At 41.4% G+C, this 72,089-nt stretch overlaps 2 protein-coding genes across 2 annotated transcripts in view; one reads left to right on the forward strand and one right to left on the reverse strand.

The window, feature by feature from the left end:
* The first annotated feature begins 19,068 nt into the window (after window positions 1-19,068).
* On the forward strand, window positions 19,069-60,513 carry ARL8A (ADP ribosylation factor like GTPase 8A). Its single transcript, XM_063297353.1, has 7 exons — window positions 19,069-19,489; window positions 39,717-39,797; window positions 40,525-40,598; window positions 47,108-47,201; window positions 48,900-48,967; window positions 55,409-55,479; window positions 55,909-60,513. Exons 1-7 carry the CDS (start codon window positions 19,367-19,369, stop codon window positions 55,956-55,958), a joined length of 561 nt encoding a protein of 186 aa, XP_063153423.1. The 5' UTR covers window positions 19,069-19,366; the 3' UTR covers window positions 55,959-60,513.
* A 6,884-nt stretch (window positions 60,514-67,397) lies between these two features.
* GPR37L1 (G protein-coupled receptor 37 like 1) overlaps window positions 67,398-72,089 on the reverse strand; it is a 14,005-nt gene continuing 9,313 nt past the window's right edge. Inside the window, exon 2 of the mRNA XM_063297354.1 lies at window positions 67,398-68,690. Within this exon, the coding sequence (XP_063153424.1) occupies window positions 67,881-68,690 (810 nt within the window). The 3' untranslated portion in view covers window positions 67,398-67,880. The remainder of the gene's footprint in view (window positions 68,691-72,089) is intronic.

Consider the following 72,089-nt stretch of genomic DNA (forward strand, 5'->3'; position numbering starts at 1 on the left):
ATCAAAGTCCTTTTAAAGAATTTTAACTTTCAGCTCCACAACTTATTGTGGATACAAGCCAGTGTGCTCCTCTCTTTGGTTTCGGAGAGCAGATAAATATTCTTGGTTTTGGATGCTGAGATAACTGATAGAAGGCTAAGAAGAGAAATTCAGAAATGGAGGGAAGTTTGGCATTTTAAAAGGAGAGCAGTGCAATTCTTTCGGACCCTACAGATCAGTGGATTTTCCAGATCAACTAGCCTGGAGCCCCTTAGAAGTATTTGAAAGAATAATGGGCAAGGTGTCCTGGAACCCAATCACATGCAGGGTTGCTTGTGTGTATGTGTACAAGGGTATATAAAAATCTGGATGGGATCAAGGTGTTTCGAATACAATATGTAGGAATGTAGCAACTTTCTTGAGCCTGGCCTTAAGTTAAATATTTCTAGCTCTAGATTTTAAAATGACAGGCTACAAGAATGACATGGAAAAAGATGTTACAATGGACATACAGAAGAGACCGGCTGATGTCTTAATAATTAAAAGATATATACAAATAACAAACCAAGAGAGTGACCTGGATAATTTTCCTACATTGGATTCATGAAAGAGGCTTGTTAAAGCTTTGAAGAATTTTGTGAGAAGAAAATGAAAAGAAATCAAGCTCTAGGACATTATTTGAACAGACTAAAGATCAAGATTGTTAGACGTAAAAGGAAGGAATATCAAGTTGGTTTATATGATCAAGTTTAAAATAGATACGTTATCTCTGATAACCCAGAGACGCTGCCAGGTTTCAAGGCTTTAAGGATTTGTTTATAGATAAGGGTTTATAGATAAGAGATGGGATGTGGGAAGAAGAGATCATTTGTTGTATTCTAAGAGAAGGTGATAAGTTACTAAAATTGTTTATACTTGTTGTGATGAAGGGGGAAAATTGTTTATACTTGTGATGAAGGGGGATGTAATTTCTTTATACATTTCTTTTTCTTTACTATATGATTCTTTCTTTTCTATTTTTTTTATTTCCAGCACCTTCTATTTTTTTCTGTTCTGCACCTATTTTTTCTTTTTTTTCTTTTCTTTTTTTAGTTTATATTAACTTTTATTGTTGTAATTGTAATTTTTAATAAAATTACTCTAAAAATAAATCTCAGGACCACAACCGCATTTACAATTTTACTTCAGCTTTCCTTTGCTTTATGGTGTCAGAGGGATACAGCACCAAACAGCTGAGTAAGCCCAAATGGCACGGAAGGTTTCCAGAAGCCGGGTAAAAGGGCAAATCTTATAGCCCTTTTCCCCACTCCCCGGCCCTTTGGAATGCTCACTTGGTGCTGGGATAACTAGCAAGAAGAGAATTGGTGTTTGCATTGACATTCCTTGGAGAGGAAGGGATTACAAGAGAGTACGCAGGCACACAATGGGGAATACACACCGAAAGGAATGTGCTAATGCTGGCTGTTTGTGTAATGCACTTACAGCTGCAAGCTGCCAGCTACTTAGGAGGCAAACAAAAGCCTTTAGTGTGAAACTGATTAGGGTCTTGTCAATTTCAGGCACAAGCTGGCAGTTGGCTCCGCATTCTAATCAACTAATTAAGATCACAGAGCTGAGCTTTTTAACTTGAGATTAGCACAGTTTAGGGACAGACTATACTGCAGAGAAATAGCTCAGGAAGAGATTGCTTGTTTAGGCAAACTCTCTGTTCTGTGGGGTGGGGGTGGACAGAGCAAGCACTGGACAACGCATACTGACCGTATTGGCAAACACATGACTGAGAGAGAGACACTGCAAAGTTCATAAATGTGGACACTGGTCACAAAGTTACTTTTTCATCACTGTTGTAACTGAACAGTCGCTCTCTGAGGCAGCTGCTAAACGACGACTACCTGCACTTCTTTCTTTTGGGCAAGAAAAGGATTAGGGGCTTTGTTTTGTGAAGGGAGTAGTTTCCTTAGATATGACAGGATAACGCAAAACCTGGACCTGGTTTCTGTCCTATCCACATGATGTTGACTAGAAACTCAGGGACCCTGAGTTTGGCGTGGAGCTGATAAAAACTTGGTCCCTGAATTTGGGAGAGAGACTAACTTTGCAAAGTGGCTTTTTGCCTACCTGAAAACACGAATCACACAGCAATTCAGGCAAAAGCAAAAGCCTTTAGTGGGGGGGGGGGCAAGTCTTTTTATAGGGTACAGAGACAAATGATACATACATTTGGTATATGTGATACGTCATAAAGCAAGTAATCAAACAATAAAATACATTGATTGCATGTGAGAATTGAATAGAAAACATTGAATCTAGATAATACTCCACAAGTGGCAAATTTATGGGTTATGTCACTCCCTTTCCCAGCCGGGTTTGTATCATCTTACAACTTGCAAATGTATTCAAGGACTTTCAGAATATGCTCTCTGTTGTTTAGTTGCTGAAAGGGCTAATTTTTGCACGTAAAAGAAAGAAAGGGTTTTGGGTAAAAGGAAAACATGGTTTCTTGAACTTGAAAAGAAGGCATGGATGCCATGCTTAAATACTAATATCACCTTTATTAAAAAGCTACTAAGGAAGCTAAAAATTCCAGGTAACAATGAGATGTCCTAAAAATAAAGTCCTTTTTATTTCAGCCATTACACTCCACCATTTGGAGGTAACATAACTTGGGGGTACATATACTTCATATATCAAAAAACAAGTTTACTCTTCAGTAGCTTTACTGAAAAGGTTACTTTGGCCTATAATATAACCAGCATTGTTACTGCATAAGCATTTGTGGATGGATAATAATCCCTTATTCTTAAGATTTTAAATGTCACAGAGAACTGAAAAGGACTTTTATTCATAGCTGTATGGATAGTGTCATTATAAAATAAAATCACTAGAGGGCATTGCTCTTACATCTGGATAGAGTCTTTTGACCTTTAAAGCCCTATATGGAATGGGACCAGGTTATCTGATGGACTGCCTCTCCCTGGTTACATGTACCTGTCCCATCAGGTCTGGCAGGAGGGGTAAGTTATGGATCCTGTCTGCTAATGAGTCCCATCTGACAGGACTCAGGAGATGAGCCTTTTCTGCCATGGCAGCCGCCCTCTGAACATAATTCCCCCTGAGGTGAGATTAGCTCCAACTGTAGTAGCCTTCTGGAAATCTCTTAAAACACAGTTTTTCCAGCAGCCATGGAGATCCCATGGAATCTGGGAGCCTGCAAGATGGCTATATTGTATACAAGTAGTCCTCACTTACTGATCACTCATTCAGCAACCATTCAAAGTTACAATGGTATTGAAAAAGGAGATTTACAACTGGTCCTCGAAGTTGTGGCCATTGCAGTGCCCCATGGTCATGTGATTGCAGTTTGGGAGCTTGACAACAGGTATGCGTTTCCAATGGTCACAGCATCCTGCAGTCACGTGATTGCCATTTGCAACCTTCACAGCTGGCTTCTGACGCACAAAGTCAATGGGGAAGCTGGCAGGAAGTCACAAGTTGTGGTTATGTGACGTCGCACTTAGCTACTGCAGGTGATTTGCTTAACAAACACAGCCGGAACTGATGTGACATTTCACTTTACAACTTAGCGACAGAGTTGATAGTCCCAATTGAGGTCAGTAAGTAAGGACTACCTGTATAAGATGCTGGTCCATTCTCCCATGGGCTCATTTATATTTAATTGTTTTTAAAGGTTGTTTATACTTGTTTTTAACTGTTTGCTTTATTGTACACTGCCCAGAGTCACATTTGTGAGATGGGCAGCTATCTACATTTGATAGATAGATAGATAAATAGATAGATAGATAGATAGATAGATAGATAGATAGATAGATAGATAGATAGATAAAGTCAAGATGTTGCCGTTATAATTAAAGAGAGACAATGTTGTTTTCATATAACTTCCTAAGCTAAGGGTGGGTTGAAAGTAAATTAGGGTCTTCCGGGCTTCCAGTGAAGAAGGTATGGTGGCAGGCGGAGCTCTTCTGTAGCTCCGGGGGTGAAGATTTACCATGCGGCATTGTTGGTGGTCTTGCGGAGCCCTGAGTGACTGGCTGGCCACGGTGGCAACGCTGGGAAAGAGAGGTTGCTGGCGAAATGTTCTACCTGCTTCTGGACATCTGGGAAACTTAAATCAACTCTTTGGTGCTGTAAAGCTGCAGGGAACCAGCTGGGAAGTGAGGAGTACTAAAGCTGTAGAATCTGCATTTGTAGCCCTAACATAAAGGTGTATCTGCTGCCCTCTTCACTTTGTTTTAAATATCTCATTAACTCTTAAAAGAAAGGAACAAGAGGCTATTTGAATGGTGAAAAAGAAACTGTACTTCTCGGTGAGACAATTACTATTTCAAGATACTTCTGAGAATGGGACTTATTTAATTATTTTGATTGGCCATATTTGTATGACTTTTCATTTATATTCGCTTTGCCTTGTGCCTACCAAATTGTGATGTACTCTAAAACTATTTAACTAATTACTTAAGTTACACCAAAAAATGAATACACAGAGACAGATTAGGAGGGGATCAGAGATGGGGGAAGGAGAATGGCTAAAAGCCATGTTTGAAGATTTTACAACGACAACAACTCAAAATATCATCCAAAATGTAACACATTTTTTGGAAGAAAAACTAGATGGTTTTGAGAAGAGACTAGACCATAAATTAGAAAAGATGGATAAAAGAATAAAAGCAGAAATACAAAGTGTCAGTGACAGAGTTGATAAAGTAGAAACTGAAAAAGACAGCGAATTAGACAGATTAGCTTTATTGGAGCTGAAAGAGAAAGAATACTGTCTTAGACTCAGAGGCATATTAGAAAAGAAAGAAGCTGAAATTAAAGAAATAATACTGTAGTTCAAATGCTAGCAAGCTTGATTGGTTGGGAAGAAGAGAAAATGGAAGAAGATATAGAAAAAATATTTCGAGTTAATTCCAAGTACGCTAGCATTCATCAGAAGCCTAGAGATATAATAATTGAATTTTCAAGAAAAAAGATGAGAAATCTGATATTGCAGACATACTTTGATAAAAAAATCAACATCGAGGGGGAGGATATTATAGTATTAAAAGAAATTCCACTAAGAATTCTAAAAAAAAAGGAAAGATTATGCCTTCCTCACAGATGTATTAAAAAGGAATAAAATTCCCTTTAGATGGGAGAGGTTAGAGGGAGTTAGTCTTACCTTTCAACGAGATAGATACAAACTTAACTCAATTCAAAAAGCCAAGGAATTCTTAAAGAAACATAAAAAAGATATAGAACAAGTTAAAGATAGGAGAGAAAAAAAAGAGGAGGAAGTAGCAACAAACTAAAGAATCTGAGGATCTCCTTACAAATGAATGAATTAAAGTGTATATCCTGGAACATTAATGGTGCCAATGCTCCAGCAAAAAGGAAAAAATCTTCCATTATTTGAACAAATTAAAACAAGATGTAATCTGTATCCAAGAAACACATATTAGGAAAAAAGATGTTAAATATTTGTTAAATAAAAATCTAGGAAATGAATATATAGCTGCAAATGAAAAAAAAAATAAACGGAATTGTGCTATATGTGAAGCTGTATCTAAAACCCAAGTTACTAATTACTGATGCAAATGGTAGATACATTGCAACTGAAATAGAGTCACAAGAATCCAAAATGATAATAGTGGGACTATACGCTCCTAATGACAATCGAAACAAATTCTATAAGGAAAGATAAAAAAAAATTAAAAAAGAAAGTAAATTAGGGTCTTCCAATAGATCTCTGAAGGATTTGAAAGGGCTCAGACAAGGCACTGATCTCAATTATTTTTCAGTGGGAACAAAATGGCTGTTTGCTTTTCCTGTAATTAAGGCATAACATTCCTCATTTGCATTAACTCAGATACAGATTTGTATTTTTATATGCAGATCATTCAGGATTTAGTTTATGGAGTACAGAAGCCAACTAGCTTTATCTATTAAGCCACTACTTTTTACTTTATCTGGTTGATGGACCTTGGTTTCTTAAAAACAAAAAAAAGGAGTTCTCATAAAACTGAATTCTGCCCATGGGTGCTCTAAGATTTCCATGGCAATAGCTCAAAAGATAAATTGTACAATGTATTTTTCCATGGTCTGGAATTCAACAGAAGTGTCTTTTGATCCTGATTGGCAAGGCTAAAGAAAACAAGAGTTATAGCTGGAAGCAGAAATTAAAGGCTTTTTGAAAAAACATAGTTTGAAGGAAGAGATGCAATTACACTTCTGGATTGGAGAGTGAAACCTGATTAAAGCAATCTTTCAGATAGCAAATGAACCACAGAATTTAAACTGATTGAGCCCACTTCATTTAGTAGCTTCTGCTATTTGTCCTTCTTCCTTGCCATTTCTCTGAGACAACAAGCTGGAATCATCAAGCAAACTGTCACACCTGCACAAACAAGGTCACACATATTTTTCAAAAACTGCTTCTGAGGTTCATGAGTTAACGCTAGCTGCGTATGAATTTTAGACCACTTGTTCAGATAATGTATTAATGTCATATCTAAATCCTGCTTTCTCCCAGTAAAACCAGGCTGTTATAGTTAACCATGTAAGACAACAACAACATCAGCAATAAAATCTGACAATTACAAAATACAGTTCTCCATAAAATGTAAAATCTATAAGCAGCAACGATAATAATACAATATCAAGAAACTACAAACAGACAAAACCCAAGCACCAATCATAAAACCAGAATCCTAACAGAAGATAGCTGAGGTATATATAAAAAAAGCACTTGGTCTCTTCTTGAAGCAGAGGTGAGAAGTGATCTACATTTCAAGGGAGAGGGAATTCCACCAAAAAGTACCCCTACCCTTGTATATTCCAACAGACCCTCCTTTGGGGTCAGACCACATAATAATTCCTTTGAGGAAGACTGGAACTCCTGATTTGTAACATGGAGAAAGCTTCAAATAGACAAGACTCAAGCCATTTACGGATTTGTATGTTTAAAAAAGTACCTTGAATTGAATCTGGAAATCCACAGGCAATTAGTTTTCCCAGAACAACAGTATCATGTGCTTCCACTTGGGAATCCAGCATAAACATGGCTGCCACTGTAATTTCCCTGTTACCTTCAAGGACAACCTTACATACAGCACATTATAAAACTATAATTTGAGGTAACCATTATGATAGTAGTCAGATTTTTCCAGGAAGGAATGTTGATTGTAAATCAATCATAGTAGGTAAAGGTTTAGCTCCTCACTAAAGTACTGACTTGAGTACTCAAGGACAGCAAAAAAATCAAAGAACACCCAAAACCCATGAATCTGCTCTTCAAAGAAAAAAGCACTCCATCAAGTGCAAGTAAAGGCCCAACTATTTAAAACAGAGAATAAAGATAAAACATGGTACACAGTTTAGATAAGATTAATATCCCAGATTTAAAGTCTTTATTTTATTGATGTGACAACTTAAACACTTGTCCAGTTATGGCTTGATCTAAGCTTTGTCATATCTCCAGGAAAGGGACATTCTTCAGTATTGTCTTTCAGTTTAGAGTAAACCAATTCACCTGCCTGCAGCCTGTTACTGTCATGTCCCCCATTGCGATGTATACATACATCACAATGGGGAACATGCCTTTCCGGTGAAGGGGAGGAGGGAGGAAAGAATCAGTGCTAATCCCATAAGCACTGAAAGACAATACAGTTAAAGGACAAAGGAGCCATACCTTTGCCCTGACCCGGGAAGCCATCATCCTATCTCCCTGACATCTCTGCATTACCACGGGGGACACACCTGCTCCGGACACAGGAAGAGGACAGAGGTAATCAGCGCTAATCCCCCTGATCGCTCGAGACTCCGGAATCGCCCCCTGATCGCCCATCGAGACTCCGGGTTCACCATCGGTCAGGACTTTGGGACAATGGGGGGTGGGGAAGGATCAGGTCCGCACCGTGGGTATTTACCGGCTACCTCGCACGCCATTCCCGTCTTTCTCCATGTCTGCATTCTATTCTTAATAAACCAGATATCCTTAGCCCTGGTTGGTGAGTCTGTGTTTTTTCTGAATAAGGCAACCATCACATAAAGACGGGAATCAAAAAAATTTTTTCCACTAGCACCATTCCAGATTTCGTCTGTGAGGGATCAAAGCTGGCGATGGAAAGACTCAACCCACAAAGAGGTGGCTACCAGAGAACCAGCGACGGGGCACCCGACTCCACAGCACGGGCGATCGGTGAGAACACTATTCCCAGACGGTACGAAATCCAGGAGGGTTCGAGATCAAGCTCGGAGGAGGAGGAGGCTGGAAGGAGCAGGACACCTGAAGCCACCAGAGAGTCACAGGGTGAGTGGGTCACCCTGGACGAGACGCCGGGATCCCTGCCAGGGACGCTTGGGGCGTCTAGGAAGCCACGGGACCTGCTGTCCTCAACGATCGCAGGAGCTGAGGGAAGGCGCCAGATCGGACGAACCGAGGAAGGCTCCCAGACAGCTGAGAGGCTGAGGATAATGGAGGCGAGGCTGGAGTCAATTGAACAGCTGTTCCTGAGATGGTTGGTGGCGTGGGAATCCCGAGGAAGGGGTGAGGTGGAACCAGGTACCAGAAGTTCATCACCCCCCCTCCCACCCCTGAGATGCGACAGCCGGGGAGAGGAAGGAGATGGCAGGAGGCTAAGGCAGCGCCGGGCAGAGTTCACCTCGCGGAATCTGCCAGGAGGTCATCTTCCCCCCCTCCCACCCTGGAGACGCGACCGCTGGGAAGAGGCTGGAGCCAGCACGAAACTGAGGCAACGCCGCCTGGAGTCCGGCTTGGGGAATCCCCACACCGAGACCGGAGAACCCCAGCAGCCCGAGGTACGTCCAGACGACCAGATGTGGTTTGGAGCCTATCAGGAGCGGGGGTGAAAGACTTCGGGGTCAAATTCGACGGGGACCCAGCAACATCATCCTTCTTCCTAACAAATGCCAAGAACTACATGGAAGAATTTGGGCCATATTTCCGCTCAGAAAAGGGCAAAATTAATGCCATTGCTAACAAACTTAAAGGAAGGGCGGCTGACTGGTATGTGCAGCTATGCCAGGCAGAAGCCCCAGAGCTTGATGAATTCGACGAGTTCCTCTGGGCACTAAATCTGCACTTCAGAGACCCCTTAGAAAAGGAGAGAGCGAAGAGATCCCTAAGGGGAATCAGCCAAGGGCAACGATCTGTAGCAGATTATGCCATGGAGTTTAAAGCACTGGCTGGAAAGGTGGTGGACTGGTCACAGTCTACCCTAATTGAACGTTTCAAAGAGGCCCTGAACTTGGACGTTCTGAGGTGGGCATTATGCAGAGACGACCCAAGCACTCTACATGAGTGGATACTGCTGGCCGGTAAGGCGGAAAATGCCCAGGAAACCTTCCTACAAGCCAAGAGGGCGGCGCAACAAGCGGTGACAGTAAAGGGACCCCAAACCACTGCAGGACCGGTGAGGCCAACATCCCAACCCTGGAGAGAGGAGAGGGAGCGACGGTTCACCAAGGGGCAGTGCCTTCGATGCGGGAAAGAGGACCACAAAGTGGCGGCATGCCCGAAAACAAAGGTAGTTGACAGGCCAGGAAAAACGCCGGGCAAACCACCCGTAGGGCCCAAAAAGATGCCAGCGGCCAGGGGAGAGATCGGAGCAAAAGAACTACCTTACTCCAGTGAAGAGGAGGAGAATGACCAGGAAGAACCGGCGGGAAACGCCAGCCACCTGCTCTGAGAAGCGCCAGAGGGCAGGTGGAGGAGGAGAATGGGCGCAGCAACATCTGGGTGAGTGCCAACTGTCCCACCCTGTACGTAAAAGTTAAGTTAGGTTCCACTGAGAAGTCGGTTGAAGTCTGGGCCCTAATAGACTCGGGCTGTTCTAGGTGCCTAATGCACCTGGACATGGTTGCCGATTTAAATCTCCCCTGCTTTCCACTTCAGCACCACATAGTGTTCACGCAATTGGACGGTTCGGCAGCGGGAGGGGGCCCGGTCACCCAATTCACCGGAGAAGTGGCGCTGCAGTTAGGCAGCCACTGGGAGAGACTGAAATTTGCCATGGCACCGGTGGGCCACCCTTTAATCATCTTAGGCATTCCGTGGCTGGTACGAAGGAACCCATACATAAATTGGGAAACCAGGACGATCACGTTTGCAGACGGCTTCTACCAAGCACCTACAGGGGACCGAATTCCCCGTGCTGCGGTGGGAAGGGCGGCGTCTACAACCACACATCTGGCTGCAGCGGCCCTGGAAGGCTTGCCGGACAAGTACACAAGTGCAGATGTGTTCGGGGAGAACGAAGCAGACAAACTCCCACCCCACAGAAAGACTGAATGTGCGATAGAACTGGTCCCCAACACACCCTTGCCAAAGCCAAAAATTTACGCAATGACCCAGAAAGAACTGGCAGCATTGCGGGAGTTTGTGGACAAGAACTTAGCACGAGGCTTCATCAAGCCCGCAAACTCGCCAGTTGGAGCCCCAGTGTTGTTCAGAGAAAAAAAGGATGGGACATTAAGACTCTGTACGGACTACCGCGGATTGAATTCGGTTTCCATATCAAACAAATATCCCTTGCCCCTAATCAAAGACATATTAGCACATCTGGCAAAGGGGAAAATATTCTCTAAACTGGACTTGCGAGAAGCCTATTTCCGCATACGCATACAGGAGGGGGATGAGTGGAAGATGGCTTTCAATTGCCCACTGAGATCATTCCAATATAAAGTATTACCGTTTGGTTTGGCAGGGGCACCAGGGGTATTTATGCAATTGATCAACGAGGTCTTGCACGGACACTTGTTCAAGGGGGTCCTTGTGTATTTAGACGATGTATTGATATATTCTGAGGCTGAAGAGGAGCACGAACGCTTGGTTAAGCAGGTGCTCAGGAAACTCCGCAAAGCCGAGCTATTTGCCAAGCTTTCTAAGTGCGAGTTTCATAAATCTCAGCCAGATTATCTGGGTTACAGAATCTCTGAGAGGGGCATCGAAATGGACCCTGGGAAAGTCCAGGCCATCCTGGCATGGGAGCGCCCGCGCACTAGGAGGCAACTACAAAGTTTTCTGGGATTTTCTAATTTTTACAGGGGGTTCATCAAGGGACTAGCAGAAATTGTTTTGCCCCTAACTAATTTACTTCGCACCAAGGGTTTGGGAGACACGCGCAAGGGATGAAACCCGGGAGCGCTACTTAACTGGACACCTGAATGCCAAAGGGCTTCTGATCATCTCAAAAGCCTGTTCACAGCCGAACCGGTTCTACAACACCCCGACCCCACCAAGCCCTTTGTAGTCCAAGTAGATGCCTCCGATTTCTCAATTGGGGCACTCTTGCTTCAGTGGGATCCAAATGATCAGCTGAAGCCCTGCGCGTACCTCTCCCGCAAGTTCTCCAAAACAGAACGGAGATGGCATGTATGGGAGAAAGAGGCTTTTGCCGTCAAAGCTGCCTTAGAGGCATGGCGACACCTCCTGGAAGGGGCCACTTGCCCCTTTGAGGTCTGGACGGACCACAAAAACCTGGAAGCGCTCAGTACCCCGAAACGCCTCAGCCCCAAGCAGGTTCACTGGGCTCAATTTTTCAGCCGCTTTAATTTTCAGCTGAAGTTCACACCAGGAAGAAAGAACTTCTTAGCTGATGCTCTCTCTAGGCGGCCCCAGGATGCCAGTCAGGCATCAGACATTATAGGTACTGTGTGGACCGACACACAGCTGGGTTGCCAAGCTGTCACACGCAGCCAAACTGGAACGCAGCGTACTCCGGCACAACCGCCCACAAGGGGAGGGAGACGCATGTCAATTTCATCACAATTGCAACAGCAGTTCGTACAAGCCTTAAAAACAGATACATGGTTGCAAACCAATAAAAACAATATTTCTTTTGAAAATGATTTGGCCTGGAAACAAAATAGCCTGTACGTGCCGGAGCAATTGCGAGCAGAGGTTCTGAGACGTTCTCACGATGACAAAACAGCAGGGCACTTTGGCTTTGTAAAAACGTTACATCTGGTAAGGCGACAATTCTGGTGGCCTACACTTAGGAGGGATGTAAAAGATTATGTCGCTGCTTGCCCTACATGTGCTATGGCCAAGCGAAAAGTGGGTAAGCCCCAGGGACTATTGCAGCCGGTGGCAAGCCCCTCCCGCCCTTGGGAGGAAATCTTGATGGATTTCATCGTAGACTTGCCACCCAGCCAGCAGAAAACAGTCATCTGGGTGGTTAAGGACTACTTTTCGAAACAGGCCCATTTTATTCCATGCGCCTCCATTCCCTCCGCTCAACAGCTGGCACGCCTCTTTTTAAATCACATTTACAAGTTACATGGTACCCCCTCCCGCTTGGTCACAGATAGGGGTACACAATTTACTTCACAATTCTGGAAAGCATTTTTGAAGTTGATTGGCACCAAGCAGGCATTGTCCACTGCTTGGCACCCCCACACAGACAGCTCTACGGAAATCCTTAACTCCACCCTGGAGCAATTTTTGCGCTCCTTCATAAGCTACCAGCAAGATAATTGGGTAGACTTACTCCTCTTTGCTGGGGTGGCATACAACAATGCAGTGCACCAGAGCACGGGCCACACCCCCTTCCGGGTAGTCTATGGACGAGACTTCGTCCCGATCCTGGAGTTGCCACAGCCAGCTACCCCGCCTTGTTCCCCAGATGACTGGGCTGCTCAGCTAGCCAACGTTTGGCCAATCATTCAGCTGGCTCTCTCCGAAGCCCAAGCAACCTACAAGCATTATGCGGACAACCACAGGGCTGCGCAGCCAGACTTCAAAGTGGGAGATAAGGTCTACCTCTCCACTAAATTCATTAAGTCTCCGCAGCCCTCAAAGAAGTTAGCCCCCAAGTTCATTGGCCCTTTTCCAATAGTGGAAATAATCAACCCGGTAACTTTTAAGTTAGAATTGCCACACAACTTGAAACGCATACACCCGGTGTTCCATTGTGCCTTACTGAAACCGGCTACCTCCTCAAAGTGGCATAACGAAACCCTCCCGCCTCCTCCCATCATGATCGATGGGCAGCAGCACTTTGAAATAAAGGAGGTCCTAGATTCCCGAAGGCTACAGGGCACCCTTCAGTACCTGATCCGCTGGAGACATTTCCCCCACCCTGAGTGGGTGCATGCCCGGGATGTCTCAGCGCAACGGCTAGTCACATGCTTCCATGCAGCGTATCCTTCCAAACCGACGCCTTGAAGTTTTTTTGGGAGGCAGTATGTCATGTCCCCCGTTGCGATGTATACATACATCACAATGGGGAACATGCCTTTCCGGTGAAGGGGAGGGGGGAGAAAAGAATCAGTGCTAATCCCATAAGCACTGAAAGACAATACAGATAAAGAACAAAGGAGCCATACCTTTGCCCTGACCCGGGAAGCCATCATCCTATCTCCCTGACATCTCTGCATTACCACAGGGGACACACCTGCTCCGGACACAGGAAGAGGACAGAGGTAATCAGCGCTAATCCCCCTGATCGCCCATCGAGACTCCGGAATCGCCCCCTGATCGCCCATCGAGACTCCGGGTTCACCATCGGTCAGGACTTTGGGACAATGGGGGGTGGGGAAGGATCAGGTCCGCACCGCGGGTATTTACCGGCTACCTCGCACGCCATGTGCTCATTCCCGTCTTTCTCCGTGTCTGCATTCTATTCTTAATAAACCAGATATCCTTAGCCCTGGCTGGTGAGTCTGTGTTTTTTCTGAATAAGGCAACCATCACAGTTACGGTGTGTAACAACCAGAGAAGCCAAAAGGATCCATGGATCGCTGCACACAAGATTTTCATTATTTCACACTTAGGCAGAATGGAAATGTATACTTCACAGTTCACAAACAAAATCTCTCCCTAATCTAATCTTCTTTTCTCTTTTATTTCTTACTCATTTACTTATCACTTTACTTTTATTTTTTCTTTAAATTTGTAGTTTTTGCTCTGTGTGTTTGTGTGTGTGTGTGTATACACACACACACACACACACACACGTATATATGAATGAAAGAGTAAAGATCAATGGGAGGGACCATTCAATTAGCACCTATGTGGCTTTCTTATGACATAGATTAGCTCTTCTTTTACCCAGTCTCTGCCTTCCCATTTACCACCATTGTCCACCACTTTTGATTTACTAGTTTATTTTGCCCTTCTGGTTATTAGCTGATCAGATTGCCTATGCATCTGATGAAGTGGATTGTGATCCATGAAGACTTACGTGATAATAAATTTCCAAGTCTTTAAGGTACAAGGACTCTGCTGTTTATGCACATTGACATTAATCATTACATCAATAATAACCAAAAGCTCATAAGCAATTACTCTTGCTCTAACTATAGTTGCCGGCATATGGAAAAACTGCAGATTCTGAACACCCATTTAGAATGCTACTCTGACGTCTCGTGTGATAAAAGCCGGGGGAGGGGGGGAGTGGTAAAGGAGAAGATCCCTAAGGTGGTAACCTAGAACTCATACGTGGTTTCCAAACTCCTTTTTTGCAGATGCTGGAGCTCCTATAAAAATATGTTGAAGATTTTCATTACATTTACAGATCAGAGTAACTTGGATTGCCTAGTTTAGGCTAGCTTTCAAGTCTGTTGTGCTTAGCTGAAACCTCATTTCAGCCAGCCTTTAAGGGTATGTGTTCACTCAGTACTCCTCACCAAGTCTGGTATGGATCAATGTAAGATGATCAAGGGAACCAAGGGCTGCCTCAATTATACAGAGAGCAGCTATCTTTCAATCAGGGGGCTCAAACACCTTCCTTAAGGAAGAAAACAAACAAACAAACAAACAAAAGAGGGCTAGAACTTCTAGGACTCTAGCATACAAAAAAAGGTGATGAAAGAAGACATTAAGTTGTATAAAATCATGCACAGTATGGAGAAAGTAGACTTGGATAAATATTGTCCCTCTCTCAAAACATTAGGAATAGGGATCATCCAATGAATCGGTGAAATTAATTACCAAAAGAAAACAAGGTGATGGCCATAATGTCACATGGTTTTAAAAAAGGATAAATTAATGGAGGAATGGTACATCAAAGACTATTGATCATAAAGTTACTTCTGGATCAGAGGGAGTATGCCTCCAAAACCAGCTGCTGGGGAACAATGGCAGAAGGGGGATAAACCTTCATCTCCTGTTTGTGAGGATTCCGGAGCAATTAATTGCTGATGGTGAAAATCAAATTCTGGGTTAAGATGGATCTTGGCCTGATTCAGCAAGGCTATTCCTTTTTCATCTCTGACAGTATCCCAACCATCTTCACAGTTGCTGTTACCCCCTGCTTTTGGGTTTTTGGTTTCAAAAATCCAACTGGGATTAAACCCCAGAGGGAAGCCTCAGCCTCACCAAATTGCTGTCTTTCTTAAACCTCTTCTCTGTATATACCAGATATAGAATGACTTGAGCAGCCCCATTTTTGTGACTGCTCTGGTCTCCATTTTCTGGGCCAAAGGTGGAAGATACTTCTGATCTTAACCTGAACCTTTTCTCCAGGTCTGGATAATATAAGGGGGAAAGGACATAGAAAATAATCAAACAACTAACTTTGGAAGCTAAGTGTAGTCAAGATACTCTACCTTAATCATATTGTGTTACAAGATTCTAGGTCAGGGTTTCTCAACCAGGATTCCGTGGAACCCTAGGGTTCTGCAAGAGGTCACTAGGGGTTCTCTGGGAGATCACAATTTATTTAAAAATTTATTTCAAATTTAGGCAACTTCACATTAAAGAGGTAAGTTTCATTCTTTATTTTCAGTTTAAGAACACTGTTAATGCATATATATATATATATATATATATATATATATATATATATAGGCCTACACATGAAATGAATATAATAATTTTGTAACTTATGGCCTATATTTGAGCCTGAATGTACAGGGGTTCTCCAAGGCCTGAAAAATATTTCAAGGGTTCCTCCAGGATCAGAAGTGTTGGAAGTGTTAGCAAATCAGCATGCCTCAATTAGCATGTAAATTGAGTTTGTTCCCAAGATGCAACTCTCCATGCTTGTTAGAGGAAGCTGTTTGTTGCCACTCACACTTCCTTCTTCCACCTACTGAGGAAGCAGCAAGCATGCTGCTCTCCTCTGTCTCCTTCTTGGTCTAAAGCCACGTGCCTAGCCCTTTCTTCCATGCAGCTCTTAGCAGCTATAGGGCTAAGACATCACTAAGTATAGTTAAAGAACAGAAGGAACAAGGAACGTCATTTTTCCACCAGAGATGGATGTAACAGAACCAAGAATAAAAGTCAGTAAGACTCCTTTTACTTTACTTTTAAACCTGCTATGTCTAAGTGTGTAATTCTTTATGCTTGGGAGGGCTGAGTGTGTAAGATCAATAACCTGTGTTTCTCTGACATGCTCATTAAAGCTATCTAAGATAATATTCTTTTTCTGTGCACAGCTTCTCTGTGTTAAAACTCTGCTCCATTCTGTGGTCCAGGCTACTAAATGGCTTCAAAAAGGTTGAAAAAGGCTGTTCTAGGTGCTCTCCCAGACAAAGGTATTGTTCCATAAAGGGAACCAGGTGACCCACCCTGTTGAATCCCAAGAAGTCATCACCAGGCGTATGTGGTTGTGGCATAATGCCAAAGTAATAGTAACCAGCTTTGGAGGAAACCTTCTGTTTATAGCAGCAAATACCACTGTAGCATTGGAAGCATTGTACTATCTTGCATGCATGGAGAAGTTTTGGAGGGAACGTTTAGTTGTCCTCCAAATTTCTGCAACCTAAATCTGGTAGCATTAGTCATATGATCAATCTTCAACGTCTAGTCTCTTCCAAGAGATTAATATTGGTAAGCAGGAAAAAAAAGCCCCTGAAATTTGGGAACTGACACAACAGAGGCCTCACCTGTACCACACCTGTTGCTGTAATTGATGGGAAGTGTTGACTGTATGTGGCAATTGGGGTGGTGGGTTTGAATTACCCAGTGAGATTTCCAGTCTTGCTCAGATAATTGAAAAATGGAGAGAGAACATTACCATGTACCAAAGAATGGAAGGGACTGAGAGGGCAGTGTTTTTGTTCCTGTTACATTTTGTCCTCTTTCAGGGTTACCAGACCTAGGCTGCAAAACCTAAAGAATATCTCTTTGCTTCTATCTAATGGTCATCTGGATTTTATCACTTGGTTCCCTCAGTCATGCACCAAAGGAAGGAGGAGAAGATAGGAAGCACTGTGTCATGTTCCCGTTCCGATGTTTATGGTTCCTCGTAACGTTTCACATGTCATAGCTGCAGTTGCGTGCCTGCCGGGCCACGCTGGTAAATTTCCTTTGTGCTGACTTGTGATCTTCTGGAATGTATGTTTGGGTTATCTCTGCTGTTTCAAGGTTACTTTCTCAGGCCGATTCTAACGGTTGCTAGCATCTGGGGTGGGTGGTTGCTATGCTAGCCTGAGGGGAGGGTTCGCAACGGGGGCAAGGCTTTTTAAGTTTGTATTTGGCGCGCTTTTGCTCATTCTCAGCTTTCTTCGTACTTTGCATACTATTCATTCAATAAATTAGTTTTCTCTAGTAATCACTGATGAGACTCATTTTATTGGAATAGGCAATCATTACACACTGCATAAATCCAACCAGTTTTCTTCTCTATAAGAAACTTCTACCTGCTCTTTTAGCAGAATCTGTGAGTCCAGGAAGACTCAAAAAATTCTTTATTTTTATACTTGATTTATATTCTGGCTTTCATTCAGGAGCTCAAAGTGGCATAATAGCACACCCTCCTCCTATTTCCCCCCCCCCACAACAATAGTTTTAGGTACTGTAGGCTGGGCTAAGACAGAGACTTAGCTCCAAGTGGGTTTTCCATGGCTGAAGATGCAGTAGAATCTGGGTCTCCCTACTTCTAGCCCAATACCTTAACCATACACTGCACTGGAGTCTGCTCTTTAAGGGGTAGTGCCACACACTTCTGAACTGAATAGCTACTGTGTCTTGCTTGGGCTGAGCCTAAACTTGCTTCTCCCCATCCAGTCTGACAGCCACTGGATTAGGACCTCCACTGCATCACCCCCAAGGGGCTCAGGGTAGATATATAACTGGATATCCCTCTGGACACTGATAATATCTCACCCTGACAAGATTACCTCACACAGTAACTTCATGAAGATGTTAAATAAAATGATGAGCAAGAGGACCAAGCCTGGGAACACCCCATATTGGAGTGCCCAAGGGATCAATCTCTTCTCATAACAACTGACTGGAATTGCTCACTTAGGAAGGAGCAGAACTACCACAAAACAATGCCTCCACTCTCAACTGTTGTAGGCGATTCATAAGAAAATTGTGGTTGATGGTACTAAAGACTTTTGAGAGATCCAGCAGGACAGGGATGGTCACACTTCCCACATCTAAGTCCTGCCACAGATCATTCATGAGAGCAACCAATGCAGTATTTGTGCTGTACCAAGACCCAGACCTGAATCCTGACTGCGGGGTGTGTGTGTCCAGAAAATCTGCTTTTTCCAGGGTTCTTTGTAATTACCGTCACATTAGCTTCTCTACCAGCTTCCTGCAAAAGAGAAGACTGAAGATCCCAGGTACCTTGGATCCAATAGGAATCCCAAATTGCTGATTACAGTCCTTGCGGGGGAGGGGATGAACCAACACCTCCTCCAAGGTACCTGGGATCTTCCCTTCCTGCAATAAAGCATTGACTGCAATGCCCCAGTTCTTTGCCCGCTCCTCAGCAGCCTGGACTTACCAAGTGGGGCATGGATCAAGCTCCAAGTGGAAAACCGGCATCTCCAAGGGCTTTTTAGTCCCATGGGTACAACAGGAGCATTTCACTGCTCAATTAAAAATGGAATTTTGTGCAACAATTCCGAGCCTTAGCGAGTGCTGTAATTCTGAGTGGCTGTGTTTTTGCACAACACAGCTACCCTTGATTAATTTAACCATGATGTACTCAATTAACCTAATTTCCGAGGGTCCCCGTACGCCCGGTGAACCATAAATTAATCACACGGTTGGCTTCACACAACCCTCTGAAACGTGACTCGCCGGCGTGTGTCAGACGAACGCAGGGCCTCCTCCGCCATTGGCTCGGGCGGATCTGGAGCTTCTACTGCAAAGCAAGGTAGGTAGGTCTGACGTCCGACTGCGTCCTAGGCCTCGGCAGACGAATTGAGATCCTCGCCTCAGCGCGGAGTCCTCCGCTTCTCTAGAGGCCACTGCCGGGTTGGGCGCCAGAGACCGTCGAGATTAGCGGCTCCACCCCGGCCGGGGAGCTGCTGACTGACCCCACCCATCAGCCGCTGCTGAGCGACTAGAGCGAGGCGAGCGAGACCCCGGCGGCGCTAGCGGCAAGGCCGGATCGTTCCGGGGGACAATAGAGGCGCTGGGCCTGGCTGCGCTGAACGATCGGGGTCGGGAGTCGAAGGCAGGATGCTGGCGCTCTTCACGAAGCTGCTGGACTGGTTCCGGGCGCTCTTCTGGAAGGAGGAGATGGAGCTGACTCTGGTGGGGCTGCAGTACTCGGGCAAGACCACCTTCGTCAACGTGATCGCGGTAAGATGCCGGGTCACGAGCATCACGGAGGGCCCCGGGCGGGCAGGCGCTGAGCATCCATCCCCAGGCCGGTGCCTTCCAGATATGTGTAGGTGTAATGGGACTACAACTCCCGAGATTGCCAGCTAGGCCTTCGGGTACGTTGGTTGAGAGTGCTGGTGCCATAATCTCGGGGCGTATGGGGAGGCACCACGTTGGGGAACGTCGGCCCCGACGAAGGCGCCGCCACCTTCTCACTCCTGGGCATCTCTTTGCCTCGGCAGGACGGAGGCCTTTCTCTGCTAAGGGGAAGATAGATGCCCCCCCCCCCACCCGCCACCATGAGATCGTGGTCGTGCAAGGAAAGGGACCTACCCTAGGAAGGGGATATTACTGCTTTCTTTTCCTCTCGCCAGTGATGAAATCCTCCTTTTCCTCTTTCTGCAAAAAGGGTGGTTGCTTTCCTTGCACGCTATTCTACCCCTCCATGATATCAGTGGAGACGGCGTATTCAATGTGAGCAAAGCCTTTCAGGTCACATTACCGACCCCCTCCCCCCCCCCGTCATTCATATCGGTGATGATCTTGGCACCTAAGATGCAGAAGAGACAGGTTTTGTTGTATTTTGTTTTTAAATGACCCTTGTGTTCTAAAACCTCAGTTCTCTATGTTCCATCTGCATATGATCTATCTGATAATCTTCTGCTTTTGTGGTGTGTGAAATATGTGTTGGGGCGGGTTGAGTAGGTCCCTTGGGGGGGGAAGGATGCAGTTTCATCTTCTGTGGTGGATGGTAATTTTATCTCCATCTTTTCAAATCAATATGTCATTTAACAGTGGGTATGTGCATGCATCTGTATCTGAGTGATCTTTTATTTTAAACAAATTTAACATTACAGTAGGATTTTCTGTTGAATTATCTTGGAGGAATACATTTAAGAAGCTGCCTTGAGGAAAGATACGTGTACAGCTGCAGAAAATATCCCAGATGCGATATTTTTTTTCTCCCACCTGTCTTCTATGCATCTGCAGTAATGGCTTCAAAGTATGCATTTATGGAAAGGGCCAAGGAAGACATTAGAGAGCATATGGGATGGAGAATATTGGCCATTGGGAATACTGATAGCAATCCAAAGCTTTCTGTCCCCAGGGCCTCACATTTACTTGAGTACACTGTTCTCAGTCACTTGTGAAACTGGACTTCTTTGATCTTATCCTCTTCCTGGGAAGAAGACTGAAGCATGGATCAGGCCAGATTCACGTGGCAGCTTCTCTAAATACTGAGCATTTTTGTTGGTAGAAGGCAGAAGATGCTAGACATGAAGATTACACTGCCCTATTATCTTTCCCCATTAGTTTTGATAAATCTGGAGCCATTTTGTCACTTCACTCCATTCCAGCTTTAAGATGCAGCAGTAAGGACAGGCTCTCCTCATAGTGTTTCCTTTATCAAAAGAAACCATGTGATTGGCATTTTTGTGCTTGTGGGCAGAATATTTTTAATTTACAATGTAAATAATTTCTTGTAGGTAATGCTGGAAACTCAAATTTAACATATTTCTAAATTAAGAGTTATATTTTCAGATATTTGATTTTTAATAATATTTATGCTCTAGAGTTTATGCTAAGTGAGATTCTCGCTTTTGTTACTACTGTATTTGGTTATGGGCCTCTTTCAGGAGAATCTGTAGCTACTGATACATAGTCCCCCATTAATGTTCTGTCTTGTTTTCTGAATACTGAAGACCTGAGTGTGTAAAATGGTAATATGCTAAATAAGAAATTCTGTCAAACATGTTACTTCCAAATGCGGTGCTCTTTCACTGCTCACTGATTCAGCATTGGCTGCCGGTCAAACCATGGATATGGTAAATAATTTGTGAAGGTCCCTGCCACTCCTTGCTTTGAAGATAGAAACTTGCACTTGCATTTTCTAATGTGTGTGTTTGTTACTAATTTTCCTTTCTACCCTACCCAGGGACTTAAAAGTAACATTTTCTTCGAACATAGCTGTGATTCTTCATGACTTCATGAATATGTTCATGTAGTTTTCTTGAAAATCATATGGAAGCAGCGTACTACTGCTTTCTTGAAGTTTTTTCATTATCCAGTCTAGCCTGCAGCCCTGGGATTTTCTGATGGTGTGCCATCCAAGTATTTTTGACATCAAGTTGGATAAGTAGTGCCACCTAGCTGACACCTTAAGATAGGTAAAATGTCCATCCCCTTTTATCTCTAAGCTAATGAGAAAGATAGTGATTATTCTTGGTGTCACCAAGTGAGTTTCTCTGCCTAGCAGCAGGTTGAATTAAATATAGCGAAGCATATCTCCAGGCCTGTTTGAAAGAGGTTTGAGCGAAGTTTTTAATTTTCAAGACAAATCCCTTCTAACCCATTCCTGCAACTTGTCAATTCTTAATATTTTCTTCAGTTATATCAAAATTGTTGCTGTTGTTATTTTGTCCCACCTTTTTTATATATAATCCAAGGCGGGAACATACCTAATACTCCTGCCTCCTGTTTCTCCACAACAACAACCCTGTGAGGTGGGTTGGGCTGAGAAAGAGTGACAGTTTTTAAGCTTACCAGACAAGCTTACCATCTCTTTAATATATCTAACAGAACACCTGCTACAACCCATTTTAGCGTTTGTTAAATACAGGGCTAGCAGTAATATCATTGGAATGCATATCCAATTGTCTTTAAGAATCTGATGTGGAGTGAGCTTTGTAAGATACAGTTGTTCTGTTGCTTGTACTGTGAAATTACATGTCCTTGGAAGAGGGAACTTGCTAATGCCATGTGTGAAAGTGTGGATTGAGAAATCCTTGATTCAAGGCACTCATCTGTTAATGTATTTGGTAGGTGGCCTTAGACCCATTAGTCTGTCTACATCTCCACCCATATGCCACCAGTGTTATGATACTGATTCACCTTACAGGTTTATTGCAGAGATGATAGAGAGAATGCACATAAAGTACTCAAAATATTCCTCCTTGCATAGCAAGTAAGAAAAATAAAAGCTTTTTGCATCATATGTCATAGAAATAATGGTGTTAATTTCTGTTAGAATTAATACTATTATTGATGGCTTATCAAGCAAGCTAGGACACATTTGTCTCTTATAGCAGCATGATTTTTGTAAAACATCTATCACCAGTAGAACTGCCATCTTGCAAATCAGTCTGACTGTCCTTGGATACATGTTCTCTCAAAGTCTTTATCACAATGGTAACCAACACTTGAGAGCTGCAGACTCTTAAGTGATGCTGTACAGAAATTTCCTTTCAATATATACAATTGCTCTATATGTACTTGTGTAAAGGGAGGGAGCTATGTCAGATAATCCAAACAAGTACTTTTGAAAAAAAGGAAGTTGTTTCTGAGAATATTTTATATTCCATGTACATGTAACTGAAAGCATATTATTTGTTGAACATAATGATTTTTTGTGGCTAGAAAGCAGTCTTTATGCTGGGTATTGTAAAATTTTTTAAAAAAATTATGAGTAGGACACGGAGAATTTTGAATAGAATTTTAATTACGATATTAGTAATACATATATAAGGGTATTTTAAGCAGACATGCTATGTCTTTTAAAAAGAAGCAAATAAACAATTTCTACAAATAAAAAACTTGCATTCTCAGCAAGTCAGATTTTGCTCTTTGAGCGTCTAATGTCATTGTGTATGTTCTCTGTTTGTCCAAAGTCTTCCAGGAAAACAGACTGGACAAGTCTTGAATGTCTAATGAGCAGAGAGCTTCTTCTGGTAAAAGGGAAAAATTACAACTTTTAGGCTAATCTTAGAAACAGTCACAGCACAGAGACACGTCTGGTATGCACCAATGTAAAAAGTGTTCTTTTCCTCCCCGTTTCTGAAGCAGTGCATCCCTCTTGACCTAGGACAGGGCAGGAGCCTGACAAATGTTCAGGTAAGGCAGCATCAAATAGGCCTTGGCATAATTACATCCACAATAATGTACAGTGGCTGGAAGCTGCTGGTGAAAAGTGGGTGGTGAAGCTTTTCGTATTATAACCCCTCTCACTTTGGCTATTTCTGTGGAATAGGTATAATAATGTATTTTACTTATTACATTTATTACATTTATATCCTATCCTATATATCTATAGGATCTATATCTATCCTTTATATCTATATCCTATAACTAGAGCACCTATACCATCCAGGATCTTGGGATAGGGTGATATACAAATTCTTACAATAAATAACTAAATACTTATTTATTTACTTAAATATGTGTTTTTGACTCTTATTTTATCCTCATGATCCACTGAGGTAAGTTAGACTGAAGGACAGTGATTGGCCTGATATGCTGTAGATTAGCTGTGGCTGTTCAGAATTTTCACTGTATCCATGCAAGCTCCAAACTGGTTTTTGGAGGAAGTCAGATCCTCTGTGCTAATTATAATGGCCTTTTGTAGTGATCAGGTCTGAGAACCAAGGAGTAATTTTAAGTTCCCAAACTTGTGAGATGCCTTTATGAGAGGCGTCTTGTTCTATAGACTTCAAAAAACAAACAAACCCTCAAGTGCAATTTAATTTCATGTGAACAGATTTCTGCTTGTGAATGATTACTTTGTTTTCTTCTCAGCTTCCTGTGGTTCAGCTGAAATCTGGAAGACCCTCCAATCAATTGGAGCAATTTGTTTGCTTATTTATTTCAGCTTTTATGCTCCTTCATTTCTGAAGATTGAGCTGCAGATTGGGGATATAAAGGGTGACAGAGGGCTGCTGGGAATAAGGGAAATCTCTTCTGGTCATTGTTGCTATTTCAATGGCAGGTAAAAATAGTTGGATACACCCACTTTGTTTTGTTTTTTTTAGTTCCTCTCCTGCTTTGAAGATAAAACATGGAAAGGGTATTGATACATGGAGAGAAAAAGTACCATCCAAGGAGTAGAAGCTCACAAATTTGTTTTTGCTTGAATTAGAGCTGATTTGGGGTAGGAGGGGCTGTGTGGATTTTACCTCATATGAAATATGTGTGTGGGGATGGAAAACTGAAAAATGAGCTTTCCACAAGTGGACAGTTTGGTGTAGAGATGGTGAAAAGAATATGAAATAGGGGAAGGATTCAGATTTGAGAAAATGGGACAAATGATCAGGAAATCAGAGACAAAGAGGAATGAATATTGCTGAGGAAGGAGGGAGTGAGAAGAAATAGATCGTGGTAGGAATAGAGGGATAAGGGAATTGTGTGAAGCTCAGTTTGACTGAAAAGCACTGTTTGAATCATGTAATTTCTTGTCTGTATGATGGTGTCAGCATTGCTGTGACTTATTTTAGGTCAGACCATGACCCACTAGTGATGTTGCATCTTGTGAATTGGAATGAAATTTGAAGGAAATTGAAAGGTGGTTTAAATTCCTGCATAGCCTTGAAGTCATAATTACCTTCAAGGGTGATTGTTGTGAAGTTAAAGTGGGATTGCAAATAAGATTGCATAATGGTGTTGAAATCACCATTATACCTCTGAAAAAAGATTTGTTATAGCAGGGGTCTCATACCCCTTCCACTTTTTAAGGCATTAAGTGTTTTAGACAACTGTTAGGACCTGATTGCATATTTGCTTCCCTGCTTTATCTTATCCTCCCTTCATTGGGGTGCTGGGAAATTCAGTATGCCTGTTTTGGTTACTATAGCCTGGGATTGATAGTAGGCATAGCGCAAAGCTGCATATAGAAACCTAGTACAGTCCTATAACAGAAGTAGCTTTTAGAAGGAACAGTCAACTATGTCAGTGGACAACTATGGAGCATAGTTACCTGAAGTATGGCTTGCATTTGGCAGAATACAAATTTGTGGAATCTAAATCCCAAGATCCACTAATCAGAGCTTGGTGCAGAAGATGCAGACTCAGACAAAGAGTTTTAAGCATTAGATGGAAAGTTTTACTCCTAAAAGCATCTGAGGAAACTGGATCTTTTATCTCTGGTTATTGCTAGAAAAACATTTATCAGTTGCTGAAAGCAAAAAAACCAATTAAATAGTTTTAATTTAAGTCATCTCTGTTTTAGAATATATGCTATAATTGTAATATGTATCTTGGGACGGTTGTAAATGGCAAAAACATGCACTCTCTCAGTGACGTGTCACACTGGACACAATGTTGCCTTGCAGTTAATATAAGAGTCTGAAAAAAGGGGCAAAATTAATATTGCTAATGTGCTCATGGAAGAACAGTTGGTCTAGGTTTTAAATAAATATGTTTGAGTGGAAGAGAAAATTACTGTATTTTATGTACAGATGACCAAGTTGGCACATGAAAAGCAATAGCAAACAGGAAATCCAGATCTGTGCAAGGCAAAAAAAAAAAAAAAAATCAGCAACAGCAACTCTTGTCTGCAGATTTTGAAATATTGAAGACTACGTACAGTACTTGCTTTTTAAAAATGAAACTGAACTTTTAGAATTACATTCCAAAGTACAGTATGAAATTCTGTCTGTGCAGTTTAGGCAGCAGTGCCTTAAAAAAAAGGGGAATGATGTGAAGAGAAAAAAATGTATCAGTGTTGCTTTGATATAACAGCTGATTTTCTTGTTTTCTTTCAAGTTTTCATTTTTTTGTAGAATTTTCTGGCCCTTGTATTATCACTACAGCAATTCAAGCAGGAGCCTGTGTCGGGATATTCTGTACTATGAAGTGGGAAATGATTTCAACATCATTATGCAAGATGTGACAGTTTATTTGCTTTAACTTGTATGCAACAGATTCTTACTTTCTCCAGTATTTAAATTGACTCTTTGGAATAGAAGCAAACAAAATTTTTCTTAATCTAAACTGATAACATTTTAAAACCCAAATATACAATATAACATTAAGAAGGGAAAAAAAAGTTTGCATGTTTTTAAAAATCTAATTTATGGTCACACTTTTATTATCTTGCTTGCCTGGTCGTTTGAATAAGTTGCACTGAGACAGATGACCACAAACATGACCCCTCTGTCCCGCATTACATGTAGTCCTCGTTTAGCGACCAAAATTGGGACCAACAACTTGGTCATTAAGCAAAGCAGTTGCTAAGTGAAACCACAGTTGTGCTTATGACCTTTTTTCAGCTTTCCTTTGTTTTAGAGACCTGCAAAGGTCATAAATGTGAGGATTGGTCATAAGGTTACTTTTTCATCACTGTTGTAACTGTGAACAGTTGGTAAATGAGGCAGTCGCTGAACGAGGACTACCTATATTGTCATACCTGCCATTCTCTTTTCCCCAGGCGGAGGGCGGCTATGTAAGAAAGAAAGATAGGGACAAGGCCATGTGGAATTATCCCAAGTCCTATTAGGATAGCTGCGGATTGAGGTATTTGCAACCTGGGGAGACCTACATGCTGGAAAGTGTGTCAGAGCACTTCCTACGTTGACTCAATTTAAAGCTGTTGATCTTTTTGCAGCAGGGAAAATCAAGAAGCAAAGATAAAGATAGCAAATGTCAGCAGATGGGGGAGGAGAAGTAGGGGCAGGAAAAGAGTGGTTATGCTCAGTCAATTTAGTTACTGACAAAGCTGTTGTAATGCTCAATAGGAAACTGCAGACAGGACTACACAAGCAGCAATTTGAAAGCCTGCCATGCCTTTACAGTAATTTCACTTGAAGCTCTGCACATATATGATCTCCTGAGTAATTTATTAGTGAAACTACTGTTTGTGTAGAGTTACAGACTCTACCCCTAAACCCTGACAGTGCTTTGGCTACCAAAGGAAAGAGAATTCCTTTCTCAGTGGAGAAATCAAAGTGGAAGAAAATTCGAGGAAAATGTCACATGATTCTATACAATGTCTGTAAAGTCCCCCCATATGGAATGAAGTGTGGAAAGATAGCAACCAAGATAGTTGCTTCTGGTAATGTCTTAGAAAATACCCAGGGCTGTTCTTCAGCCAAATTAAATAACTGCAGTCATTTGTTGGCCTTGCCTGCTAAAACTATAAAGTTGCTTTTGAAACTGTAATTTTAGCAGGCAGGACCAACTATTAATATTACTAAGGTTATGGAAAACCCCATTTTAACATACAGGCAACCTCAGCTGTGGATGGGGGATGAGAAGAAGGCTGCATCATGAGGACATGTTCTTAAAGAATGGTTAGCGAGGCATCTTCAAATCATGTTTACAGGAAAGTTACTTATGGGTACTTAACGGGACCATCCCTCCCCAGTGGTGTCTAACCGTCCTGTTAGATCTGGCAGGAAAGGCATGCTCTGGGTCCCGTCTGCAAGAGAGTATCACCTGTCAGGACCCAGGAGGAGAGCTTTTTCTGCTGTGGCATCCACCCTCTGGAACATCGTGCCTTCCCCCCAAGAAATCAGAGTTGCCCTGACACTGCTGGCCTTTCACAAGGTACTAAAAACCTGGCTTTGCCAGTCAGCCTGGGGCCCTAATAGTATGGGTGAGCCCATGTCATGGTTTGTTTGAGTGGTTGCAAGTCTTCTTGGCTGCTATTTTTATGTTATTTTTGTTGTTTTTAAATTTCATTGTTTTTATTTCTATTCTGTTTTATAATTGTGAGCTGCCCAGAGTCATGTAGATGAGATTGTCAGCCTATAAATTTATGGATGGATGGATGGATGGATGGATGGATGGATGGAAGGAAGGAAGGAAGGAAGGAAGGAAGGAAGGAAGGAAGGAAGGGCCCTGTAGCTGCTTCTTGCTTGCAACTTTGATTTTCCCATATAATCTATGGCAACCCAAAAACTGGAGAGAAGTTCCGTGTCCCGAACTATGGGAAAATTTAGGGAATCCACAATGACAACGTAAGGAAATAGTTAATATTTTATCCTGACACTGTGTCAAATCATATTGTATTGCTAGGGTTTTTTTATATGTCATGTTCCACCCCCACCCCCCGACCCTTGGAACTGGATACAGGAGTTTATCGATTCAGACATTAACTTAGATGGCAGAAATCTTGCTTTGTCAGAGTTAATTCATGATTTGGACTATGGTTTGCAACTATTCGTGGTACAAATGACAGAATATCATTCTGAATATTGTACCAAGCAATAGTTAAGCTGCTTTTTTTCTTTTTTGATATGATGAATTTAGGAAGTTTTTAATATGGCAGAAATAATGGTTGACTGATTTGTTCTTGTAAACAAAGCTGATTTTCAACCGTATGATTATATTCTCTCCACATTGTTAATTTAATCTGGACATATACCTCAGCATGAAATATTTTCTGACAATGTTCCCACTTTTGTAGGTGCTCCTCCAACTATTTTGATCCTTTTATTATATTTATAATTGTTTGATTAACACCTACAGAGTTTTAAGACATGGTAACTGTTCTCTATATTAACATCAGAAGTTTATACTCATATATATTATAGGATTAACATAAATTGGTGGGATGCGGTGGCGCTGCGGGTTAAACCGCTGATCTGCTGAGCTTGCCGATCGGAAGGTTGGCGGTTTGAATCCGCATGACGGGGTGAGCTCCCGTTGCTAGTCCCAGCTCCTGCCAACCTAGCAGTTCGAAAACATGCAAATGTGAGTAGATTAATAGGTACCGCTTCGGCGGGCAGGTAACGGCGTTCTGTTTAGTCATGCCAGCCACATGACCACGGAAGTGTCTACGGACAAACGCCGGCTCTTCGGCTTTGAAACGGAGATGAGCACCACCCCCTAGAGTCGGACACAACTGGACTTAATGTCAAGGGAAACCTTTACCTAACATAAATAGATGTTGTAGTCTTTTTTATATAGATGCCAAGAAAACCTAAGAGCTTTTTCGATAATGCCGATTGCATCTGGACCATTCCAGCTGTTTGATATTTGTTGCTAGGTCCTTTAAAAATATTGTGTATGATCATAACAGCTTTGCAGATAAATACAAATAAATCATTAGTTTCCATATTCTGGTGTGTTCTTTGTATTAAACTGCAGGTCAGGTGGATGGCTTCATATGCACATGTTTTAAAATAAGTCCATCTCTTCCTTTAAAGATCAGTTGGAATAGTCACTCGCTTTTATTTCCATAAATTTGATTCACTGCAGAATTATATCTGAAGCTGTTTTGCAGTCTGAGTTGATCTGAAAAACAATTCATTTCCCTGCAGTCTTTCCCCTGCCTGCAGTAGCCTGAGAGAGTGACAGAGCAGTCCTTTCTGTATAAGTACCTCTTTCTCAAGCTTGTCCTCAGCCCACTGCTATGCAGGATCAAAACAGTAGAGTTACCATAGCTGTGATATTAATTAAGCATTAATTAGACATTTATTGCTGAGTGACATTTCAGTGCCATTCTATTTTAATTGCGCGGATAAATTATACTTGTTCCCTGTAATTTAGGCTAGTAGATATCCTAAACATTGCTAACATATGCTAAGCACATTGGTTGTATCTTTAAGCTTACTAAAGATATGATTACAGTACTTCTATCATCTACTTGTGATCTAAGTAGCTAAGTTTTCCAGCTGCCAGCATTTATAAGATCCTGTCACTTTGGGGACATAAAAAAGGCCAGATATTTCTAATCAAATTTTTTTTTTTCATTTGAACCAGGAAGCTTTTTGATAGTACACTAGATAAAATAGTATATGTATTGTATGTTCATATTTCCAGACAACACTTTCACATGCATATTTGTAAGATATCCTTATAACTATCTTAATATCTAGGGCTTGAAAATCTTAGCTGCTAAGCAGTTTGAAATAGGGATTCATTCCTGGGCAGAGATGACATGAGAAATCTGATATTGTCAATGTCTTTTTAAAAAATGGAAAATTCCAGGGCATCATTATATCAAACACTATAAACATTCTACCCAGGTTTGCAAACATCCTACCAACAGTGGGAAAAACTCCTAGTAACTGAGTATCTGTGAGTCCAGAAATCAATAACTGTTGATTTACTGCAGTCCTAGAAAATCTGAATTTGAGAATTCCATTAAAGGAAAACTATGTCAGAGCATGCATGGATTGTTTAAAGCAGGTTTGGGGAACCTATTGCTGTCCATATTTTGTTACATTCAATTCCTGTAAACTCTAACCAACATTTTCAATGGTAAGGAATAATACGGGTTGTAGTCCAGTAGTATCCAAAGAACTACAGGCTTCTTAAATCCTGAAACAATGCCTAAACAAGCATTAAACATTATTTGCAGAAACAGGCTTGCAGCCCTAGGCAACTCTTGGATTATTGTACATTCATTGTATAACAATGTCTGCTGTCACTGATCCTGTATAGGATAGTCCTTGTTTACCCTCATGCTTTACAAAGAAGATTTGCACAATTACCTTCTTTTGTATTGAAAGGTGGTATGAGGATCATTAAGAGATTGCACATCTTGGGACACGCTTCCACTGCTGTGTAGGAAAGGGTTTTGTGCACGTATCAATGTATGAGCTTCTCCACAAGGAGGAGGTTCTGATTGGGCCTTTTCCAAACCAGCCAGGCAAATAAGCAGTAGCTAAACCTTTTCATGGCAGGAGCATAGTTGATTTCTTCTGCTCCTTCAGGGCGAACAAACCTGCATAACTCTCTTCGTGTGTTCTGTTGACACGTGGCAAAAGTTCATGTGAACTAGTGGCATAACATTGTAATTTTAGCATGCTTGTAGAAGGCAGTCATATGTACAAAGCAAGATGTAGAGAATACATGGAATAGATTTTATAGAGAATAGTCCGTTGCTCTTAGGTGAAGATTTGATCCCTCATTAGGCAGTACATAATTGGTGTCTATCACTATCACATTTATCTTGGTGCACTTGCTGCATTTTTCAGTTATAGACTTGCACTCCAGAGTCTTGACTGCATTCCCTAGGAAAATTCTGAATTTTGTTAGCTTGTCTTCCAGTAGTGGAAACTTCTTTGGAAAGATACACATCATGTGGCAAGGGGCTACTGTTGATGGTGCTTCCAGATTAGAATATTAGCTGATTTTCCAGATGTCTTTCCTCTTTGTATATCATAGCTGTAAAGTGGTATTTTTTTTCCTATTACACATACCAGTTCTGATTGGATCTGGCTGCAATAGACTGTACCTCAATTCAGTGACATTTTATTGGTTAAATAAGTGACCCAGAATTCTACAAATATTGTCTGTGACCAGAATTTGCATCCTAAAAAAAGCTTTCAAGCACCAGACTCATAAACACACTGATTTATGAATTATTAGCTTATTTTGATGATTAATTCACATGCATAGCATTCACAAGTCATGCCATGGACATGGTTCTTACGAAAGTGGTTTAATTTCAGAGTGCACAGCACACTGAAGGACTGGTATGTATTTGTGTGTATGTGTATGTGTATACACACAGACACACACACTACTTTCTAATTGAAGCATATTGAGCATTCTTCACTTAATGAAATTATTGCTTTCAAGTATCAACTTAAAGCCTACCTCTTCTAGTGGGCCACTCCTCTCTTGTCAAGTGCAGCTTGGTTATAAGTCACAAGATAAACTGAATGGTAACCTTCCAATCCTATTTGTTGATTGCAATGTGCTGTTCAAGACAATGGAGGCTAGTTAATTAACTGTGGCCACTGTGGCTCAGTGGTTAAGATGGTGAGTCAGAGGACCATTAAGGTCGGCATCTTGGCAGTTCGAAACCTGGGAGTGCAAGCCGTGTGATGGAATGAGCTCCTGTCAACTTGTCCCAGCTCCTGCTAACCTAGCAGTTCGAAAGCATGCAAATGCAAGTAGATAAATAGGTACCACTTCGGCGGGAAAATAACAGGGACTTGAAAGGAGCCTCCTCGGGCATCCCCTGGGCAACGGCAAATCCTCGCAATACAGAAGCGCCTTGGCAGGTGCTTCTGACATGAAGAAAAAAAAACCTAGTTAACTAGCAAATTGGTTAACCTAGATTTTTTTTTTAATCTGTTTAGTCATGTCCGATTCTCGGAGACTGCCTGGATGAGTCCCTGCAGTTTTCTGGGCAAGGTTTTTCAGAAGTGGTTTGCCATTGCCTCCTTCCTAGGGCTGAGAGAGAGTGACTGGCCCAAGGTAACCCAGCTGGCTTTGTGCCTAAGGTGAGACTAGAACTCACAGATTCCTGGTTTGTAGCTGAGTGCCTTAACCACAACACCAAACTGGCTCTCATAACTTAGATGTACAGATCTTCAAAGTTGTGGGTGTTTTTTCTCAGTACAGTTCTGCTGCTCCCACTTCAGCTAATTATGTACAATATGAAGATTTTTCACAGCTTTTGCTCTTTTTTCCGTTTTTGTTGAAAACATCTTTTCCACTATTACAGGATGCCAAATACTTAGTATTGTATTTACCTGAAAAGAAAACAGCGCTGTATTTAACATGCTTGCCCCCCACCCCACAAAAAAGCACACAGAAAAAGAATTAAAAGCATGGGCATAAATTCTGTGGAATGCCCTGCTTTCGCACTTTGTAGCCAAAGGTTGCCAATAAAAGCTGAAACCAGCATGGAGATTTCACTCTTCCCAATAAATGTGTGCACATGTCATACTTGTGTATATATCTATGTATGTTTGTATATATGCCCACCAAAAACCATATCCCAAAAAGGACAGAGCCAGGACAAAAAAACCCATTAACCACTGTTGATTAAAGATAATGAATTATAAACCTTAGGCAGAATCCCTGGTGACTGCATGGATAAATGCTCCCCATTTCAGTTTGTTTCCAATAATAACTTGTAGGACTTCCAAGGACAGTTGTGAAATTTATTTGACCTTGTCCATCTATCTTATCTGTTGTCTTCAAGCATAGTCAGTTTTTTCTGGTACATCATCCAGTCACAACACATTTTCAGAGAATGTGAGTTTCTACTAGTTAGTCATCTCAAGTGAATTGGCCTTTATTTAATCCAGGATTGGTTGATTAGTGTTTTTTTTTTTGCAGTCCATTACTTTCATAGTAATGATCTCCCAGTTCCCCATACTAAGGTATCTATTTTCTTTTTCTTGCTCTTTCTGAATTTCCAGTTTTCACAACTATGTTATTAGACCATTTCTTTACCTTTTATATTTTTTTGTCATATAAATGTTCTTCATGGTCTCTAAGTTTATCTCTGTCTTCTTCCCTAATTAATCCTCTAATTAATATTTCTCCAGCACACTGTCCATTTTTATCTAATTTTGAGTCCAAGAAAACAAAACTTCTATCATCTTTACTTCTTCACCATTAGATAAGAGTCCACTAAGCATACCAGATGATAATTGTGTTTGTCTTTTTAATATTTAACATTAACCTACATTTTTCTTTTATTTTTTACTTTAATAAATAACTCTACTAAGTATTCTTTACTTTCAGCTACCAAAGTGGCATCATCTGCATATTTCAAATTGCAATATTTTGGCTTTCTATTTTGATTCCAGCTGTCATCTCTTCCAGTCCAGCCATTCTTATAATATAGTCACTGTATAAATTACACATATTTGGGGAAAAAATGTCTCTTTGTCTCACCCCTTTCCCTATTCTGAACCCCCGTTTCTTCAGATTCAATTTTTACAGTAGTTTCCTGTTCATTGTAAAGTTTCATTAGAGAAATGAGATGTTTTGGCAAAACCACAATCTTAGTATGTTCCACATTCTCAGAATGTGGGATGATTTAGATGCCTAATATATGTGGAAAGTATGCAGAGGCCTTGCTACAGTCAATAAAGTAAAGGTCATCCTCTTCCTCATATCTTACATTAACTCTCTGATTGAGTGTCCCTCTGCCTTTTTTCATTTGAGCATTGTCCATTTATGGTTCTATCCTTTGCATAAGGAATTAGTGCAGTAGCTGATAATTTGCACATTTTGCATGTCCCTTTCTTTTGAATCTCCAGGCCACACAGTCTTATTCCATACTGTTTATCTAGAGCTATTAACATTTTAACTGCCTCTTCTCTTACAGCCTTAAACTGTTCAACAGGTGTATCATCTGCACCTGTTCTCCCATTTAACAGCTGTTCTATTGCCAATCATACTCCACTTTTTAGTAGAGTCACTTCCTGAGCATATTCTCCCTCTGGAAATATTTCTGTCATACCAAAATCCCATTTGTAAATAATTTTAATATAGTATTTCCATTTTTTAATCTCATTTCCATTATTAGATCTCTTCCACAGTTATTCTTTGTATACCTTTATACATTTTTTGGTGATATCTCCAAGCATCTTTTAAAAAATCTCTAATGACCTTTTATTATTTCCCTCTATTTGTTGACGTTCTTGATTGAGATATCATCCCTTGCCCTTTCTTCACTGATGTGGGAAGTCTGTGTTCAGCAATTGTACATCATTCCTGTTCCCAACAATATCTTCCATCTCTTTTGGATATCTTTGGCTTCCATCTGTCAGCATTAAGTTGGTATCCTTTGTGCCACTTCATCATTCCTTTTCCAATAGCTTTTTCTATTATCAGCAAATACAATATGACCCCCTCAATTAAAAGATAATTATTTTGGGGAAAACTGTGTTTATTATAAAATTGTGAGCATGAATTGAGTGTTTACACAATTAAATTCAACAGATAGGGTTGAATTTGCCCAGTAGAAATACCTTGATTACATTTATCCTAAGGGGGTAACTGTAAATGAGGAAATGTTCCCCGAATGAGCACATCTAAAGGAAAAATGCCTCCTGTCTTTTCTCATCCCTGACATGGATTATCTATACCACATTTCATTTATGCAGAAAGGAATAGTCACTGCTCTTAAATGTAACTGCCATTTAGATTAAACTATGTCTTATTTTGCATCAGTGTACAGAAGGGTAGCTAGATGACCAGATATAATGAATGTGTATTATTTTGTATGTCACCTGGAATTTGAACGCTTGGTTGATAATCCTGAATTATTTCTAAAATGACAGAAGTGTTGATAGGCTTTATACTTTCTCCTATCCTCTCCTGCACATTCTCATACATATTAAATAATCCTTCTACACACTTTGTAACTGTATTTTACAGCTTAGATAAATTTCTAAAACTTTATTTAAGGTACAGGTGAAGCTGAGAGAAACCACATAAGGCCTGTCAGCATAGTCTTCATGTATTTGATCCAGTGCACTGTAGATTAGAGTATTATGGCAGAATAATGCTTTTGACATAATGAATTTCTTAGTCCTAAGGGTGCCAGAAGTTTCCACACGTGTTTCCAGAACAAAGTGTAATGCGGTTTGCCAAACAGGAGTGGAAGTGCCCTGCTTTAACATTTTTTGCTTTGGCCTGCAAAACCTGACCAGAGTGATAATAGTTCTTATACAGGATGGCCAGCGTCACTGTGATGTATTCGTGGATCCCCAACCTTTTTGGGCTAGTAAGCACATCTAGAATGTTAAGAATGTGTGATAAGTGCTGTCACAAAGTCGCTGCCAGGGCATGGCTGGTCATAAAACAACTATTTCAAAGAAAGTAAACTATTGGGGTTGCTTTCTTTCACCTCCTCTAGTCCCCCAAGAATGCTTATCTTTTTCTGGGAAAGAGGGCACAGTTCCAGACAAATAACTAGATTGCGGGTCCCCGTCATCTGATGGGTATGGGACACCTGTGAGTCCCACCGTTATATTTGGGAAAAAGGTGATGCTGGAAGCTGGTGCTTAGTTTTATAATATGCCAGGCTTTTTTTTTTTTAATGTAAAAGTATTTTTTCAAAAGTCAGGGGAATGAGCAAGGAGCACAGTGGATGCCAAGATATATCTGCAGGCACCTTTGTGACCATAGATAGCAAGGATATCATGTTGGAAGTGTCAGTTGTAATACACAAAAACAAAAACATGTTGCCCTTCTGTAGCATGGTTGCATCCCTGTTACAGCTAGCAGCAGTTTTACTGAGCTTGCCAGTGCATCTCTGCAAGTCCAGGTATATTTTAATTCCTTACAATTTGCTGAGCATGCTTTTATTTAGGTATCACCTGCATGCCAAGGATAAATCATCAAGGCATATGAGTAGATTGTGATAGCTCTTGAGTTATGGAAGTTATGGAAGCCTGATTAAATTTGGGGTATAATATATTTTCTGGCTACTACTCAGTAACTCATGCAAGGACAGGCAGGCTGGTACTCTCTAGTCCTTTTGGTTTCCAATTCCTATCAGCCTTACCAGTCTTGGTGAATGAATAAGGATTGTGAGAGTTGTAGTCCAAAAGACAGGGCATCAGGTGGCCTGTCTCTTTCTAGTGCTGAGAGACAGTACACAATGTTTTCATTTTCTATTGTGTCCTGGCTTAACTGCTGTGGCATTTTAACATTTGGTTTTATATTTCTACTTCTTTATTTCCTATGTGCCTTGAACCATTGGATTGGGCTGTAAAAATTAAGCAACATACATTCATCATACATTTTAAAAATTTCTTTAATATTTTAAACATTTAACTTTTTCTAGTGTATGAGGGTCAGTTATCTACTTGTGGCTTTGTCTTTTACTGGAAAAAACTAAAAGTTTGGATATATCGTTACTAATGATCAATTGTTCCTCTTTATAATAGGATGCCAAGGTTCTTTTTTTTATAAGAATTTTATTAAGTTTCAAACAAAGATAAAAGCTACAGAAAAACAAAAAAAAACTACAGAGAAAAAAAGGAAAGAACTAAAAGAGTGTAGAAACACAAGAGAAAAAATTTCAAAATTACAAAAAGAAGTGACTTCCGACTTTAACAGCAAGGATATACAACAATTTTCCATAATCAATCCCTTACTCTATATTAAACCAAAATCACAGTATTTCTATAAATCATTTCATTGGCACATTATAAAAATCACTAAATATAGTTGCTCCCTCCCCTTATATTAAAAGAAGATAAGAAGATAGATAGATAGATAGATAGATAGATAGATAGATAGATAGATAGATAGATAGATAGATAGATAGATAAAAATAAAAATATATATCTCCATCCTTCCGTCCATCCATCCATCCTAATCAACTTCATCCCACAATGATAACATTTATCATTAACTATTCTATTACTATTCTATACATTCTATTACTATTCTATACCTTCTATACATTCCTGTCTACTATAATAAAGTATTCTACTATTCTGTACATTCCTGTCTACTATTTTATACATTCCTGTACTATTCTATACATTCCTGTCTACTATACATTCCTGTCTACTATAATAAAGATCAAACTAAAAAACATAAATTGTCTGCCATTGTACTTGATAATACAATTTTAATAATCTTAATCCAAATAATTAAAAATCAGCCAAACCCTAAAAGCAGTCCAGATAAATATTCTTAAACTCTTATCTCACTTCAAAATAAACCAGAGCATTTACATATTGCCAGAATACGCACAGATCTTTTTTCTTAAAAAAAACAAACAGCCCAACTGCCTCCCTCAAAAACTCCGACTTCACTTCAGGAGACCTCCCATACATAATAACCCCTTCTTTTCCATGCTGTTCCATCAGAAGATCAATTTCACTTGCATACAAACTTGGTAGTTATCAGAAAGAATCTGTTTAAAATGGTTTGAGTTTAGTTGATTTAGTTGAACTGAAAACCAACTAAAACTCTTCAAAACATATTAAGCAACAAAAGACCCAATAGCCCAAGAACAAAAAACAGAGGAGTTATTTACAACATACAGTGCAAAGACTGTAACAGCCACTATGTAGGACAGATGGGCAGAAGACTAGTAGAATGCATCCACAAACACCAACTAGCAGTCAGAAGACACAATGAGAACTCCTTAATCTCACAACACATGGACAGACTCAACCATAGTTTCAACTGGGAAACCGTGAGCATCCTAAACCAAGCCAAATCCAAAAATGCCAGAGAATTCCTGGAAGCCTGGCACTCAGACAAAGCAGCCATCAACAGACACATAGAGGTAAACAACATCTACATATCATTCAAAAGAGACAATAGAAAAACCAAAAGATCAGTACACTCCCTTGCCAGCAATCAACACCCAGATATGCAAAAATCAACACTAGGATTAACACCAGATGAACCATTGAACAGCACAATACACCCTAATGAAGGAACTATTAACTCAGGTAATCAACCAAGCAACAAACAACAGCCCAATCAAAGAACTCCCAAGGAGAGAACAACACCCCCACCAACACAAGCAGGGCAAGCCACGGTATATAAACTGAGAGCAAGGCCCACTCCCTCTTTGCACTGAAGATGTTGCGTAGTCTGGCAATGAAATGTCTGCAAGAAAACAACAAGGCTCAGGAGCACCAAGGACTCCACAGTTCAACCCTGAGCTACAAATATTTGCTTCAATTCGTACATAGTGATCCTTCCTCCAGTTTTTCCACAAAGCAATAAACCTATAGATAGGGTAGATTGAGAGTGAGCCAATCTACCAAGAAGTCACTCAGTGACCTGCTCTAGCTGTGGGTAGACTAGAATCTGGGTCTTTTGCCCTCCTAGTCTGGCATCTTAACCATTGTAGCACACTGGATTGAGGAAGGTAGTTTCACCTTAGTGTCTTCCAAACGTGTGACATTCATATCTTTAAAAGACTTGTTTGTCTCCTGTGTTAGGAATCTCATCATGTAGAAATTCTCCAGTGTGCAGTATTGGTGGTCTGTTTCAGAAAAAATGTTGGACAGAAAAACAGGATATTTGAGGCTGTTGCTTAAGTAAAATTTTATCATTGTTGGAAAAGCAAGGACTAGAAGAGCATGTCACATTAAATCCAAGTGCAGTGTGTGCTGATTGGCCTGTTGAAGCATGTTGCTTTTGAGCAGTCTATTATTTTCTCTCTGGCAAGTATCAGGATATGCCTTTTAAAATGAAAAGCCGAGGGAGGAAGCACAGAGACTGAGAATCATGGAAGATTTGCTGATGTGCCAGATCTTTAAAAGCCAGAGGTTAAAAGCTCTCCTTTTTTAAAATCAGAGTTAGATTAATTCATAGCTGACAGATAGATACACTTTGGAGATTCTTAAAACTCTGCCACCAAATATAAAATGATGAATGTTTAAAAGCTGGACATTTTAAAATTGTAAATTACTGAAAGAAAAGAGCAGTGGGCAGATAAAATTAATTTCTAAGATTATGCTGAGACAAATGTTGCAACGTATGTGCAACATATGTGCAGGCTTTTCCTCCTCTTCCTCCTCCCCATTACTGTATTTCCTTCATGGGATTGTTGTTGGATACATTATACAAGATGCTTGACTATCTGAAAAGAAGTAGCAGTCATTATTATGCCATCTAGGAATTAAGATCCCCTTTCAGTCCTCTGATTTCTATTACAGTCCTTCCCTGTTATAAGGATGGGGCCGCTGAAGCTACACAGAAACTGCTAGGCCTTTCTAATGAATGACTAATCAGTTTTTATTCTGTTTAGTCTGGACAGTTCAATGAAGATATGATCCCAACAGTGGGCTTCAATATGAGAAAAATCACCAAGGGAAATGTAACTATAAAGGTAAGATTATAAAATATCTTGACTAGATTTCAAATATAGTGTTAGGGATACTGTAGATGAGATTTCTGGACATCCAGGCAGATTAACAAACCGAATTAACAAGAATTAAAATCTATCTGCTTCTTTCACATGCAAAGTCATACTGGCTGATAGATGCTGAAATAAACTGACCCTTTTGTCTTTGGATGCACTGATGGATGTTGATGAAAATTGATTCGGAGGAGGTTGGGAGGTATGCAGCGAAGACTTAGCTATAGTTTTGAGAAGGCTGTGGCATCAGGAACTTCTGTAGATGAAGGCAGTGCGTCTTCTTGTTAAAGCAGCACAGGGCCACTGGAGGGTATAGCCAAGATCTGTCATGCCACCTGAGTGGGTATTACTGAAACAGTGGGCTCTTTTCAGTGGGCTTCAGATGGAAGAAGCGGATTTTCAGGGCACAATGGATTTAGTCATTTTTGCAGATGATTTATGGATCATTCAGAGATTGTTTTTCTGTAGTGCAGGATCTAGAATTGCAGCTGAGAAATCCATTTTCTGGGATCTCTTGGTAGCCCTTCAGATTTATTTTCCTTAGCTATGGTCCATGGAGTACATGAGGACAATTGTACCTGAAATAAATACCCAAGAAAAGTAGAGAGGAGAGAGTATGGTATATGTAAATCAATCTATTTGTAAGCTCTCACATCCTCATCTTGACTCATCCTTTCTGCTTCTCCTCTCGCTATAGCTCTGGGACATTGGAGGTCAGCCTCGTTTTCGTAGCATGTGGGAGAGGTATTGCCGTGGCGTCAGTGCAATAGTGTAAGTAATTCTTGCCTGCATTCTACGGGTAACTCCGGTAAGTAAGATGTGCCTGACGCTTCTTCTATAGAAGTGGCAGGAATAATACACAGAGAAAGTTGGAAACCTGCAGTTTGTTCTAACTATTTAGCTACAATAGCTGGGTGCATGCTGGGCATTATAACAAATTTCTGCCTCTCCTCATGACAGCAGTGGGCAGGGGGCCTTTGCCCAGATTTGTCTGGTATGCTAGTTGTGCCCTTTCCTGGACCACGAATCTCTTCTCATGGTCACTCAGACTCTAGTCACCTCACATGTGACTAGACTATTGCAATGCACTCAACATGGGGCTGCCCTTAAAGACAGTTTGGAAGCTGCAGCTGGTCCAGAATATGGCAGTGCAGGTAGTTATGAAGGCATTTTTGTACATCCATGTAATACCTTTTCTGCGCAAACTGCACTTGTTACTAGTAAGCTTGTGGGTACAATTCAAGATACTAGTTGTGACCTATAAAGCTCTTCATAGCATAGGGCCTGGGTGAGAGACCAATTTTCTCCCATTCTTTTAGCCTGTCCAGGAAGATCTGACAAAATAGGCAAAATATGGCAAATCCTATAGTTAAAATAATGTCACCAGATGGACTTAGGCAACGTGCCTTCTCTGTTGTGGTACCTGCCCTGGGGAAAAGTATCGCCCTTCAGGTTTGAATCGCCATCCTTTAAACATCCCTTGAAGACCTGGCTTTTCTCCTAAGCACAAGGTTAAGAAATGTGTCCACCATGGGAATTTAATGTGTTGTTACGTTAATCCATAGATCATTGTTTTTTTTCTGTTTGAATAGTATTAATTGTTTTACTTTTTATGCTGTGCAGAGTTGCTATGAGTTGAGTGGCCTATAAATCTGATTAATAAATGAATAGATAAATCTTTCAGAAACTCTGATCAGAAGCAAGGTGTGTCAGCTTGTCGCTTAACTTTTGTGTTTCAGAATTGTAGCATGAGATCAGGAACAAGACTGTTTCTTGGTACAAGGTGTTTTCTAATGTTACAAGTGCTTGATTGGCCAACAGAGGTCATCTAAAATATGTTGTTCTTTGTCTTTAATTTTTAAAAAACATTAATTATTGTGTTGCATATATTTGTGGGACCAAGTTGTGTTGACTAGTTTGTTTAGTATGCCAGAAACTAAAGGTTCATTCATCCAGAGATTCAGACAATTTTCTCTGAAGAAAATACAGAATTGATAGATTCAGACTTAACACATAAAGTTAGTCCTCGGGTTGCAACCATTTGTTCAGCAACTGCTCAAAGTTACAACAGTGCTGAATGAGTGGTAGTTATAACTGATCCTTGAAGTTCCGACCATTTCAATGCCCCTGTGGTCACATGATCAAAATTCGGGCGCTTGGCAGCCCAACTTCATTTATGACTGCAGGGTGCATTTCAACTCCCCCACTCGCCTATCTCCTCCCATCTCTTCCCTTTTGGCTGCCCTGCACTCTGCTGCCTACCCCTGCTGCCCCCGCTGCCCCCAGCTGACCTTCACCATCTTCTTCCTCCCGCTGCTGGCCCTGGATCCAGCTGCTGGGTGAGGATGCAGATCTGGGATGCACGTGCAAAAGGAGCAGGGCGACGGAGGGAGCTTGCCAGGCCCTGCTAGCAAGGAGGCAGCAGGATGGAGCTGGTGGAAGTGCCCTGTCTTCTGCCACTGGCATGAGAAGTGAGAGCCCGGAGGATATGGAGAGCATAGCGGGACAGGACAGCTAGGCATGGCATGCTCTGTCGACAGGCAAGGCAGGCGAGGTGGCGGCAGCTCCCCAGGCAAAGGTGGCAGCTGTGTGGGAGGCACTGCTTGGGTTGGCAGCGGAACTGGAGGCAGTGGAGGGATGAGAACTTCCCAGAGGCATAGCACGTGCTCCGCAGCTTCCATTGGAAGCACTTCTGGAGAATTGGCCTGCAGGCTTCAGTGAGGGGTGGAGGTGAACCCAGTGCTGACAAAGCCTACCTGCAGGCCCTCTGCTTGCTCTTGGTCCAGCCTTCCTCCTGCAAAGCCTCGTGAAGGGCCAGCAGCTTCCAGTGTGAGCTGCAGAACATGCGCTGGAGGCACTCCTGGACAACTGGTCCATGGAGGCTGCATGGAGGCCTCCCAGTGCTTTGGGGAGGCTGTGTGAGGGCCTTACAAAGGGTCAGCAGCTGCCTCAGCCAGGCGTGCCTCATCAGCAGGAGGAAGAAGATGGTGAAGGTCAGCGGGGCAGGGGTAGGCGGCAGAGTGCAAGTGGCCAAAAGGGCAGAGATGGGGGGAGATAGGTGGGTGGGGGGAGTTGAAGCACACACTGTGGTCGTAAATGCAGGCAGGCTGCTGAGCACCTGAATTTTTACTGTGTGGCAGCAGGGGCCTGCAGAGACCGTAACTTCAAGGACTGGCTGTAACTACCATTATCCAGTGTTGTCATAACTTCAAATGGTCACTGAATGAATGGTTGTTAAGTGAGGACCACCTGCATTTCTCCTCCCATATCAACTATTTTTTAATGTCTGTTCTGCAAGCAAATTCTGTTTCTTAATCTTAAGATATTTTGAGTGTGTATTGATGATACATCTAATGCTGAAAATGTCCCTCTATCCTTTGCAATAGGTGTACTCTTAATAATAATGTCCTTGGAATAAAGAAGAGTCTTTCCTTAAGTCTTTCAAGTCTTTTCTGATATAACTGCTGGATTTTCCTCATATTCATTCATAGTGATATCTATTGACACCCCACATAGGCATCCAGTAGAAGTATAATGAGGTCATGAACATCATAATACTGTATGTCATGATGACATAAATCATATATAGTACATAATGCACATCATTTGCACAATAGCGTATGTCTGACATCACTTCCCCTACTCCATGGATACCATGACACATCAATAGAAAGGGGTGATTTGTATTTTTTATAAGACAGTATTTTTATGGGATCCTAATGTTTGCTCTACGATTGAACTGTAAGCACCCATAGTACAGAATATTCTTATAACCATTGGAGGTACTTTCTTATCTGTACTGTTCTCATATGTTATACATAAGGAAACCACTTTTGTATCAGGATACTCTGACACAAAGAGTTGCTTATAGACTCTACTAAGAGGCATGAAAGCTGCAGGAGGGAAGGTTCTGCAGGCTCTCATTAAATTCAAGCTCTGATGATAGGCTATAAGGCTGAGTTCTTCCTGGCAGCTGCAGATTTTGCTATTGCTGAAAAGATCTCTTGTTTTGTTCCTTTTAATGCTGCTTTTCATAAAACCCCACTGGTTCCTATGATATGTGGACAGAATAACTTTCATCCATTCTGCTTTTTTGGAGAAAGTAGCTAATGATGTTCTCCTTTCTGAGACTCAGAACGGTCAAAGCTTCCATGCAGTTGTCAAATTCTCCACTTCAGACCTCTCAAACACTTCTGGAGGTCTTAGCAGTCTACTTCAAAACTTTTTTCTTCAGCACTAGAATCATAATCAAAACCAGCACTGTATTATAAAAATCAAAGACTGTAGGGTAAACCTGATAGGGGAAAATTAATAGATCTTTCCTGTGACCTGTGACCTGATTCTTTTAACCAGAACACTGTGTCATGGAGTTGAGTTCCTTCCCCAAATTATACTTTCAAAAGATATACTGTGTCCTGGTTTCTATATTATATTTTTAGAAAAGGGGAATTGTTAGACAGATGTGTACACTATAATATAAGTAATGTAATGTAAATATAAGTAAGCAATAATATATATTATAGAGTAATGTGTACTCTATAATATAGTAAAGGTAAAGGTTTCCCTTGACGTAAAGTCCAGTCGTGTCCGACTCTAGGGGGCGGTGCTCATCTCCGTTTCTAAGCCTTAGAGCCGGCGTTGTCATAGACACTTCCGGGTCATGTGGCCAGCATGACGACTCGGAACGCCGTTACCTTCCCGCCGAAGCGGTACCTATTGATCTACTCACATTTGCATGTTTTCGAACTGCTAGGTGAGCAGGAGCTGGGACGAGCAACGGGAGCTCACCCCGCCGCGCGGTTTCGAACCGCCGACCTTCCGATCGACAGCTCAGCGGTTTAACCCGCAGCGCCACCGCGTCCCTCACTCTATAATATAAGTAGCTTTAAAAAGACAGAATGTGTGCTTGGGAGGCAGATGCTATTAGAGTTTACATCGTTCAGAAACTTCCAAAGCATTTTTTCCCCTTCAAATCCAAAATGCTATACACACACACACACACACACTTAAGATGGAATCAGTCTCTTCAGAATAATAATGTAGGACTGGTCAACTTGTTACTGACAAGCTATAACTCAGATTTCTGTCTTTGTTCTGATAGCCTGCTATGTGGGAAGGAGGGAGAGATATGGGAGAAAATGCTATAGACCCATAAACAATTGGCATTTGTTTCTTCCCTGCACTCCCATGGATTACCTCTAATTATCTCCGAAGGACTCCCTTGTCAGAAAAATTCATCACTGCTCATTCATTGTGAAGTTTTGTATCAACATTCCCCAATCAGGGCACTCTTCATTGTGTCAACTTCAATTCCCAGAATTTTCAGCATATAGCTATGCTGATGGGGAATTCTAGGAATTGAAATCCACATAACTGAACAATATCCAGGTTGTGGAAGGCTGATTTAGAAGGTTCAAGACTGCACTTTGGTGAACCTACACCTTTACCCATTGTCCCTCTACTTCACCCATGGCTTGTTTTTCCCCCTCAGAAGTTAGTGCAACCCCCAGTAGTGGCCAATCCTTCTATTGTTTTTGCAGGTGTACCTACTAGATTAGCTCTGCTTTACCTGTGCCCCCCTTTCCACATAGGCAAGCCAGTAGATAGCAGTCTGTGCCCTCATCCACATATATTGGCTAATGTTACAAAATAATTCACCATCCACACCCCATCAGGTAAATGGGCTGAATCTGGTTCCTGAGCCAAATTGAGTTTTGATCCCTGATGCAATGGATATCAATATATGTGGCATTGTATAAAATAACATAGTCAAAAAGATAGGTTCTGCATGCTAAGAATTATAAGGCTAAGCCCAAAGATACATACCTTTTGCATCTAGTCTATTTTTTGATATTAATAGGCTGACAGTATATATTTCTTTATCTCTGAAGATTCCTGGATTTCTGCTTCCTCTGGACCAGATTTTGGGCTACTTCTCAACTGGGTTTGTGATGACCAAACCCAGCTGAGTTCATGTTTGTTGAAAATTTTGTACTGTATATTGTGCTTCAGTTGGAGTTATATTTATTGAATACTCCTTGAACACTCTGGATCTTCTATAACATAAAAAGTGAATGTAGGAAATCTGCATTCATTGTCCTATCTTTGCTGCCTGCTGGTTTTTTTAAATGGAACTAGCCTAGCACATTTTGTCTAGTGAATAATTGAACATAGATTTAAGTTTGCCTGTGGTGAATGAAATTGTTGTTGTGCAACCAACAGTTAGATTAACTGACTATTGAATTACCCAAGACCTTATCACTTTCCTTTGGGGTGGTTGTTGGTGGCTGCAGTTCTAAAAAGAGCCATGGATAAGAATTGTCCAATGAAGGAAGAGAGATGAGCAAGTTCAGGAAACTGTTGAGATGTAGTAAGTGTTAAAACCTAGATAATGGCAAAGATTCTGTTTTCTTGGCAGTTTAAGAAGCTGATAATAAATGAGTCTTAGAATCCAAAATTTTAACTATATTGGATGTATCTATAAATGGTATCAATAGCTTAAATAAAGTCTTGCCTTCGTTCTCTGCTGTTGTCTTTTTTTCTAGCCCTTAAGAATTTTAACATCTTTAATAACATCTTACGGAGATGTGATTAAGAATCTCTGACAAACGCTGTGTCTATACTGTACAGCTCTTCTGTGTGATTTGCACTTTTTAATGAGAAATAATCTTCGCACAAATATGAATGTAGTTTGTATGAACCTATCCAGCAGTAGGGTGGTACATATTTCAGAAAAGATTGAGAAGAAGTGCTGTTGGATCTTGTGTAAGTACCGCACTTCACTGTTATTTATTCAATCAGCCTAATTTTTTTTTAGGCTTCTATGGTGCTGCTTTAAGAAATGGGCTTCTTAAAGCAGTGATGGAAGACTAGTTGCTAGGTGTTGCGTGAGATCTGAAGTGGGTCTAATGTATTCTTTTCAAAGAGTGTACAGCTCTGCCTAACCACTTCTACTCACAAATTTCATACATTGAAGCACATAGCACAAATTTGTAGCACTAGGATCCTAGTATCACTAGGAGAGTAGTCAGTTTCAGAACCTCCTAATGTATGAGACAGAAAAAAGTATTAACTAACTGTTGAACTACTCAAGGTAATGGGTAGGGTTCTGTAACCAGTCAATTAATGAGACTCTAATAAAATTTCAGAATAAGCCATCTTGTTTGCTAGGGGCTGGTTAGCTGATGTAGTACTAAACTCCTACGTAATAGCTTAGGCTGCTACCTGCAACTGCTTCTGTCATCTTTCCAGCTCAGTAGTAATGTCTTGTTTCATTCTAGATACATGGTAGATGCTGCAGATCAGGAAAAGATTGAGGCTTCAAAGAATGAACTGCACAACCTGCTTGATAAACCACAACTCCAAGGCATTCCTGTAAGTTGATCCAATTCTGGAAAGGCCAAAATATATAAAAGTTAATCCATGTGATGGAATGAAGAAAAAATCCATCTGAATCTAATTCTCAAAAACTACAGACTAGATTCTGGAACCAACTGTTCCTCATTTTTGTAACTGTCCCATTGTGGTGCTGAGAAGTTTCTTTCTAGGTTGTATAAGTTTTGATGGAAGTACTATACTTAAAAAGTAATGGGAAGAATCTACTTTTGCAACATTGGAGGAGATGGGTACAGTCCTCTTGTTTGGAATGCAAAAAGAATAATATCAAACAATTAGCTCCTGGGAAGTAAGGCTGAAGATTTATAATGTAAATAGTGCTTAGTTTTTAGTACATCCACAGTTAAATATTCTCTCCTTGGGACCACATTGATGTAGCTTTCTTCGCAACAGTAAAGAAGTAGTTTGCATTCTCTTTTTCCAGAATGGTTTTATTTTTTACACTTTAGCCTATGGCTCTGGAACTTTCTGATGGTTTCCCATCCAAGTACTAACCAAGCCTGGCCCTCCTCAGTCTTTTAGAAAATAGCCAGAGTTAGGTAGGTGCTGCCACTGGCTACTGTTCAGTTAGAAGATACAAATAACACATCGTATTATTGCACACACATTGTAAAGATATATATGAAAGTAAATGCATCATCTCTGCACTCCTCTGAAATAAAATCTTGCCCACAAGGCTCCTATTTTTTTAGTCAGACAATGAAATAGCCTGGCTGAGGCAAAAGAATTATGCAAATACGTAATAAATATTTGCAGTTATGTTAAATATATGGAGGTGGTCATTTCATTTGCTTCTTAAATCCAGCTGCTACACGGAAACACACTGAGCTGCCTTTTTAAAGATCTGTAGCTTCCATTGCTTTCCAGATCCTTCAACTTTTTTATGCCAGTAGAATTATGGTCTTTAGCAAAATAAATGAGAGCTAGATGTCTGTGCTAGAGAGTTTAATGGTCCAAATTTTAATGAGAATAGCTCCTGAAATTAGGAAGTCAGGAATTGAGTAGGGTCCAGTTAATATTTTAAAAGAAAAAACAGTGTTATCAATCAGCATGCTGCCAGTTGAACTGGCCCATGGCAAGGATTGCCAGCGGTGAAGTAATTGCAAAGAAAAGGAGTGGATACTCATTTTGATAGCTAGGTTTTAATAGCATATTTGGACACAAGACAACTTTCTGTTTATTGGTTAGAAGAGATGTATTGGTTGCCCCCAGGGAATACATTTAAAGGTTAATCAAATGCCCTCCATGAGCATTTGATTTTTCCCATGAATGTCTTTCTAAGTGAATCACTTAAATTATTTTACATGGCTGATATTGCTGCTCATATCTGCATTCAGGCTTAAAGCAATGCAGTGTTTTGCTTCTTTTATATATGGCTTTATGAAGCCCATATAGCATTTTAGAAATCTGGTATTTTTCATATTTGTAGGGGCATCTGCCCTATTATCTTGCTTCAATGAAACTCTTTCAGCCCAAGTTTGTTTTTTTCCAACTTCATGCTTGGCAGACTTTTCCTGGATTATAAGGGGAATTCTTGAATTCAGAAAGTGTATTGAAAACATTGGTGCACAAGATTTATCTTGTTTGAACAATGGAGTCACTTCAGACTGTTCCCATGGCTTGTTGCAGCTTGCACGTATCAGACTAAGAGCACTGACCTTGAATTCTCTTTTGCAGGTCTTAGTTCTCGGGAACAAGCGAGATCTGGCTGGTGCCTTGGATGAGAAAGAACTCATTGAAAAGATGTAAGTGTTTATTGTTGTCTTCAGTATCTCCAGCTTGGCTGGAGCCCCTCCTTTGCAGCAATTACTTGATTTTAGTTTCTTGGAAATCACATCTGGATATATTCAGCATGATTATGTAATAAGAACAATAATAATAAATTATATAAAAAGGCAGAATAAAAATCTAATAATAATAATGATTATGATATTGTAAAATTATGCTGCTTATACACCACCCATTCCCACCAGCCTAAAAGATATAAACAATATAAACATAAAATACTCCAGGAAACTCTACGTAAGCTGCACTGATCATCAATTGCGCTTGTTGCCAGTTAGCCTCCAAGTACAATTCAAGGTTCTGGTTACCCCCATAAAACCCTTCATGGCATAGGGCCAGGTTATTATGTCTCTGATTGTTTCTGCCCATCCAGTAAGATCCAGCAGAGTGGGTGTGCTTTGGGTCCCCTTGATTAAACAGTGTCATCTGTTGGGGTCTTGGAAGCCTGCCTTCTGAGTTGTGCCTGTGCTCTGGAATAGTGTTCCCCAGAGATCTGCATGGCTCCTACTCTGATGATATTGAGAACTTGATTGGTTTTGCAGGTCTTGGGGCAGGGTGGTAAGTAAGCCCCTGTAAATTTTTGTTTGGCATGTGTTATATGCACTTTCTGGATGCATGTCATTTGTTGTTTTTTTCCCCATTGTTCTGTTTTTTATTATGTATCTGGAGTCAGGTGTATTTTAAATCAATGTAAATAAATAAATAAATAATTAAAAACCTAAATCCATTGTATCACTTGTTTGGCCCAGAGACATAATATATAACTAGCGATCTTCAGCATAATAATGATACCAAACCCCATGACAGCAGATGACCTACTTCAGCAGCTTCATAGAGATGTTAAAAAGGAGTGGAAAGAGGAGACATCTCTGAGGCACTCAACAAAGTAGAGGTCTCTGGATAGGTCTCTCCTCTCTCACCAACTGGAACGGACCCTTCTGGAAGGAGGAGATCCATTGCAGAACAGAGATGGTTCAGAAGCATATCATGGTCAATGGTATCAAAAGGTGCTTCGAGTTCAAGGAGGATTGGACTCCCCAGATCTGTCCAAAAGTCATCCACAACACCGACAATGCATTTTCCATGCTGTATTGTGGCCTGAACCTTGACAAACAAAAGTCTATATCCACTCTGTCTAGGATCCTTTGCAGCTGTAGGATCACCACTTTTTCCACAATCTTTCAGGAAAAAGAAAGTGGAAACAGGTCTATAATTGTCCAATGTTGATTTGAGCAAATCTTTCTGATTGGAGGCTCACTACTGCCTCCTTCAGATATGACAGAAACATCCTCTCACTCAGACAAGCATTGATCCAACCCACCAACTCATGGGAGGCCATAACTAACCAACCCACCACCTCATGGGGCAGGGATCCAACTGAGAATAGCAAATCTAACATTGCAAAGGGCCCTGTCCATTTCCTCAAGACACACAATCTCAAAATGATTCCATAAAATTTCACAAGATGAGGCCGCAGTCATCTCCATTGGCACTGTCAATGCTGTGAAAATCCTTGACTGACAGACGCTTTGAAAATGCTGTGAAAATTCTTCACAGAGGCCTTTCAGATGGTCTTTGTGAATATTCTTCCCTAAAAAAAGGAACAGGTCACCTTAAAAAAGGCCAAGGAGTAGCCTTTGGTGGATGCAGTAGGAGTGACTTTTTTTTTTGTATTGCTAAATTATCACCACTTCTTCCAGTAGTGGTCCAGGCATCTCCTCTATTACTCATCTTGAACTCTTCAGTAAAGCAAGGGGCTGCAGTGGATATGCAAACGGGGGTGGGGGGGAGGTACTGCTCTGAAGCAACCAGGTCCATAGCCTTGGACATCCTTTTATTCCACTGGGCAACCAAAGTCTTGCTGAGTTGTCTGCCAGATTCTTGGAAACTCCCCAAGAGCCCTCTGAAAATGGACAGACCAATCTAATACAATAAGTCCTTTCCCACTGCAGTGGGGTTGCATTGCAGAGCTCCATGGCAATCTGAGTGTTCTGTCTGTGAAAAAGGGTGAAGTTCAATGCCCCCTCCCCTTTCAAGGCATGTCCTGTCTTCCCTGAGACAAAAACAGATCTAGTGTGTGACCACTCAGATGTCATGCCCTGGCTGAGTTGGGTCAGGTCCATGGTTGCCATGCTGGCTATGAACTCCTGGGCCACTTCATATTCCATGCCGAAGGAAGTTAAGATGAAGTCCCCCCACGCTACTAATCGGGGGAATTCCATTGCTATCTTAGTGATCAGGTCAAGCAGCCCTGGCAGGGATGCCGCTGTATAGCAGGGGGAGCAGTACACAAGTAGCAAGCTCTAGCCCAGATGCATAAACAAAGTTTCACATCTGGTTATCTGCAAAGTAAGGGTCCCCCGTGTGGGGGTGATGGGCGGTGATAAAAATATGATAAATAAATAAATAAAATAAGTAACGCCTCTTGATGCCAACAGAGCCTCATAAATTACAATAGCAACTTCCCCTGCCCAAGGACTGTGGCTGATGTCAAACTTGAAACCTGAGTAGGCAGATTCCTGAAAGAAGAATTCCCCTACCCAGGTTTCAGTAATACAAGCTAGGTCTGCCCTCTCATTCATAACCAAATCATGGATGAGGAAGGTCATTATAGACAGATGTTTTAAATTGCAGCAGTTTGAGCCCTTGGGCTCCAAGGATCTGGAACTCTGGCTCCTGGTATGAGAACTGAAAGCTGGAAGGGGGAAATCACACAAAAATGCCAGACGTCAAACATGCTTTTCCTGAATGTGGTCCATTGTCCGCTCAGCCTCCCTCATTATGTCCCTTTGCCCAGTCTATCTCTAACTGAGATCCCATTCCCCCATGATGAACCCTCACCCTCCCAGCCAGCACTGCAGAGGCCTCTGCAGACCAGTGCTCCACACCTCCACTCTGCTGGCACTACCACCTCTCAACTTATCGAGAAAATTAGATAGATGCGCCTGTGAGGTTACCTGAAGTAAAGGTCAACTTAAGAGGCTACCTTTTAAAAAAAGTGTTACTATAATATACAAAAAAGTAGAAGAAATTAACACAATTATTTGCACAAAATACAAAGTAATAAAAAACGAGGAGGAACACATATATAACAACAATAAACTACATGCACGCTCACACAATGGATTTTAAACAACACATTAAACCTTGTCCTTACAGAATCATATTGATCAATCGGTGTTTCCATTGTGTCAATAACAAGCCAGTTCAAAAACTCAGAGTAAGAGTATCTTCACCAAATCATTTTAATGATAGTTTGAGTATCAGCCCCAAAACAAGACAGCTAGAGTAAGCTCAAAGTTTCCTCAAGCACATTAGATATTTACCTTTACCTTTATTGGTGGTATTTTTGAAGAAATGTGGAGCATTCCACAAATTGCTGCGGTCCTGTATATTTTATTGTTGCATGTTTCTTTCCTCTCTTTCTCACATCAGAGTAATTTATTAAGTAGTATTTACTTTGAGTTTCAGATTAATCAGTGCACATGCTTCTTTTTCCCATTATTGCAATATCTTTTTTTTTTATCCAGTCTGATTCTTCCAATTTTCTCCTTACCAGCCATGTTCCCCCACTCAAGAAAGGAATTATTTTCACTGCAGGGGCTTCCTGAGCAGGGAGTCCTGTGATTTCTGGAAGAGGGAAATTTGCTTCTTAGGATATTCAGGCCTAACATCCACTGACCAGGCAGGATTCCTATAGGCTTGTACCTAGTTGAACATCTGATGGGAGACTATATGGTACTGAAGCTGGCCAAGGCATTCATTCCTGAACTTGTACAAATCTAAGTAACTGGATTTATGGGCTGCATTCTTTTCAGCTGTACATTTGCCATTTGGATGGCTTGCTTTCCCAGAGCTGCTATGAATTCATAGCCCTCATTGTTGAGAATCTTGGTTATAAAATGAAACTTAATAAGGGTAGTCATTTTAGTTTGCTATACAAAAAGCAACATAGAATTTGGTGGCATTTTAAAGCCTGCCAAATGTATTTGGTATAAGTAGAGATAATATTGTCAGATGCATGATTTGGCGGGGGTGGGGTAATGATTAAATTGTGTAATAATGTTTTAGTGAAGTTATTATATGAGTTTGCAAATCACCTAAGGCCTTGGAGAATGCTGTGCTCAAGAATAGTGTAGTTTTTTGATAATACATTGGAGTCTCTTTAGCCAAGAAAGTAGGTAGCAGTAAATAGGATTGAATCAACTTCTCTTCTGGGATACTATCCCATGAATCCATATAATAAAGGTGGTGTTGATGAATTTCAGGAAGAACAAGGCTTTGGGGTTAAGAGCACAGGAAGCATTACTCTGTATAAGCCATGAACCTGTTGTCTGTGGCACCATCATGGAGATTCAAGTTGCCTTAGAACTGAAATAACTGGAAAAGAACACAGTGACAAACATGCTGGACAGCACATGGCTTGGAGCATTGAGAAAGCACACTGATAGTAGGGTTTCTGGCCACATAGCTCCTTCCTTAGATTCTGTGCTCCATTGTTATCCACAGAAACACCACTTACTGAGAAAATTACAGTCCCTGGATAGTCCTAGAAATGAAAGCACTATGCACCCACACTGGGCCATAGAAATGCAAATTGCTGAAAGAAACCAACATAGTAGGTGGAAGTATGTGTTTACTCTTTGAGTTTTTCACTGCCTGTGCCACATGGTGGCAGCATAGGCAGGCAAGTATTTTTCATTTCTCCCTTTTCTGGGATTGGCTGAACAATGTTGTTGGCAGAGTTCATGTATTTCAGAAATTGTTTTGATAGTCATCTTTTCTGCTAAAATAAGGACAAGACTCAAGAAACAAGGACTCATTCAAAGTGGGCAGCTTAAAAAATAGAAGGGAATGAGAAGAAAGGAAGAAATACCTTCTCGTCCCAGTTCTGTCTGTGAAGCTAAAGAAGGATCCTGCTACCCTTATCGGGTTCCACTTTGCTTGCAGGATTCTGAGAACTGTTCTTTGGCAGTTTTCAGCATCCTGCAATAACAAACTAATATTTTGCCATAGGGGTGGTATAAGCTAAGACGATTGTATCTGCAGGAGCCCATAATCTTATGCAGTCCTTGCTAGGCAAATGAAACATTGGAATCACCAAATCTTCCCTACTATTTTTTTTTTCTCTTGGCAAGAGAGGTTGGGTAAGGAATGATGGGCGCTATTGTGTGCCAGTGCTATTAGTATTTTCAGGCAGCAGTAGTATCCAACATTTCTCGAGCTCTCCAGAAGAGGCTCGGGGGAGGGGGAGGCAGCAGGCAACATGTACTATTTTATTCCGCTATTTCAGGATACTTGGTATGCTTTCTGTGAATGTGTGAATGATGCCCAAGTCTCTGCTCATCCCATAAGGTTGCCTGTCTGAGTTTGAATGGCCTAGGTTTGGGGGGCATCTTGATCTCACAGCTGTCAGCAGATCCCAGCCTTCCTCAAGCTTTGGACATAGGCAACAATTGTTGACTGCCAGCTTTCACCCAACTTTGCAGCTTCAAAGTTAGGAGAGGGTTGACCACTCACCAGAAGGCAGTGTCATACTTGCTATGCTGTTCAAATTTATGGATGCTTATTTATTTACTCATGGAAAGAAGAGTTTGTCATTTTGATTGCACCCTCAGGCTCATAGGCTTTTCTGGGATAGCACATAGCAGAGTTCATATTAGTCCTATCTAATCGTTGGATCTTTCTACAGCATATTATGCCACCCAGAGTCGCCTTGTGTGAGATGGGTGGCCATATAAAATGTAAGAAATAAATAATCAAATAAAACATTTTAATCAGGTATGGCCATTAGGGCTAGTTCAGGCAGTCTGCTCCATATGTGTACAGTAATGGGATCATGTCTTCCAACCATACCAACAATGTGCAAATATGACATCTTTCTCACTTGTCTGCCTCTGGAACACATTACCAGTTGGAATTCATCAATCTTCAATGTTTAAGAGCTTTCCTATTGTTATTGTTATCCATTTATTGGATTTTAGTAATGGAAAGCTATTATGCCTGTTTTTATTATTTATTTTTCCTTGTATTTTATTCTGGAAGTCAGATTAAAATGGCTTTTATTTTTAGAGGTGCCAAAATCTTCACAAAAGGTGTGAAGCCTGTGTACGTAATAACTGACTCTTATAGGCCTAAATCAGATTGGCTGTGGGATATCATTCCTGAAGTTTTAGTAGACCCAGAGTGGATAGACATGATAAGTGAGGAAGGCACAGTCTCACTGAATGGTGAGGTCATCATTCAAAAGGAAAAGTTCTGAATTCATTCTCTTGTCATTATTTATGAAACTGCAGGTTGCTGGGACACATTTTATCACTCTTCTTGGTCTGGCAATGATCCTTTTTGTGCAGTGTTTTTTCTAAGACTTCTGATCTTTCATGCTGTTATTTCTCTTTCAGGAACTTGTCTGCCATCCAGGACCGAGAGATCTGTTGCTATTCAATCTCTTGCAAAGAAAAAGACAACATTGGTAAGTTGGAAAGGAAAAGGCTGGGAAAGGTCAGGCTATCTGACAACTTGAATGGTCCTGATGAGGGTTGAATATGCAGCAAAACCTAAAAGCTTTTAAGGAGACACCTAGTTACTGGTTTTGCCCATAATGTGGATATGTTCAGCCAGATCAGTTGAACTCTATAGTCAATTTTATGAGGGTTCTGTTTGCCTTTGGGATTTCCATTCATTTCATAGCGGAAGAGGGAAAAGTTCAGTCACATGGCTCCCCTTTACCCTCAGTAGATTCTGGTGGGTTGCAAGACTGAATCAACCAGGGTTTGAGAAAAGATCTTTTAGCTGGGCAAGACATCTGTGCATTTCATTTTACCTGCAGGTAAGCAGCAGAAAGTTTAGCATATCTTCCTTTCTTCTTGATGGTCATAAATTGTTACCTTCTCTTTGACAGACATCACCCTACAGTGGCTTATTCAGCATTCAAAGTCCCGGCGAAGTTGAGAGCTCTTTGGCCAGGTTTTGGATCGGGAAGATGCGATTGTAAAAGCCAGGCGCACCTCCTCCTTTCTCTTTCCCTATCTCCTGCTCTTTCCATCCCTCTTGCCCACCTCTTTTTCCCTAGATGGGTATTTTTAGGGGACACCAGAATCCTCTTCTGAGATTGAACTCCTGTTTTTATTATAAAGAAACTGTCTGCCCCCTCCTCTCTTTTGCTCCTTACTCTGATTTTGGCACTGTTCTGTTGTCGTCAGTGTGTGTACAGTATATATATATATAAATATATGTATATATATTTTAATTTTTTAATTTAAGCAGTTATACTGTTACTAAATGGGGCCTGTCGGCTGTCAAGGCGGCAGCAGCTAATGGATGGGGTGGTAAAGTACCAAATGCAGTATTGGGGATGTCACGAGCAGCCACAGAACAAGTGGGATCTTGCTGGGAACAGAGCATGGCTTTGGGTGATATTCTCCCTGCAAGATAACTCACTCCTTCCATCTTTAGCACCTCTTTTCTCCTTATGTGTCTGGCATGATTGTGGGGGGAGGCATCCTCAGGAGAGCCTCCTAGAGCAGTATTCACATTTAATCGTCTGGTCCAAGACTTTAGGGAAGAGCCAATGCAGGTTTTTTTTCCCTCTGCCACTGAATCCTTGGAGCAATGGCCAGTTCGGTTGTTTCCTAGTAGGCAGGAGGTGCAGCCTTTCAATCTGAGCTTTAACTCTCATTCAACTTGCACTTGAAGATACAGAACACCATCTCTTGCTGCTGCTGTGTTTCAGAACCATACCTGGTATATGCTGGATGCGCTCCCTCTCGTTGAAAACCTGTAAGGCAGCTTTCTTTGCAAGGATCAGGAAATTTCCCTGAATGGAAGCAGGCAGTGCATTATGTACAGCCCGTGACTATGCAGATGGCCTAGGATTCTAGCGTCCTGCCAGAGTGACTAGGTCTGGATCACCAACATTCACAGAGTCCATGTTTTTAGGCCATCCCCTCCCACAGACTTCTGTGGATTGTTGAGGAACAGAGTGACTTATGCAAAAGTTCCCTTCAAAGCCCTTTGGGCAAGACAGAGTTCATAGAATGGTTCACTCAAAGCATAGGCCTCATTGTGAATTCCAGAGCAGAGAAAGTAGGTAGAAGAAGCTGTCTTCTACCCAAGTTCAGGATGAAGCACGAGGAGCCAGGATTCTTTCCCAGCTTTCTTTAAGCTTAAGTCCCTCCTCCTCCTTCCACTGGTGCACCAAAGATATGGAAACCTTGCTTCTCAAACTTAGGGGTGAAGTTTTAGGATAATTTAATAGAAGAGGGAATTTCTTTCTATGGCACCAGGGTTTTGTGTGAGAAGCTCCCTGGATCACAGCATGCTTGGCTTTCTGGCAAAGGCCATGATGAAAAGATGGAGAATTCCTGGCTAAGGGAGGTCAGACTAGGCTACTGCTCCTATGCTTCCTCTCAGATCACTCTGTGACTTAAAGCAGCTTCAGAGAGGTCCAAGAAGTGAAGTTATGGAAAATATTTAAAGATGCAATAGGCTAATACTCCTTCTTGTAAAGATAGTTGACTGCTGGCCATGGGGTGGGGGGGTGGGGAGGTTGGCTATCTCTCTCCCTGTCCCGTGTAAGCTATGGACAGGTGTACAACTGCAGGGCCCACCCTGCCCTGAGCTGCTTCCCTCAAGAGGGGAGGGTGCTTTCTGACTGCATCTTTTCTTTTCTCATTTTCACAGAACTACACAAGGAAATATTTTACTTTTTTTTAATTTAATCAATTGTATAGTGTCATTTATTCCTTTTTTAAAAAACATTTTTGGCTCATACTTTGACCTTCTCTGGGAAACAAATCTTGTAACAGTACTTTTTTTGGCTCAAAATAACAATAAATTAACAATTTTATGTTGGTGGTGGTTGCACTGTTACCTTTTTTCCCTCAGGTGGTTGTCTATACTTTCTTTTCCACACTGCATCTGAAGATTTGATTCTTCTGGCATCCGAAGATTTGATTCTTCTGAGGGTTTTTCCCCCCCCTATGGTGGAAGAGCAAAAAACCCTCTATTGCCTTGAAAACAGAGACTACAATAATACATGAAAGAGTTTCTTCTTGAGGTGCTGCAAATGTCATTCTAGTAGAGTTAGGAATGTGCCAACCTAAACTTCTCCCAGTATAATTCTTCTGGTAAAGATCTGACACTTTTTTTTTCTGGATAAGTTCAGTGAGACTTCACCAATGGCATTACTCTCCAGGTATATCAGACTACAACTCCCATCATTCTCAGCCAACATTCTCAATGGCCATTATGGAAGTAGTAGGCCAATAAGGGGAATAAGTGGAATAACCTGGTGTTAAGAAACAGATGTTTAGCAGAGACAGCAAGAGAATGTTTGAACCAATTAATAAATGGTCTCTTGCTTGGAGATGAGACATTGCTATTGTCTTAGCTGTATTGCACTTTGCCAGAAATTTGTTTGTGTTCCATTAGACAACACGGTAGTGTAGTTCCATTTCTGGAATGTGACTTAATTTTTTTTATTCTTATACCAAACAGACTTGAACACTCTAATAAAATTCAGTATTTTGACCTTAATTTAAGGATACCTTCTTATTTTCTTCCAAGTTCTGATCAATGATAACTTCAGCATTATTTTAGAATCTGATTCAGGATCAAGCCAAAGAGCTATACTGTATAACTAATTGGATGTCTCTGGAATACAAACAGGAATTGTCTGAGAGAGAGCTAAAACTCTTAGCCCGGCTAGTGTGACCAGGGATTATGGGAATTCTTGTCTAAAACATCTGGAGGGCACTGGATTGCCCATATCCTAGCCCAGCTTCTTTTCTAACCTGATGCTTTCCAGTTTTGTTGGACTTCTGCAGATCCTCTGTTAGCATGATTGGCATGTTTGGTCTTGGGCCTTAAATAAAGGTTGATTTGATTTGAGCATGATTGGCTGCTTTGAATGTGGATTAGTCCCCAAATCTGGAAGACTAATAGCCACTGAAAATCCCAATACATGATCTGTTTGCATGTTTAAGTTTAAATCTCCCAAGGAATCTCCAGATTGGCTTGTGCCGTTGAAGAACCTCCTACAACTTGCTATGGAATCTCTGCTTGCTGCAGTGGATAGTGGGATACATTTGACCATAAACTCCTGTCTACATAGTAGTCAGAATTCACTGCCTCCTTGCATCACCTATGAATATTCTAGCTCATGTCCTCCCCTGCAGCTCCATTCTTGCACAACTGTGTATTGCAAAATAAAATTTTGGAGTAACCTATCAGATGAGTTGTACGAGTGCCAATAGAAACAGTTCCCTTTCAGTGATGGTGCCTTGGTTGTAGCACCCTGTCCCCAGTCTGGTTCTTGTTACAATCTTTTCATCGCCCAGTGACTGCTCATTCTTCCATACAAGTTCATAGTTAAACTCCTCTGCTGCTCTCTTCTTACCTTTATGCACAGTATAGGCTGGGACAAAATGACAGTACTTCAAATAGCTCCCACATCTTGTGAACTATTGGAGTATGATTGCTTTTTTAATCTGATGTCAGCAACTATGCAAATCATGAAATTGATTCTGCCACCTTACTAGGATCACTCCAGATACTTTTTATTCCAACAGTAGCAAGTCTGAGCAATTCTGATGGAAATAGCTACCCTGTGCACTTGCATACATTTTTTTTTTGGGTGGGGGAGTGGATTTGAATGAAGGTTACCCTTCCTGGCCCCAACTTCTTTGAAATGTTCAACCCTTTCCTTTCTTGCCCTCCCCCAATTCTGCAGTATTCCAAGCAGGCTTGGTTGATCTCTTTTTTTCCCACTCTCCATTCCCCACCCCCAGTGTTCTGACCAACCAGGAGCTGTCACAACAAGTCCAGCATTGTTCTTGCTTGGCCCTTGCTCAGGGGAAGCCAGCAGAGAGAGCATAGTATGAATAGCAGCTCCCATCCATTCCTCTGTTGTACTGTTAGATATTCAGGTCACACTAGTGCTTTGGCTGCACACCCTTCAACCATCCTGGTAGGGCTTGGATCAAGAGTCATGAATCCACGCAGCAGCCTCCTCTCGCTCTGCATCTGTGTCATAATTGTTCAGGCTTGCTTCAATCACTTGGAATATTTCCAGCCCATTATCAGCTTCTATGTTGGCAACAAGTATGTGTTAGCTTGCATGTACATAGCTTCCTGGGTTTTTTCTTACACCGGAGGGGCTATCATTCCCACCAACCTTACTAGCTTGTGGTTGGGGAGATGGGAGTTACAGTCCAGCATCATCTCCACCACTGATCTACAAACTGATCCAAATAAAAATGGTTGAGTCAAAAAGTTTTTTCTGATACACTTTTATGCAAAGGCTAAGTGGAGACTAGAAAGGATGTGTCTGGTTGTATTGCTGTGATCGCCAGAATTTGGAGAAATGCAGATCTATCAAACCATTGCTGTTTCTCCCTTTTCTGTGACTCATGTAAAGCTGCTGGTACTGCTTCATCAACTCTAGCCCCATTGAATTTGTTGAAGTGGGTTGAGTATAGGTGATGTACATAAATAAATTAAATAAGAGCAAGTCTATGTGAACAATTCCTTTCTTCCCTCCCATTCCTTGTATTTTGAATATAAGCCAAAGGAGACAGTGCAATAAATTAATATATTGTGGTACAAGGATCTAGCAGCTTTTTGAGAATGCAGGAGACTCACAAGAGGAATGTCGGGAAAATCAAGCTGAGATTGGAGAGTTAGCTGAGTTGAGGGAGAACTGAGAGGGACAGGGTTTTTTTAATATTGCCCTTGTGTGGCATCTTGTTTTGTATTCTCACAATTTTTGAAACTTCCAGGCTTTCTTGAACCGTGTATTTACTATGGCTCAGCCAAAAAATATTCATGGTCCAGAGCAAAGGGGCTGCCCCTATTTCTCAGGAGAGGGAGAATATCGTAGCCTGGTTGGTTGATGAGAGATGATTCCTCAAGAGGCAAAAAGCACGGCTGCCCCAGGCATTCTTCTGTTTGCTAATGGGGGCAGCAATCCAAACATCACTTTCTTTGTACATAGACAGAGGCTTTGTCTCCATGGCAGCAGGCCCATGAAGGGACTGTGGGTGTCACTCCCTATACAAAGCCCTTACTGATCCCCCTGCAGCAGTTGCGGCCCATCCCTTAGCAACTGCCTCCCTCTCTCTGGGATGGGACATTTCTCGCTTCTGAGGGTGCAGTCCAAAGAAAGCAGAGAACGAGTCCCTTCAACTCTCAGCACAAGCTGAGCTGGGACTCTCTTCACAGAGAAATTAGGGGAGGGGCACCCCTGAAAGCAAAGAGAGCTGCAAGCCAAGCAAACACTCCTGAGAAGATGCTCATTTTATTCTGCAATTATCCCTGTTCAGAGACAGACCTCTGGACCAAGCGATATTTTGTGGTCTTAATAAAATCTGGGCCTCTTCCTGCTTATTTGAAAGAGTTTAGTCATTCTGCAAAAGACTAGCACAGGGTAGTAGAGGGCAGCTGCTTTCCTTGAGATGGAATTTGGGTAATGATGCCTGTGTTGGTGGTGTGGGGCAGATGTTTGGCAATTTCTCTGCTTAGCCATCGCTGTGGTTTTATTAACTATGTTAAGCAAACTATGGCTTAGTGTAAAGTATGAACCCTGTCAACAAGTCAGGCCATTAGCCCATGACTTTCTCTGACTCTTCTTAAGCAGCTTTCGCAACTGAGTCTTCTTTCACGCTATGGAAGGAACCGCTAGTGGTTGTAGCTCAGAAATACATCGTGAATGTCAGGCTTGTTTTCCCCTCCCCAATGTCCTTATGTTGTTGGGTAGAAGTATTTCCCATCACCAAGTAGTTGACATCTATGGGTAAGAACCATATACAGACAAAACACGTGCTTCTGGACTGTAACTTGTTCATCCCAGCTGCATAACTAATTGCTGTCATTTGGACCCACTGCTTAGTTCTAAAAATGAGAGAAAATTTATCCTTTTAAGGGAGAGGTATCCTGCTCCTGCACTAGCTATAGTTATAATACTACAACATTAGTGTTATGTATTAGATTTATCTGCCTTCATTCCTTTTAAAACTTAAGATGGTGTACCTGCTTGTCTGTCCTCCCTTTTATCCTCACAACAACTCTGAGCTAGCCTGGGTTGAGAGGTAGTGATGGAACCCAAATCACCCAATATGCCACATGGTTGAATTGAAGCTTGAACACAGTTTCCCCAGTACTAGTCCACTGTGTAAGTTTCAACATGTGTAGCTTTTGCCTGAATGAAAATGCAGTTTGGGGGAAATCATGTTGTGACCTGTTTTGGTATTACACAAATACACATGGTGGCAGACAATCTACTTTGGAACAATCAGACAAATTCATTGATACTGTGGCATATCCAACCACAAACTAGCCAACTGTGTTTTAGCTTAGTGAGTTGAAAACAACCCAAGCCATGTGGTTAGTCTATGGTTCAGTATTGTACAGTCTCAAAGAATTGTGTTGATTGGTTAAGTTAATCATAGGAAAGCTTGTCTTGCAAAGACAGCTGCTGAGAGTAAGAATATCACTAAAGTGGATCCTGGGGCAGATAAGTTCTTCCTCACTACAGATCTTCAGGCAAAGGCTGGATAATCACTTCTTGGGGATACTTTCCTGCATCAAACAGAGTACTGGATATTAGACTGTATATCCCTGCGTATCCCCTTCTAACTCATATTCTGTGTGGAATGCTGACTTTATAGGGACGTAGAAGCTACTAGCAACTACCAAGAATTCTGATGTGAAAACTTTGCCTTAAAATACTGGGTAGGAAGAAACTGATTTTGTTTCTTATTTGACACATCACTGTACCTTTAAGACAGGGTGAAAGACATACGGTTTTCCAGATATTAGATTCTAATTTCCATCAACCCCAGTAATAATGATTGGAGTGATTGGGTATTGTAGTTCAGTACTATCTGAAAAGTTATCCTGTACCTTTAAGAGCTCCGTAATATTCAAGGCAGTTGACAAGTTAAGCATTTCCCATCTCTTCATTTCTGTGGCAAGAACAATTTCACCTGCTGTTGTGCTGATAGGAGTGTTGATAGGAGATAGAGCTCAAAACTCCGGTGGGTGATATGTTGCCTACTACCCCTATAGTTTAAAAACCAATAATGGGTTCTTCCTGTCATGTGCTGTGTTAAATATTGTGTACACTGCTGGAGGGCTGGCCAAGAGAAGGGGAAAATAGTAAAGAGACTGCACGGCAGCAGATGCTACTCCTTTAGGTGTTCCATACTTATTTGTGGGGCTGCATTTATTGCATTCTTTCAGAGGAATGATGGTTTAGAACAGCCTTTGCCAATCTATCAGGAGATGATAGTAGTTGTGGTCCAACATGTCTGGAGAGGACCAGATTTGGAAAGGCTGGTTTAACAGCACCAAGAAATAGAGAAGACTAGAAAATAGCTTGACAGAGGCATCTCATGTTGCTTAAATCAAACTTGCTGCTGCTTGTGTTACTTATGCTTCACCTCTTGTCTGTGTTCTGTTAACACTGTTTCTTTCATATAGAATCTGTCAATAGGGATTGATGAATGAGCTTAACATAAGTAAGCTTTGCACACCAAAACTGCTAAACATAAACTTCCCTGGAGGCCAGGTTGATAAATAAACAGTTCCTGCTTTCCATCTTGTGTGTTTGAAGAATTTAGATTATACACTGGTCATATTCCCCAGCTGTTTCCTGCAAGTGCAAAAAATTACAATGAGAAGCTCAGTGTCCAAATCCTTTTCATGTGGCACTGGTGCAATAAGGGTAAAAGCATAGACAGATGTCACTATGTCAGTTGCCCACAAAAAGCTGGGCAATACTATGTGGTGACAAGATTCATTATTCTGGTAAACATTTCACAAGCTATGAGAAATACTATGTGCCAGACCTGCATATATGGAGGACAAGTCAATGCTTCAGCCAGCCATGCTTCCCAGGAGGGTAAATTCTACATCTTTAATGGCCACCTGGACACTCCAGTGTATGTGAGAAGTGGAAACCATATATCTGCTTCCACTGATCAAAGAGTTTCTACTTTGGGTATATCAGGGCTGCTGATAAGATTTATATATGAAGTTACCTAATGTTCTAAAAGAAGATTCATTAAAATCTGAGAAAAAATAAAAATTCTTGTAGAAGTACCTACAGAGTTGGGGGAGGGTAGTGTAAAAGCCCTTTATGTACAAAATGCCCCAAATATCATATAATTCTGAAAGTACTATATGTCTTGGGCCCCTCTTGAGCAACTACTGGTTTAAAGAGAAAACTTAAGCTGGAAGAGGGACTTTGAAGCGCTGTTGAAGTTGGCTCAGTATGGACAGGTCACTTGTAATTGTTGGCATGAAGGTGGAGACTTTCCCATTCAGGTCTTGAAGGATACCCTAACTCCTAGGGAAGACTTGAGGTCCTCCAGCTTGAGGTCTGAAGGGATGCCCATTTGATGTTCCTCCTTCCATTACAGTAGGGTATTCTTGGCTTTGTTTTGCTTTTTGAAGGTTCTGCTTCCCTTTCTTCAAAGACTATTGTTTTCCTCATTGAGATTGTTGTCAGGAAAGCACTGCTCTGTAAGAGATGCAGGACTCTGAGCCTGTGTCTGTGACAACAGGAGACTTGCCTGCCTACTGGGGCAGGGGTTGGTAAGGTGCCCTGTAAAACCCATGGGGCTTAATAGTTTCCACACCAGATACATAAATCATCCAGCATTTTTACGGCTTTCTCAGGTGGGATGGGGGGGCAGGGGGTGGGGATGGGGGGGCAGGGGGTGGGGATGGGGATGGGAATGAGTACGGTCAGCACCCTTATGCTAAGGTAAAGAACATAGTTGAAATGAATCAGAATTCTAAGTCATTAGAATGGCTGTGACACCTTTTATTATCTGCTCATCCCATTGTAATGTTGAGATCTCACACCATTAAGTTTAGCTCAAGAATAAGGGTTAGGAAAGCCACCTATGTTTGGCTCAGAAATAGGCAACATGCTAAACTACAAGATGTTAAATGAAATGTGTGTGTGCGCACACACATCTTCAAATGTGGAGCAAGGGGGGCATGTTCCTGAGAAGGATAAGTGAAGAACCCAAGGATCACCCAAGGCGTGAAGATCATCCCAACTGTCCTAACAGTCAGGAACCACGCTGAGACGAATAAGTCTCTAGTGTTTTATTACTGCTACATTAGATAGAAAATCCTAACAAACTGCTCAACTCCTCACTACTACGCATGCGTTTTCCCCCCTGGATAGGTGCCCCCTCCTGCTCACCATCAGTGCTCATGACACCAACTGCCAGCTAAAGTAAGGAGGCATCTATATTGGGCAGCAGTGATATAGGAAGACGCCAGAGGCAGGTGATCACTTGGTGAAGTGATGGTAAAGGCATCATTTCATATTGTGGGAGAGAAGGCAATGATAAACCACTCCTGTATTTTACCAAGAAAACCACATGGATAAGATAAAGTGATTGATGATGATGAGCACCTCAGGTTGGATAGCATTCAACATGCTACTGAGGAAGAACTGAGGATCTTTTGGAGTACAAATGGTATTTATGATATGGCTAGATGAAAGTTTTTTGGGACATCTAGTTGCTGATGTTGCTAGGCAAGTTGAAGTTGCAAAAATAGAGTTACAGTGACAACATGGAATGTAAGAAGCATAAACATAGGAAAGTTCAACACAAAGAAGTGAATTGATTACACATTGACATCTTGGGCATCAGCAAATTCAAATGGACTGGGATTGGACACTTCCAGTCAGAAAATCACACTATTTACAACTCAGGACCTGAAAAACAAAGAAGAGTGTTGCTTTCATAGTCAGAAAATATATAGCAAAGACAATACTTGGGTACAATGCAGTCAGTGATTCCATGATATCAGTTAGGCTTCCTAGACAACCCTTTAATGACAATTATTCAAGTTTATGTTCCAACCGTTGATGCAGAAGAAGGGGAGCTTGGCAAGTGTTACAGTCAAGCTCAACCTGAAATTGACAGAACATACAAGGAAGATTTGCTGTTTGTCGATAGAGACTAGAATGCCAAAGTTGGAAATATTAAGAAGGAAAACTTAGTTGCACTATACAGTATAGCCTAGGAAACAGAAATGAAGTAGAATGACTCACAGGTGGTCCTCATTTAACAACCACTCTTTCAGCAACTGCAAACTTACAACGGCACTGAATGAGTGGTAGTTATGACAACCTCATACTTAGGGCCGTTGCAGCATCCTTGCATTCACGTGATCTTGATTTGCGTCTTCCCTGCCACCTTCCCACAAGCAAAGCCAAAGGGAAAGCCGGCAGGAAGTCAGAAGTCATCATGTGAGGTTGTCGCTTAATGACCCACACGCTGGTCCTCACTTAATGATGGCAACCAGGACTGCTGAAACTGCTGTCACTAAGTAGCACAGTCACATGGGGTTTTTTTTTACTTACAACTGCATCACTTAACAACAGAATTTCCAGTCCCGATTAGCATAGTTAAATGAGGACTACCTGTACCAGTTTCTGCCAATCTAATTATTTCTTCATTGCTAACACAGTCTTCATACAACCAAAACAACACCTGTCTATGTAGACATTGCCAGATGAAGTATACAGACAGGGCTGCAACTGGGGGGGGGGGGCAAGCGGGGCATGTGCCCCAGGAGCTGCACTGAGGGAGTGCCAAAATGACAAAATCCTCCCTCACCAACCCATGGGGGGTGGGGGGTTGCGGAATCCATGTTTGCCCTGGATGACACAGACCCTAGTTGCGGGCCTGTATACAGAAATCAAATTGACTATATCCACAAGAAGGTGGAAGAGCTCAATTATAACAGCAAAGATGTGGCCAGGAGCTGACTGTGGAACAGATCATGAACTGCTCATGTGCAAAGCTCCAAGTCAAGCTAAAGTGGAAGAACAAAGCCAACCAGTTCCTGATATCATCTTGAGCATATACCCACCATTTTGAAGGAAAACATCAGCCATCGCTTTGAAATCCTGAACCTCATTAATAGGCACCAGAAGAATTATAGAATGAGGTCAAAGAAGTTGTTAAAAATGAATGTGAAAAGTGACTGCCAAAGACTAAGAAACAGAAGAAAGCAAACTGGATGTCAGAACAGTGGAAATTGACAAAAAACCTGCCACTGATGCCACAATAAATTAAGTGATCTGTATTAAAGTTCATCATGTGGCAGTCACCTGAAAGCATAGTTAGATCAAAATACCCAAATCACCTTAGTGGTCTTTTGTGTGAATTAAAAAACAAATAACAAAAACCCACATATAATATAACATACATGCAAACCTGGTGAAAAATCCTGATTTCTTGGTTGGAGAAGAAATCTAGTTCATACCATATTGTGGACAGATTCACTTTCTTGAGAGAGATTGACAGAATGAATAACTCTTCTACCACACATTTTGAATAAAGTGACTGGAAACCATTTTTTCTACTTAGTCTACTGGTTTATTGAGGCTAGGATAGTGCTGACTTTTGTACACAAAGCTGTCTCTGGGGCAGAAGTGAAGAAGAGGACAGTAAGGCCCTGCACCAGTGCAGAATAGGTTAGTGTGTACTATGAACCCTTTAAAACAGGTGATTTCTCTGTTTTTTTGAGAGGGTTGCCAGCGGGCCTTTCCACAGCATCTTCCCCATTCAGGACAGCAGCCTCTCTGGCCATGCTTGGGGTCAGGGAGTCAGTGGCACCCTTGGTAACTGTTCAGCAGAGAAGAGATAGCTATCTGTGATGCCTTGTCCATAAGTTGTTCTTAGAAGATGATCCTGGAACAAGCAGATGATGGACACCAGCTCCCACCTCTGGCGTCCAGCTATTTCACCAATCAGTACTAAAAGAAAACCACAACTTTTGGTCTTGGGAAAAGGTAGTGGAAGAATTGCTCTTGGTCTACCACTAGGCTGATTGAGCTTAGCATGGAGTACCAATGGCCCCCACAGGGGGAGGTGACTCTCGGGACTTGTCAAAGAAAATATTTGAGGACATCTCGGTTTTGATTTTGCTTTCAGAACCACCATCACTGGAAGTAGTTTCTTGACCACATTCATCGCAGCAGCAGCAGCAGCAATCCATGAAAGCCTGCCCCAGGGGTTTGCAAAGACACAGCAGAAGCACAGGAGTAACTGAACATTTGAAGAACAAGAAAAACTGGTTGACCAAGCTTAATAGGTCCAAGGTTTGTTTTGCCATGTCAGGTGATAGGTAGGCCACAACAATATTACTGACATTCTCAGGAATGATGCAGAGACCATAGATTACTGTCAGGCCAATCACTGTGCAGTTAAGCTGGCTCTCACACTGCCCGTGTTTACTGCTACGGCAATCAGTCTTCTCTGAGCTGCTGATCCTTCTGGTGACCAGCTGGCAGCTGACGGTGAAGAGGATGGGCAGGCAGAAGTAGCATCCAAAGTACCACCACATCCTGGCATTCTGATATGTGAGAACCAGAGAGTAAATTGACTCAGGCAGCTCCTGAAAAGGTTTCATGGTGCAGTAGTCAGACACTACACCAGAGACTGGTGAGGTGTCCTGTGCTAACTGCCAGAGAAGGAGCTCTGGGATTGAAAGGGTCATGGAACCCACCCAAATGACAGCCAGCTTGGCAATGATGGAGTGGCAGTGTTCAATCGGGCGGAGCTTGGCTTGGGGACTGGTAGCTGCGTGGAATCTGTCAATGCCCAAGGCACAGAGGCTGAAAGTAGTGATTCCCAAAGAAGACACCTAGGAGCACAACGAAGAGAGATTGTTGAAGTGAGATGGCCAAAGAGAGAAGTAAAAATTAAGGAGAGGAGAATGTTTTAGGGGGAATACAAACATTTTTCAATGTTGTGCAAAAAGATTTCAGATAGATAGATAGATAGAGATAGACAGACAGACAGACAGACACAGACAAAATAAACACTGTCTCTAGCATAGGAAATTCATCCACCGTATGCAGACTGATGCAGATCCTGAATTATGGCACAATAAAACATGATGTACAAAGCAGGGAAAGTCATTCCAGTCCCAAACATTTTTTTAAAATGCTCCAAGAGCAACCATACAAGTTTGTGAAATAATTCTCTGGAATAGATATAGCAGTGTGGGAGATGGCAAGTATCCCCAAATGACTGAAAAGAGGCATCATTAAATATCAGTGTCTGTTATGAGAACAATAATCCTATTTAATTACGTAGCTTGGACAGATAAACCAAGCCACATTTAGGGGATCAGCTCTGCCAAGGAAGGCCTGTGACTTTCTGATACATCAGCTTTTATTCTTGAGCATTTCCATGTGGAGTTGATGCTAAAGTTGTGTCTCACGCTACATTTCCCAAAATGTTTCCCTACATTTGTTTAGCTACAAGTATCAGCTTGGGAGCTGCAGCTTCGCAAAGATGGTTTTGTACAATTTAAAGCAAATGTTGGCTTTCCTTAACAATGAAGATATGAAAAAAGGCTTCAAATCCTTTGCTTACAATCTCTCTCTAGCTACTTTCCCAATTCTTTGCAATGTATGGGAAGCTTTGGATCCAATTTTGGTTTAACAAAACCAAATGTGTGGACACTGCTATATGGTTGGCTTTCCTAATTCTTTATTTGATGTTAAACTATTAAAACATCCCCTAAGCAACAATTTTGCCTCTGCTTCATTTATTTCAAATGCTTTCCCCTCTTCTGTATCTTCATCCTTTTTCTGATTCCTTATATCCAAAGTGGGCAGAAGGAGATTGAGATCCTTGGTGGACTTCTGAGGAATTTGCAATAGATCAGGAAAGGTATCCAACTCCTAATGATAAAAAAATGTTAACAGCAGAAAGCCCTTTCTCCTCCTCATTTAGACTCCTAAAATCAAGGAAGGGCTTGCAAGGAAACAGAAACATGTGAGAGTTTCACTGTGATACCAGGAACCATTTTGGGAACTGGTACATTTTCAGAGGCACTTTATACCATTTCTGTTTCCACCTTCCATAACTTCTGTTTTGCAACTGCCTCCATTTGGTTCACGTGAAAATAGGTCTTGCAAGCTTCAAAACTGCTTTGGCACTGTCAACATTGTTTGTACTTCAATTTTAATTTTAATCAACAAATGCAGAAGGGATGCACCTCTTATTTCTGTGAAAACATTCAATTTAAAAGAAGTATAATGTGATTTTGAAGTGAGTTTCTGCTGGCTATGGCATCTCTCTTTATTTGTCTTTTTTCAATATTCCTGTCTCAGCAGGTGCCAGCACATGGCTCAGAGGCTAAGCAGTTTCAAGCCTGGTTAGTTCTTGGATGGGAAACCACCAGGGAATTTCTAGTCAGTAGAAAGTTTAAAAAAACCCAGAAGAAGACAATGGCAAACCATTCCATATTAATGCCAAGAAAACTGCATAGATGCATCCATTTAGTTGTTAGGAGTTGAACTTGACTCAAGGACACTATCCCTAAATCTTCAGTGGCAAAAGATCAGGAGGAGTCTGTAACACCTTTACTAACCAATGTTATTAAAAGGTGTAATATACAGTATGCCACATCCACTTCTCAGTGTGTTTGCATGCCTCTCTCTCTCCCAGGATTATACATGTAATGGAATATAGTTGAATACACAGAAGAAGGAGGAATCCGAATTGCAAGTTCACCCTTGCTTAAAAAAACAAAATTGACCATCCCTGCAAATACTGTACAAAACTAATATGGAAGTGAAAGAATAGATGAGAATACTTTTCCCTTATGCATTATAGGATATGCTCTACCACCAAGAAAATCACTCTGTCAAAATGGATGTGTTCTCTAAAAGCTTTTCCCCTCCCCTCCCTTTATTCTATTCTTTGTATATCATGCTTTCCTGATCCACATTTTCCTATTTACAGAACACAATTAATAAGGAAAACAGATGGGACAGCCACTTGAGTAGCTCAGGAGAGATACTTAGGTCATTAGATAGTAAAGTATCTATAATGTGATTTTGGAGTGAATTTCTGCTGGCAACCTTAAGCAACCTTTGGTCCTTTCTAAACAATTCACTGAGTCAAAATGCATCTACTTTCTGAGCATCAAATGAGTTAAATAAGTTTGTTGATGTCCCAAACCAGCTTTTGTTAATTTCCGCTGCATTCAGAACCCCAGGAAAACATCCTTGTCTGCCAAAAGGGAAGATGGCAAAGCGTGGAGGAGAAAATGCCAAACACTGGGTGGGTTGGACAGACAATGGAGAACATGAATTAATATCAGCGGGGGGGGGGGCAGTGGAGGGAGGGCTCGCCTCCTCACACAACACTCTCCATTACAAATGCTGTGCTTTCCTTCAGTTCAGGAAACACTACGCCTCATTTGGATGGTTGTTCATAGACTGCTGAAGTGCTTTGGGCCTTAATTGCGGGCACCCGCTCACTTCTGAGAGGAAAAAGGGGCATTCATTTAATACAGGAAGCTTCAGAAATTAAGCAAAGAGGCTTACTTTCTTTATCCCTCCCTCTCCTCCCCTCCCTGCCTCATGTCCTTTGAACTGCAGCCAAACCAGCACAAAACAGAGCAATACCAGGGTACAATTGTTATCTCTTAATGGTGTTTATTAAAGTATGTGCTTTCAATGGTTGCTTAAAAAATTGTTGCAAGGCCATATTCATATCTGTGGCCATCATACTGATGAATGCTAAAGAAAGACGGGGTCTACGGAGAGCTACCTTGAAAGGCCAATCCAAATAAAGAATGTGGTGTTCCAAGCAGTTGCACTAAATGATCCCAAGGACTTCACAGATTATTACAGAGGTTGCTTGACTGCTTCCGCTGGACAGTACAAGGATGTCTGACTGAAGCTACAGTTAAGTTGGTTATACCGCCAACTGGTCCTAAAATGTAAGTGAGATTTCAAGATGAGTAACCATCTTAGCCTGTTGCAGCAAACAGGAGGATGTCTCCAAAATGAACTTGAGTTCTGCTGTTTTACCATAATACTATGATGTACTATAATACTTTGTGTGTGTGTGTGTTTGCCTTCAAGTCAGTGTTGACTCCTGGCGACTGCCTGGACTAGTCCCTGCAGTTTTCTTGGCAAGGTTTTTCAGAAGTGGTTTGCCATTGCCTCCTTCCTAGGGCTGAGAGAGTTACTGACCCAAGGTTACTCAGCTGTCATTGTGCCTAAGGCAGGACATTGTG

This window comes from Candoia aspera, chromosome 3 (assembly GCF_035149785.1).
Source record: "Candoia aspera isolate rCanAsp1 chromosome 3, rCanAsp1.hap2, whole genome shotgun sequence".
NCBI lineage: Eukaryota > Metazoa > Chordata > Lepidosauria > Squamata > Boidae > Candoia > Candoia aspera.

Bases quoted from the DNA above. Each gene is read 5' to 3' on its own strand.
- ARL8A (XM_063297353.1), top strand. From the start codon at position 19,367: ATGCTGGCGCTCTTCACGAAGCTGCTGGACTGGTTCCGGGCGCTCTTC. The intron at 48,968-55,408 runs GTAAGTGTTTAT...TTTCTCTTTCAG, and splicing joins AAAGAACTCATTGAAAAGAT to GAACTTGTCTGCCATCCAGG. The intron at 55,480-55,908 runs GTAAGTTGGAAA...TCTCTTTGACAG, and splicing joins CAAAGAAAAAGACAACATTG to ACATCACCCTACAGTGGCTT.